Here is a 72,089-nt window from a genome sequence, read left to right on the forward strand (position 1 = left end):
AAGGACTTCGACGTAATACTGGGCATGGATTGGCTAGCAAGGCATGGTGTGACCATCAATTGTAGACGTAAGCAAGTGACGTTTGAAACTCCTAACGATCAGAAACTATGTTTTATGGGAAAGGTTTTGGGACTACGAACACCGCTTATCTTATCTCTCAAAGGTCAGAGGATGATAGAGAAAGGATGTCACGCATTCTTAGCAAGCATCATGTATATGTCACAAGAAACACCACTAAAGGTTGGAGACATCCACTTTATAAAGGAATTTCCAGAGATATTTCATGACAACTTACTAGGGTTACTGCCTACTCGGGAAATTGACTTCACAATCAAACTAGTACCGAGAACCGAGCCTATCTCAAAGGCACCATACCGAATGGCACTAACAGAACTCAAGGAATTGAAAACGCAGTTGCAAGAACTCTTAGACTTAGGTTTCATCAAACCGATCCATTCGCCATGGGGAGCACCAGTTCTATTTGTGAAGAAGAAGGAGGGAAGCATGCGGATGTGTATCGATTAGTGTGAGCTGAACAAGGTGACAATTAAAAACAAGTAGCCGCTACCCCGGATCGACGACTTATTTGATCAACTCCGAGGAGTGACCGTGTTTTCTAAGATTGATCTACGATCCTGTTATCACCACCTCAAGGCACGGGAAGAGGATATACCAAAGACAACTTTTAGAACTCGATATGGACATTACGAGCTTCTAGTTGTATTTTGGTCTTACCAACGCTCCAGCCGCATTTATGGACTTAATGAATTGGGTCTTCAAGGATTACTTGGAAAAATTCGTTGTGGTGTTCATTGACGATATTTTGGTGTACTTCAAGGATGAAATCGAGCACGAGGAACAGTTAAGATTGACCATGCTACAACTAAAGGAGCATCAACGTTATGCCAAGTTCAAGAAATGCGAATTTTGGCTATCACACATAGTGTTCCTCGGCCATATAGTATCCAAGGATGAAGGTGTTGTAGATCCAACTAAAGTAAAGGCTGTGAAGGATTGGCCAAGACCTAAGAGTGTGTCAGAAGTTAAAAGTTTTCTCAAGCTAGTAGGCTATTATCAGAGATTTGTAAAAGGATTTTCTAAGATAGCCACTCCCTTACCAACCTGACCCAGAAGCAGCAAAAGTTTAACTGGACGGATAGGTGTCAAGAAAGCTTCCAGTTTCTCAAAGATAAATTATGCTCAGCACTAATACTTTGTGTACCGACACCCAAAGACAAGTCTGTAGTATATTGTGATGCGTCGAAGCAAGGTTTGGGTTATGTACTGATGGAGAATGACAAAGTAATTGCCTACGCCTCAAGGCAGCTAAAGGAGTATGAGCAACGATATCCAACTCACTATATGGAGTTGGCAGCAGTGGTCTTCGTATTGAAAATCTGGCACCACTATCTTCATGGAGAATGGTGTGAGATTTATATGGACCACAAGAGCTTAAAATATTTCTTCACGCAAAAAGAGCTCAACATGAGGCAGCGCAGGTGGTTAGAACTAGTAAAGGATTATGACTGCAAAATCCAATACCACCCAGGAAAATCAAATGTAGTTGCAGATACATTAAGCCGAAAGAGTTACGGAAATCTAGCAGCACTATCCGAAATAGAAAAGTTACTTCAGCAAGAGTTGATTAATGCTTGAATAGAACTGGTCAGGGTTCAACTGGCTAACTTGTCCATCCAGTCGAGTTTACTAGAGGATATATAGATCAGGCAAGGGCTTGATGACATGTTAGTATCACATATGGTTGCAGTTAAAGAAGGCAAGACTGCGGATTTCTCCATATCAAGACAGGGATTCTTGAGATATAAAGGACGGGTGTGCTTGCCAAATGACTATGGGATTAAGGTGAAGATTTTAGAAGAGGCGCACACTACCCCATACTCAATTCACCCGAGGTCGACCAAGATGACTCACCTCCTGGGAAGTTTTCACAGGAAGTGTACGAGTGAGGACAAAGCATGCTAGAAAGACTCATGTTGGTTTGTAAGGCTAGCTGTCATTCCAAGAAGTAGCCATAGTGACGTGGAGGGTTACATCATGGCTGGTCTAGCTTTCCTTTCCCCTTACCTGTACCATATAGCACCTGTGAGCCAAGTCTCAACAAGAAAACTTAAACATGTGCATGAACATTAGATAATGATTCTAAATATATATCTAGCATGCCCAGCAATAATGACCTACTCATGCATTCATACAATTGCAAATAAATGGTCATTTGATCATTCTGGGGCCCGCTGCTCTGAATAGTTGACCATAGAGTCAACCCGAGGCCCTATGCCCTACCTATGTGACCGTAGAGTCACCTGAAGCTCTTGCCCTTAGCTCTAAGTAACTAACCATAGAGCTAGCCAAGCACTTTGTTTTCCAATGACCATAGAGTCGGCCAACGTAATAGTACATTCCTGATTGGGCCTAAGCCTCTTGACTAGTGCGCAGCGCGCTATTGTCGGCCTTGAATAATAAGTCAAGGCATTAATCAGACATTCATATAACCAGACAATCAGATAGATACATATACAGATAAGCATACTTCAGACAATACAAGTATGCATACACATAAATCATGGTATCTTAACAATTCAAACACAAACACAGTAATAACCATGTTCCTTAACGGGGTCTACCTATGCAAACAAGGCAAGCATACATTCAACATTTACCCAGTTATAGAGCATTCAAGCATAACCTGATTCACGTTCATTCTTAAGGGCCAAGCCCTAATCAGATACATCACGTATTGGGTGCTGTTTTGTTACCTTAGGTCCGAGTGCAAAGTGTATTAAGAACGACCATCGAGCATGATTGAAGTTCCCAGCCCCTAGCGATATCCCCAGTTGCCCTAATCAATGGTGAGTCTTTCCCCAACTGTAGCGTCTTAGAATTTTACTTAGCTAGATAGTTGTTGCAGTAGTAGTAGTATTGTAGTTTTTGTGGATATTGGTTCAAGCCAAAATTTGGTTGGAAACTCATAGAAATAGTTATGGATTTTATAAGTTTAACCTATAGTTTAGAAATATTGATTTTAGCATAAGGTTTGATTAATATAGCTGGTCCTATAAATATTATTTATTATAACCTAAGGTTTAGATAAAATAATTAAGAGCGTGACACTTGTCACGTGCATGTTTATTAAGGATTTAAGCATTTTAGATGAATAAATTAATAAAAGATAGATCTAGAAGCTCTAGAATCTTCCGACAGCTGTTAGGATCACATTTTACTCACTCAAACTTGTTTTAACAAACTTCAAGTGTGCTGAAAATGTGCAGAAACGTGTTTAAAATATCAGTGTATGCCGATATATCGCAGCTATAGGAGCTGATATGTCGCCTAAGGTTGATACGGAAAACACGTCGACTTCGCACGAACAAACTACAGAGGCTCAGGAATATGGGGGAGGCGATATATCGCCTATAGGGACGATATATCGGCTCCACACACATACTTTGAAACTTTGTGGAATCGAATTAGAAACAGTCCTCAACCACCTAGATTTTCTCCTAAACATTTTTTACCGAGTTCTAGGCATCTGTTGAAATTAAAATTCAAATTTTATTCAATTTATATTCATTTATTTATTCTTTTTAAAAGGGGTTAGTTTCACTCCTTGAACTCTATAAATAGGACCCAGTACTCAACCATTTCATTCATTATTCAAGCATTCTTCAGAGGCTCCAAGCTGCTAAGTTTATTCTAGAGAGAAAACACTAGGGTTTTGGGATTAAAAGCTTTACAGTCTAAGCTTTTCTAAACACTTGGGAAGTAAGATAGAGTGATTTTTTCGTATTTTGAGGTGTAGATCAAAGTTCTAGTCTATCAAATGTATTCTTATTCTCAGGTTTATATCATTATAGTTCTTTTATTTTCTTACATTTTCTTTTAGATCCTAACTTGATTTTATGGCTTTTAGTTAGGTGTTTAAGTTTCTTGAAACTTAAGGTTTTTCAGTAAGTTTCTATCTTGATGGTTTAGATCTCTTTTTTCATCTCCATTTCTTTTGAAACTCATGATTCTTACTGTTGGTTTTAGGAGTTTTCCAATCCCGTTCTTGTCTCCAATATCCCTATTTTTTGTAAGGAAAATAGGTTAGATTATATGTGTTATGATATGTTTTATATGATATGTTATGTTATGATGATATGTTATATATGTATATTGTGAACATTCAATATTCCCCGCCCTTAAAAGGCTCGACATGTATGCTTAGGCCCCATAAACGCCCCAAAAATGTGGTTGGGTTGGAATGACCCCGAGCCACTGTTGCCACTCGCGCGCCAGCACCAGGCGAGGCCCCCACATCGCGCGCGCCCAGCACCAGCGAGTCCCCCTCGTCGCACGCGCCAACACCAGGCGAGGCCCCCTCGTCGCGCGCGCCAGCTCCAGGCGAGGCCCCCACGTCGTGCGCGCCAGCTCCAGGCGAGGCCCCCACGTCGCGCGCGCCCAGCACCAGCGAGGCCCCCTCGTCTTGCGCGCGCCCAGCCACGGCCTCGCGTCCGAAGCAGGCACGGCCTCGTGGCCTCGCATTGTGTCCGAAGCAGGCACGGCCATGTGGCCTCGCGTCGCATCTGAAGCAGGCATGGCCTCGTGGCCTTGCGTCACGTCCGAAGCAGGCACGGCCCCGTGGCCTCGCGTCGCGTCCAAAACAGGCACGGCCCCGTGGCCTCGCGTCGCGTCCGAAGCAGGCACGGCCCCATGGCCTCGCATCGGGGCATGCATTCGGCCTCGCGCCCTGTACGCTCCATTCCGTGCGGGGGGTGTACCCTGGGGAGCCACACCATCAGGTGTCCATGCAAGGGAGGCCTCGCGAAGGGGGCTCGTTAGCCGCATAGGGGCCACACCATCAGATGGACCCCAACGCTTAGGGGCCCGGGTATGAGTTGAATGGAACGTACTTGTACGTTCCCATGCTGGGTACGGCCCTCAAGACCTTGTACGTCCAAATACGGACACCCGTACCAACGGAGGAGTGGGAATGTAGGGATAAGAGTGATGGCCCGTACGTCTACGGCCAGGAGTCAGAGTCGACACCACTACCACCTGGACCACTATGCCTGTCACTACTCATCAGGCATGGGTACGAACAAGTAGTGGAGGCATCCTCCTGACACCTGCCCCTGTACTGGGTGTACGACCACAACCTCTGAAGCCACTCCCTTGACAGAGTACTTATGTACCCCTTTGGTCCCCAGGACCACCATGTACCCAGGGCCATTAGAGCCTACTATAAAATGAACTCTAACCCCACCTGAAAAAGGGTTGGGAAATTTACTGTATCAAAGGCTCGAGAGTAAATGAAAGTTTGATTTCTCCATTGTTATTCTATCATTGTTCTTGAGTTATTACTTAGATTTCTATAGCTTTTCTATTGACGATCCTTACTTGATAATTTTTTCCAACTCAACTTAGTTGACGAGTTCTCACCGTCAACATATATGAATATGTTTTATGTTATAGTCACTTGGGTATTATAGTTGCTTAGATAGCAAATCAAATCCCAAGATTTTTATTATTATCGTAGATTAGAGTTATGATTTATACTACCTCGATTAGTAGACTGAGGACCTAGATGGGTTATCATATACTATTGTCTGATCTAACCTACCTCGATTAGTAGACTGAGGACGTAGATGGTTGTATCACATACTACGGTAATGAGTTAATGGCCATTGTAGTCCTATGTTTTTATGATTTACGTTTTTACGTCATATGTTTATAGTATATGTTTTATGATATATAGTCTTATGATTTATGTAATGTTTTAGTAGATTTTCCTTGCTGGGCATTAGGCTCATTTCTTTTATTTTAGATGGTGTAGGAAAATAAGCTTGGAAGGCAGGACAGATTCATGGCAGCTTTGGCATGTGTATTGGGGATGGACTAAATGGATGGATTGCTGGAAGATCGATGATGAAGTTATTTTGAGTCTTTTCAATTTATGTATTTATTTTTCCGCAATTATTTTTTGAACAATTAATTAAAGGATATGTTTTCTTTAATGTTTTTATGTAAATAACAATGGGATCCCGTATTCTGGATTTTTAATAAAGTTTTAATATTTTATATATGAATGTATTCCAAAATAGTAGCTATGTCTTAGTAGTTTGTTTAATGGTCCGAGGTCTTAGAATTAGTCGGGGCATTACACCAACCAATCCCGAGCCTAAACTAGCCTTGATTCTCCTTAAACCACAAGAATTCTCAAGAAATTTGAAGAAAAAATGTGTAGCTGAAAGAGAGAAAAGGGAGAATGTGTTTCTCTATTTTTTTTTCTTCAAGCCAAATCCCTCCAAACACTTATCCCAACATATCTAATACTCAAAAGTAAAGCCCTCAATCAATTCAATAGTTCAAACCCAACAAAACCCAAGCAAAAGCTTGGCCAAAACCCCTTCAAATCCCAAAATCACAGCTGAGTTTTCTAAACTCCAAAAACTCAACTGAAAATCAAAAAACACAAAGATTTACGGCTGGAAATCGTTACCTCTGTTTTCTTTATTTGTGAAATTGTGAGGTTACTTAGGCTTTAAGTAACTCTACGGAAATCCCGAGCCTTGGGGTACCAAAAATGTCCCCGAGGGAAAAATGGTCAAAACTCAAGGAATTCCCTCCTAATCTCGCTAATACCAAATATATCCTCGAATATTCATTCTCGATAACCCGATGATGAACTAGATATCCAAAATACCCCTTGACTCACTCTGAGTCGGGTATTAGGTCTCGTTGTGACTTTCCCACTAAATAGGATTTTTAGAACCCAGCTCTTCTCCTCATTCTTCAGCTGTGATCAGACTCCAAGGTGCTAGTACTACCATAGAGTGATAAACACTTGGGTTGGGAAAAAGCTTTGCCATTCTTAAGCTTTATAAAATACTTGGGAAGTGAGGTTTAGTGTATTTCAGTATTGGAGTTAGACCAATCCATAAGGTCAACTAAGGTACTCCTATTCTTTAAGTCCAGTTCTTTAAAAGCTCTTTTGTTTTCTTTAGTTCCTTTTATTCAGGTCCTAACTTTCGTTATTGGTTATTGATTAGGTTCTTGAAACTTAAGTTCTTTCTTGGTAAGTTTGTTCTTGATGGTTTAGTTTCCACATTCATTCTTAATTCTTTAGAAATACTCACCATTTGTATTGGTTGTTTTAGGAGTGTTCCAAATCCCATCCTTGTTCTCATATCCTGGTGTTGGTAAGGAAAATAGGATAGATTTTATGTGCTTATATGTTATGTTATGTTTATGATATGTTTATGCTATGATATGTATATGTATGATATGTTTTAGTTCTTGGGTATATGTTTTGTTTAGATAACAAGCATATAATTTGTTTAGATAAAAAATAACTTGTTTAGATAACAAGTCCCAATAGTATATTCCTTAGGCATATGATTTGTTTAGATAACAAGCCCCATAAATTTATATGACTTGTTTAGATAACTAGCCCTGTAGAATTATGGGCATATGATTGCCTAGCTAGCAAGCCCCAAGATGTATGATGGCCATTGTAATAGATGTTTTTGTAGCCATATGTTTTATAGTGTATGCTTATAATATATGATATATGTTTTAGATAGTCTTATGTTATTTTATAGTATTTTATGTAGTCTTATGTGTATGTTTACGATGTATGTTTTGTTTTTAGTAGATTTTCCTTGCTGGGCGTTAGGCTCATTCCTTTATTTTAGTGTGATGCAGGAAAACGATTATGGAGGCGGAAGGATTCTTGGTAGCATGGCATGTGTGTTGAGGATGAATGGAATGGATGGGCTGCGTGTCGATCGAGGATGACGTTTATTTTAGTCTTTTAAAATATGTCTATTTTGTAATTCCACATTCAACTTTTGTTGAACTTGTTTTTAAAGCTCTGTTTTATGTTTTGAAAACTATGGGATCCCATACCATATCACATTTTATTTTACATTTTTAATAAAGACATGTTATTTCTTATATTTTGGGTTTTCAATAAAGGCATGTTATTTCTTATGTTTGTATCGAAATAGTAGCTATTTCTAGTAGTTTTAATGGTCCAAGGTCTTAGAAATAGTTGGGTCATTACAATTGGTATCAGAGCAACGGTTCATTTACATGAAGTTCTCCTTGATACACACGCTCAAGCTCTGAATCTAACCGCCAATGTAAGTGTTTATGTTATAGTTGTTATGATTATGTGTATTAGCCCTTATGTTTTCAGTTAAGAATCTTTATAAATTAGTTTATTTATTTTATTTATTATCTTTGCATTTATGATTGTTTTTAGTGAAAATCTTTTTCCAAATGAATATCATTGTTATTTTTGAATGACATGTATGAGTTTGATTTTTTTTCTACGATCATAATAAATAATAAATTTAATAAATAATGACCAAGTTCGGTGAGGGTGGATACAAATCAATGGACCGGGTTCTATATTGAGAGTTTAGGGGGCCATAGTAGTGGGAACGATTTTACTGATCCCATCCCTCCCTCAATATGGATAACTTTGGAACAACGATGAGTTTCGCGCCTGAGAATTAAGTCATATAGGATGATTAGAAACAGACTTAGAAAATAATAAAGATGGCTTATTTTTTTTCTAAGTATAGAAACACACCCTAATTAAAAGAAGGCTTATAAAATTTTTCATAAGAAGTCATAATTAATAGGTCCGAGTTATGTTTGCTTACATTAAGTTTTTGCCTTAGAGCCTATTAGGGTAAGTTCTATTATGATTTCTCAACTATTAGAACTTTGCTGAAGATGTCGCTCAGAAGGTCTGCACGCACAAACGCTAATGCCTCCAACACCGCTCCTGAGAGCAATGAAGCCCCTACAATTCGCAGAAAGATAGTGCGTTCTACCGCCAACCGAAGCGCACCACAACTGCTGCTGGTTGACAACACCGCAGAAATTGCAAGACTACGACAACAAGTGGAGGAATTACTACAGCAACAGCGACAACAGACTCAGCCTCCGCCTCCGCCTCCGTCGCAACCACAGCCTCAGCAAATGGCTCAAGTACCCCATCAAGTAGGTCCTTATGGGGGATGGCCAATGGTGAACCATGCGCCATACCCAGCCTCAGCACATGGAGCCAATCTATGAGCGGTTTCGTAAGCAACATGCTCCAAACTTTGAAGGGACAACAGACCCCTTTGAGGCAAAAGAATGGCTCAGAAATGTAGAGCCGATCCTAGCGCATATGAATCTCATCAACGCGGACTGCATCTCTTGCGTTTCGTCTCTGCTTAAGAAGGATGCTAGAATATTGTGGGACTTACTTCAACAGACTAACGATGTTGCCACCATGACATGGACAAGATTTGTGGAGCTGTTCCACAAGAAGTATTACAACTCGGTAGTCATTGCTACAAGGGTTGAGGAGTTCACTAATTTGAAGCAGGGCAACTTGACGATAGTAGAATATTCTCGGCAGTTCGATAGATTAGCCAAGTTTGCACCAGAGATGGTTCCAACTGACTTTCTAAGGGTGACCAAGTTCGTTAGAGGGCTTAGACCAAAGATTGAGCTAGGAGTTAAGCTAGCAAACCTGGGAAATACTACCTATGTCGATGTTCTAGAAACGGCAATAGAAGTAGAAAGGCTTTAGGAGAATGTTAGTAAGGAGAAGACTAGTAAGCCTGAGCCTAAACCGCAGGGTCAACCTCAGAATGGTCGAAACAACCACAACAACAGTCGTCATCATAGCAATAGTAATAGTAATGGTCAAAAGAGAAGGCATCCTGATGATAAGCAGGCCAATGGTGATAAAAGAGCACGGACAAACAATGGACGCAATAAGTTGGGTTATGTAGAATACCTGCAATGCTCTAAGTGCCAAAAGAAACATCTTGGGGAATGTCATGTAAACATCAAGGGATGCTTCAACTGTGGTCAGGAAGGTCACCAAAGGAGGCAGTGTCCCCAACTCAAGCAAGAGGAGAAAATGGACAATACAATGGTTCCTGCCAGGGTATTTGCTTTAACCCAAGGAGAAGCTAATGCTAGCAATAAATTGGTTATAGATTAGATTTCTATCCTCAATAATGTATGTTCTGTATTATTTGATTCGGGAGCAATATACTCGTATATCTCGTTAGGAATGATAGAGAAATTAGACAAACCTTGTAGAACTAGGTTTGTGACATAGTTGCCTTCGGGTAAAATAGTCCTATCATTACGGATAGTACGAGGCGTACCAATCAAAATCGAGGGTGTAGAACTAGAAGGAGACCTAATAGAGCTGGAAATCAAAGACTTTGACATGATATTAGGCATGGACGGGCTAGCAAGGCATGGCGCAACCATCGATAGCAGACGTAAGAAAGTGATGTTCAAAACTCATGACGGTCAGAAATGATGCTATATGGGAAAAGTTTTAGGACTACATACGCCGCTTATTTCATCTCTCAAAGCTCAGAGGATGATAGAAAAAGGATGCCACGCATTCTTAGCCAACGTTACAGATGTGGTAAAGGAAACACAACTAAAAGTTGGAGACTTCCACATTGTAAAGGAATTCCCAAAGGTATTTCCTGGCAACTAGGAGGATTGCCGCCGACACGGGAGATAGACTTCACAATAGAACTAGTACCAGGCACTGAATAAGGAGTAGTAGCAGCAGTAGTAGGAGTAGTAGCAGCAGTAGTAGTAGCAGCAGTAGTAGCAGCAGTAGTAGCCGTAGTAGCAGCAGTGGTAGCAGTAGTAGTAGTAATAGCAGTAGTAGCAGCAGTAGCAGCAGTAGCAGCAGTAGCAGCAGTAGTAGCAGTAGTAGCAGCAGTAGCAGTAATAGTAGCAGTAGTAGCAGTAGTAGTAGTAGTAGTAACAGTAGGAGTAGTAGCAGTAGTAATAGTAGTAGCAGTAGGAGTAGTAGCAGTAGTAGTAGTAGTAGTAGTAGTAGCAGTAGTAATAGTAGTAGCAGTAGGAGTAGTAGCAGTAGTAGTAGTAGTAGTAGTAGCAGTAGTAGCAGGAGTACTAGGAGTAGTAGTAATAGTAGCAGGAGTAAGGAGTAGTAGCAGTAGTAGCAGTAGTGGTAGTAGTAGTAGCAGTAGCAGTAGCAGTAGTAGCAGTAGCAGTAGTAGCAGTAGTAGTAGAAGTAGTAGTAGTAGTAGTAGTAGTAGTAGTAGTAGTAGTAGCAGTAGTAGTAGCAGTAGTAGCAGTAGCAGTAGTAGCAGTAGCAGTAGGAGTAGTAGCAGTAGTAACAGTAGTAGCAATATAGTAGTAGTAGCAGGAGTAGTAGTAGTAGTAGCAAGAGTAAGTAGTAGTAGTAGTAGTAGTAGCAGTAGCAGTAGCAGTAGCAGTAGCAGTAGCAGTAGCAGTAGCAGTAGCAGTAGCAGTAGCAGTAGCAGTAGCAGTAGCAGTAGCAGTAGCAGTAGCAGTAGCAGTAGCAGTAGCAGTAGCAGCAGCAGCAGCAGCAGCAGCAGTAGCAGTAGCAGTAGCAGCAGCAGCAGCAGCAGCAGCAGCAGTAGCAGTAGCAGCAGCAGCAGTAGCAGTAGCAGCAGTAGCAGTAGCAGTAGCAGTAGCAGTAGCAGTAGCAGTAGCAGTAGCAGTAGCACTAGCAGTAGCAGTAGCAGTAGTAGTAGTAGCAGTAGCAGTAGCAGCAGTAGTAGCAGTAGTAGCAGTAGTAGCAGTAGTAGCAGTAGTAGCAGTAGTAGCAGTAGTAGCAGTAGTAGCAGTAGCAGCAGTAGCAGTAGTAGCAGCAGCAGCAGTAGTAGCAGCAGTAGTAGCAATAACAGTAGTAGCAGTAGCAGTAGTAGCAGTAGTAGCAGTAGCAGCAGTAGCAGCAGTAGTAGTAGTAGTAGTAGTAGTAGTAGCAGTAGCAGTAGTAGCAGTAGTAGCAGTAGTAGCAGTAGTAGTAATAGTAATAGTAGTAGTAGTAGTAGTAGCAGTAGTAACAGTAGTAGCAGTAGCAATAGCAATAGCAGCAGCAGCACCTACAGTAGCAGCAGTAGCAGCAGTAGTAGCAGCAGTAGCAACAGTAGCCGTAGTAGCAGTAGTAGCTAGTTAGTATTAGTTTGTAGTATGTTAGATTCCGTGGATTTTGGTTCAAGTCGGGACTTAGTTGGAAACTCATAGCAATAGTTATGAATTTTATAAGTTTAACCTATAGTTTAATAATATTAAATATAACATAAGGTTTGATTAATATTGCTGGTCCTAGGTGTATTATTTATTATAACCTAAGGTTTAGATAGAGCCAATAAGAATATGACACTTGTCATAAGCATGATTATTAGGGAATTAGAGTTTGTTATTTTATGGTTAGTTAAGAAATTTGTGGATTAGGTTGTTATTTAGATAATTAAATAGATTTTTCCGTAACTTTAGGGTATTGTAACTTCCGACCCATTTTTAACCCAGTTATATTATGAATTTCGAAAAACAGTATTTCAAGAACGTTGTAGATAATTGAATTATTTTTCTAACAGTATAAAGATGGTCTAAATCGGAGTCCTACAGATCCAGTTATGTTGATTTTACTACAGGTGAGTTTAGAGTTACGAGATTTAGGAAGTTAGAAGTTAGGATTCTATTTTTTAATTTTTATTTTTAATTTTTAAAACAAGCTTTGACTCCTTAGACCTATCTCTGAACGATTTGACTGAGTCATAAGCCTTTGACTGATGAATATTCAAATATTTTCAATTAAATTCATTATTTTTATTCAAAGCCAAAAAGAATATTTTTATTCCTAGAACTCTATAAATAGGACTTGAACCCAGTCCTTCTCTTCACTCTTCAGCTGTGACCAGATTCCAAGGTGCTAATACTACTATAGAATGATAAACACTTGGGTTGGGAAAAAGCTTTGCCATTCTTAAGCTTTATAAAATACTTGGGAAGTGAGGTTTAGTGTATTTCGGTATTGGAGTTATACCAATCCATAAGGTCAACTAAGGTACTCCTATTCTTTAAGTCCAATTCTTTAAAAACTCTTTAGTTTTCTTTAGTTCCTTTATTCAGATCCTAACTTTCGTTATTGGTTCTTGATTAGGTTCTTGAAACTTAAGTTCTTTCTTGGTAAGTTTCTTCTTGATGGTTTAGTTTCCACATTCATTCTTTATTCTTTAGAAATACTCACCATTTGTATTGTTGGTTTTAAGAGTGTTCCAAATTTCGTCCTTGTTCTCATATTCTGGTTTTGGTAAGGAAAATAGGATAGATTTTATGTGCTTATATGTTATGTTATGTTATGCTATTATATGTTATGTTATATGTTTATGCTATGATGTGTATATGTATGATATGTTTTAGTTCTTGGGTATATGTTTTGTTTAGATAACAAGCATATAATTTGTTTAGATAACAAGTCCCAATAGTATATTCCTTGGGCATATGATTTGTTTAGATAACAAACCCTATAAATTTATATGACTTGTTTAGATAACTAGCCCTGTAGAATTATGGGCATATGATTGCCTAGCTAGCAAGCCCCAAGATGTATGATGGCCATTGTAATAGATGTTTTTGTAGCCATATGTTTTATAGTGTATGCTTATGATATATGATATATGTTTTAGATAGTCTTATGTTATTTTATAGTATTTGATGTAGTCTTATGTGTATGTTTACGATGTATGTTTTGTTTTTAGTAGATTTTCCTTGCTGAGAGTTAGGCTCATTCCTTTATTTTAGTGTGATGCTGGAAAATGATTATGGAGGCGAAAGGATTCTAGGTAGCATGGCATGTGTGTTAAGGATGAATGGAATGGATGGGCTGCGTGTCGATCGAGGATGACATTTATTTTAGTCTTTTGAAATATGTCTCTTTTGTAATTCCGCATTCAACTTTTTTTGAACTTCTTTTTAAAGCTATGTTTTATGTTTTGTAAACAATGGGTTCCCATACCATATCACATTTTATTTTACATTTTTAATAAAGACATGCTATTTCTTATATTTTGGGTTTTCAATAAAGGCATGTTATTTCTTATGTTTGTATCGAAATAGTAGTTATGTCTAGTAGTTTTAATGGTCCAAGGTCTTACAAATAGTTGGGTCATTACAGTTGGTATCAGAGCAATGGTTCATTTACATGAAGTTCTCCTTGATACACATGCTCAAGCTCCGATTCTAACTGCCAATGTAAGTGTTTATGTTATAGTTGTTATGATTATGTGTATTAGCCCTTATGTTTTCAGATAAGAATATTTATAAATTAGTTTATTTATTTTATTTATTATCTTTGCATTTATGATTTTTTTAGTGAAAATCTTTTTTTTTTCAAATGAATATCATTGTTATTTTTGAATGACATGTATGAGTTTGATTTTTTTTTTTTCTACAATCATAATAAATAATAAATTTAATAAATAATGATCAAGTTCAATGAGGGTGGATACAAATCAATGGACCGGGTTCTATATTGAGAGTTTAGGGATCCCATAACATATCACATTTTATTTTACATTTTTAATAAAGTCATGTTGTTTCTTATATTTTGGGTTTTCAATAAAGGCATGTTATTTCTTATGTTTGTATCGAAATAGTAGCTATGTCTAGTAGTTTTAATGGTCCAAGGTCTTAGAAATAGTTGGGTCATTACAGACATACTCAAATAATCATCTAATAACTACCTATGACCCGATAAATCCCGACTGCACACTAAGTTTCCCAAAATACCCCTAAGCTCACCCCGAGCAAGGTATTTGACCTCGTTGTGAACTTTCTGCCAACCCGTCCACTTGGATCTCCTCAAGCCGAATATCACAAATATATCCACATAATAATGTGGTCTCAATCACATAACACATATCATTACATTTATACCCTCAATGGGTCAAAATTACAAATATGCCCTTATTAACAAAAACGGACCCACATGCATATTTAATACACATAAACATGCATAAATACTCATATCACCATATAAATCATGTGTGCCACATAATAACACATATATTCAATTAATTTCACATATATATCCAATTATGCCATCTTCGCACACTAATCAAGGCACTAAGCCTTATTAGCAAATTTAGGACGTTAAAACTATCGCATCCTTCTAAAAATTCCATCCTTGAAATTTTCCTGAATAACTCGGGATGTTGATCCCGCATAACTGACTCTACCTCCCAGGTCGCTATTCCTCCATAAAACTTTAACTAGAGGAATTATCGTGTTCCTTAGAACATTGTCTTTTCTATCAAGAATTTGAACTGGTGCTCCTCATAAGACAAATTTGTCTGTAGCTCCAGAACCTCAATACCCAATACATGGGTCATATTTTACGCATACTTCTGAAGCATTGAGATGTGAAACACATCATGAACTCCTGATAATGACGGGGGCAATGCCAATCTATAGGCTACTTGCATGATCCTTTCCAGGATCTCGAAAGGTCCTACAAACCTAGGGCTAAGCTTGTTGTTTTGTCCAAACCTTTTTACTCTCCGCAGTGCTCACAGAAATACGTGGTCCCCTACTTGGAACTTCACATCCCTACGCTTAGGGTTAGCGTAGATTTTCTGTCTACTCTGTGAGGCAAGCATTCGAGCTTGGACCTTCTCAATAGCCTCATTAGTCCTCTAAACCATCTTTGGACCCAAATAGTTCCTTTCTCCCATCTTATTCCAATGAATGGGTGAGTTACACTTCCTTCCATACAACATCTCATATGGAGCTACTCCAATCGTTGATTGATAGCTATTATTGTATGAAAAATCAATCAACGGAAGATACTTACTCTAGGACCCCTCGAAATCTAGCACGTATGCTCTAAGCATGTCCTCCAATATCTGAATCGTCCTCTTAGACTGCCCGTCTGTCTCAGAATAATAGGCTATACTGAACTTCAACTGAGTCCCCACAGCCTTCTGCAAGCTACCCCAAAACTTGGAGGTAAAAATGAGATCCTTGTCCGATACTATAAATTTTGGAACCCCATGGAGACGTACAATATCATTTACATATAGTTATGCATACTAGTCCATGGTATAGTTTGTCCTCACTGGCAGAAAATGAGCTGACTTGGTATACTTGTCCACTATCACCCATACCAAGTCATCTTGCCCCACTGTCCTGGGCAAGCCTCCTACAAAGTCCATAGTAATATCTTCTCATTTCCACTTGGGAATACCTATAGGATGTAACAACCCCGCTGGCCACTGGTGCTCAGCCTTCTGGGTGGAGAAATACTTCAAGCTCTTATGATCAGTGTATATCTCGCACTTTTCTCCATACAAATAGTGTCGCCACACTTTCAGTGCAAATACCACCGTTGCTAACTCCAAATCATGAGTAGGGTACATCCGCTCATATTCCTTCAATTGTCACGATGCATAGGCAATGACCCTCCCAATCTACATCAACACACATCCTAACCCCAGTCTCAATGCATCGTAGTACACCACAAACTTATCCCCATCTAAAGGAAGACTCAGCACTGGAGCAGTAATCAATATTTGCTTCAACTTCTGGAAACCATTCTCATATCTGTCTGACCACACAAAGTTCAAGTTCTTCCGTTTCAACTCTATCAATGGTGTAGCAATCTTTGAGAATCCTTCCACGAATCATCGATAATACCCTACCAACCCAAGGAAACTCCTAACCTCTGAGGTGTTCCTTAGCCTCAGGAAATCCCTAACTGCTTCAACCTTGGCCGGATCTACCTTAATCACGTCTCCACTCACAATGTGACTAAGGAATGTCACCTGCGGTAACCAAAACTCACACTTCTTAAACATGGCATACAACCGATGCTCCCTCAATCTCTACAATACTAATTAGAGGTGTTGGTCATGCTCTGCCTCTGCCTATGAGTAAACCAGGATATTGTTGATGAAGAAAATCACAAATTGATCCAAATAATCCTTGAACACCCTATTCATCAGATCCATAAATGCCACTGGGGCATTGGTCAACCTAAATGACATGACTAGAAACTCGTAATGCCCATACCTCATACAAAAGGTTGTCTTCGGAATATCCTCATCTTTTATCCTCAGCTGGTGATAACCAGATTGAAGATCAATCTTTGGAAACACTATCTTACCCTGCAACTAATCAAACAGGTCCTCTATCCTCGGTAACGGGTTCTTGTTCTTAATAGTCAGCTTGTTCAACTCCCTGTAATCTATACACATCCTCAGGGTCCCATCCTTCTTCTTCACAAACAGAACTGGAGCACCCCACGGTGAGAAACTAGGTCCGATAAATCCCAAATCCAATAATTCCTATAATTGTACCTTCAACTCCTTTAGCTCTACCAGAGCCAATCTGTATGGTACCCTAACACTGGTTCTGTACCTAGAGCCAACTCAATCTCCCAGTGCAGTGGCAGTCCTGGTAAGTCCTCAAAGAACACATCTAAGAACTCACAAACCAATCTGGTCTCCTCTGGTCCCACTGGCATGACCCCAATGATATCCACCACACTAGCTAGGAATCCTATACAACCTTCTTGTAATAGGTCACTAGCCCTCAATGTTGATATCATGGGAATGTGGGGTCCATGAATAGTACCAACAAAATGGAAGGGGTCCTCACCCTCGGGCTCAAAAGTCACCATCTTCTTCTTGCAGTCTATAGTCGCCCCATACCTGACTAACCAATCCATTCCCAAAACCATGTCAAAGTCATCCATATCCAACTTAATCAAGTCTACTAATAGTTCCCTGTTATCCACCATCACTAGCAATGACCTAACCCATCTCCTAGAAACTACCAGGTCCTAGTAGGCAATAAAGTCCCAAACCCCGCAGTATAATAATCATAGGGCCTACACAATCTATCAATCACTCTGCTAGAAACAAATGAATTTGTAGCACCAGAATCAATCAATATAGTATATGGAGTGTCATCGCTAGAAATTTGACCTGTCACCACCAAGGGACTAGCCTCACCCTTTGCCTGAGTCAGAGCAAACACTCAAGCTGGAGTCAAGCTGTCTGCCTTCCTTGGTTCTTTTTTCTTCAAATTTGGGCAGTCTTTCTTGAGATGTCCAACCACCCCGCACAAATAACATGCTTTCACTCGACATTTTCCTAGATGGCACTTCCTACACCTGTAATACTCTAGGTAATTCCTCCAAGTCTCACTGTCGCTCTGGCGACTGCCTTGAACACCCTGGCTCCTCCTAACAGGACTTACAGTGGTCGAGGTGTCAGGGGTCTTCCTCTTCTAATCACTAGGGCCTTTGCCCCTACCAGATCCTACAAATGGAGGCACTTCCCTTCGAACATCACATCGTACAGCACTCTCCCTCCATATCTCGTTCTCTGTCTCCTCATCTGTGAGGGCCTTCTCAACTACCTGGGCATAAGTACTCTCCCCAAGTACTGATGTAATCTGCACATCCTGGGCTATCATAGCTTTCAAACTCCGAATATGGACCTCCCTTAAAGATTGCAGGATGTTGTTTCCTGAATCTCTCATATATTGACTCCCACATATTCTCAATCTCAGACTACTGTACGGCTGGTGCCATGACAGGTGGCATGTCTGGTGCATCATTCCCTGGCGGAACCTGTTGTCTCAGTAAGTGAATCTCTTCCTCTTGACTCTGAATTCTGGCTTGCATATCAGCAAGCATCTGCTGCCAGTTCTCAAGGACTGGCAGAGGGTTCTGGCCCTGGTTATCATCTCTAGCCTTGATCTCAGCATTGGCTAGTCGAACTCATCGCCGGCTAGTCGAACTCATCGCCGGCTAGTCGAACTCATCGCCGGCTAGTCGAACTCATCGCCTTGGAGGCAAAACTCTCCAAGTATATTTGCAATCAACGCTTGGTTGATTAGGCAATGATAACAGATTTTTAAAAGCACCCCACAGTCCAATGCCAACAATCAAGCAAAAATATGCAACCATGATGATAACAGGCATTCCAATAGTACTAACATACTGTAGCAATGTTAATAAGCATGCCTATTCATGTACACATAGCAGTCAAGGGCTAGGCCTTATCAGTATATCTCATGCTCCCTAATAACAGGCAGATAAGGCATTTATATTTCGTTTGAGCAGTTAAACACATAATCACATATATAGTTACCAAACCCTGAGTCGAGCTTGTCTTTAGTGGCGAATGTACATGCCCGACCAGTCTTCAGGAATGCATAAACCTAGATCGCTCTGATACTAAGTTGTAACGCCCTAGATAGCCAAGACCATTACACTGTGTATTTGAAATGGTGTTGGACTTGCTATTCAAGTCAATTTGGATAAAAACGTGTAACCAAGGATAATTAATGGATTAGGGTTTAAAGATTTTGATCATAAGAATAGTTGTTTTCATTAAAAAGTTTGAGTTTGTACATAGGATCCCAAAAATAAGTGTTTACAAAGCATTTACAAATTCAAAATCAATTACAACATAAGCCGGCCTAAGCAGAAAAATTAAGTTTTGGCTCTAGTCCTTGTTGATTCCTCAGCCATGGCGACCGAGCAGCTGCAAATGTACATGCCTCCCCTAAAACTCTCCAACTCATGGTTGGTCTAGCTTCCCCATTCCTTTACGTGCACCACATAGCACTCGTGAGCCAAGGCTCATCAAGAAAACTTAAATCAACAGATTTAATAAGCAACATAATATAAACAATAAGCTTAGCAGTAGAAATATGCTCAAACAAACACATAATCCAAGTTAACAATCAATGAGTTAGACAAGTGCAAACGACACTTCTGATTATTCAGGTGGCAATAAGGCCCAGCTCTCTCAGGTTGAACTTTTAGATCTTATTGATGACCCCGACACTCTAAGGCCGAGTTGCGTTCCACACGCTTGTTGCCAGCCCCGGCACCCTTAGGCTGAGCTTTCAGATTATATATAATCAAACATATAGATTGGATTACACACAATCAGATGCAGCATATACAAGCATGCCTAATCGAATAATCACATTTATAACAATATTCATATTCATTAACAGGGACCCGAGCCCCGATTACAACCAGGGTGCAATTTTCTTACCTCGAGTCTCGAGCAAATAGTGTATGGCGATCCCGAGCACAATCCCTACTCCCGATCCCTAGCGGTATAACCTAGTCACAACGCAATTAACGGAGAACCATCAATCACTTAGACTATTTGATATCTTCAAGGTAAATTCCTAGCCTTCGGGATCTCAAATTCTTCTAAAATGGGTAGCAGAATCCTTCCCGAGCTTAAAAACCCTATTTGAGTTGCGGCCCTCAACAAGTTAGAGAGAAAAATCCCCAAGTTTCCTAGACATGCATCGTGGAGCAACTCACCCAGCATCACGGGGCTAAGGTGTTCCAGGAACAGCGCCGTGGCACGACCCTGCGAACTCATAAATTCTGGGGTTTTTCCTGCGTTTTCCCCGAGCCAAAATCATCAAAATTCACCCCCAAACGCGAACCAAAACCACAATTGAACCCCTACACGTCAATACTATAGTCAGAGCTGCACAACAACCTAAAAACTTAACCAAAACCTCATAGAAACTAAGAATTCATAAGGAACGTTTAAAACTTCAAAACTTTAAAATCTCATAATCTAAAACTTCAAATTACCTCTGTTTGAATCGTTCCTAGCTGCTCCCTTAATCTTAGAAGCTCCCAGCTCCAACTAAGCTTCAATTCCCAACAATCCTTGCCCCAAAATTCAGAGAATCAGTGCCTTCCCTTTTCAAGTTTCCAAAGCCTCAACAATGGGAGTGAGAGAGAGAAAACGAGGGAGAGAGATAGAGAGATTGAGTGTTTTCTTCTTTCTGGTTGTTTCTCAAGGCTTCCTAAGTCTCTAAGTGGCTAAGGTAGTCAAAGGCTAGGGAAAAGACCAAATTTTCTCTAACCATAACCTTGTTTCTCTAACGCCACCAAGGGCAAAATCGTCTTTGTACCCCATTTCCCGCTAATTCTCAAGTAGCCCTATAAATTCCCAATTAATCCCGACATACTCAAATAATCACCAAATAACTACCCTTAACTCGATAAATCCCAACTACGCACTAAGTTTCCCAAAATAGGAGGCTCACCTTGAGCCGGGTATTTGACCCTGTCGCGACCTTTCCACCAATCCACTCAGTTGGATCGCCTCGAGCCGAATATCGTAACTATATCCACATAAAAATGTGGTCTCAATCACATAGCACATATAATTACATTTATACCCTCAACGAGTCAAAATTATAAATATTCCCTTATTAACGAAAATGGGCCCACATGCATATTTAATACACATAAACATGCATAAATACTCATATCACCATATAAATCATGTATGCAACATAATCACACATAAATTCAATTAATTTCACATATAAATCCAATTATGCCATCACGACACACTAATCAATGCACTAAGCCTTATTAGCAAATTTGAGACGTTACAATACCCCTGCCTACTAAGTCTCACCTCAAAGCCCCCAAGGGCAAAAATGTCATTTGACACCACTTTCCCACTAAACCTCAAATTTCACTTATAATACTAGATTAATTCCATTAATCCTCAACATACCAATATTTTACCCAAATATAACTCATACTCCAATAATTCCCGATAATTCGCCAATTTACCAAAATACCCCTAAGCTCACCCTGAGCCGGGTATTTACCCCCGTTGTGACTTTACCTCTACATTACTCATAAGGTTCGACTCCTGCCGAATATCTCAAATACACCCACATAACAATGTGGCCTCAAACATATAGCACATATAATTACACATATACCTTCAACGGGTTTAAAATTACGAGAATGCCATTTTTAACAAAAACAGACATATAAGAACATTTAATACATTTAAACATGCATAAGCAGTCATATTATTATATAACTCATGTAATTCACATAATCACATAAATATTCAATAAAATCACGCAGAATCCCAATTATGCCCTTCCGACACCTTAATTAAGGCAGTAAGCCTTATTAGGAATTGTTCTACCCTAAAAATTAGCACGAGCCTAGTCACTCAAGTCGGGTACAGCTGGCAGATGAATATGTGGAAAAGCAACCAAGAAGAACCTCTGGTTAACAATGATGTGAGTAGCTCGAGTTGAGACTTGACAACACGACATACAGACTACTATCAGACCACCTCTTAGGATAACGATTCAGTTCGAGACCTACAATGGCCAGATCTTCCTTTGGGCGCTTTGAGCTTAATCCGAGCTAAGGTTCAGATCATCTTTGATCACCAACTCGGATGAGATATTCAGCTCATGGAAACTTGGTCAGAACGCATACTGAAGGATCCCAAGAGACTCAGAGGCTCTTTATACGCTCATTAATGCACATGATGTATTTCATATTTATCATTTATTATCCGAGATAGCAGGAGTATATTCTATTTTTTTATCAAATCATATCTAAATGTAAATAGGAATAATCTTTATTAAATGTATACCATATTTATTCACGGGCTACCCAAACCTGTCCAGTGAATTCCCCTCTAAATATCAGGGATAATGGACAGGGAAGGGGACTGCCTTTTTTTATTACTGAAACTCTGTAGAAATTGTGAGAGAAAAGCAATAATATTGTCTCGTGGAATAGGTGGATTTTAGCCACTGAGCCACGTAAAACTTGTGTGTGTACGAAAGGGTTCTTATTTATTTCATTACGGTTACAAATAAGCACTAATATCCTTATTAGATTTCTCAATCTACTGTTGGTGAAAAACCACATAAACAGTTTGGTGCTTTCATTGAGAGGAAATTAGTGCTTTACAAGTTTCATTTGACATTCATCATGGTGCTTACTCGATTGATGCATGACAATGAAATGAAGCAGTCTAGTGGGCAGGAGGCCCATCATATCGCTATTCCCACTTAAAGGGGCCTAGATGTTCAGCAACGTCCTGGGAAACAGCCGGTGGGCCAAGACGACGCTGGGAGTTCGGTGTCACTCCCACCAAATCCTAATCCAGGATATTTGACTGCCGTCAAGATGGAGAATGCCCAATTAAGGAGCCATCTCGCTAGGGAAAACAGACAAGTCGAGGAGGTGCTGGCTCGGTTATCCCCTCTTGTAACTGTCGTTAATGTTGGAAAGAGGCAAAGTGGGCTCATAAGTCCCACAGGAATAACCGATTCAAACCTATTCATTCTGTCAGGACCACCACTTCGAGCTCTGTACCTTCAAAGCGAAACCACCGAAGTGCTCAGCCCACTCCACAGGAATCATCATCAACATGTTAGTCGGTCAGTTAGAACTGCGACCCCAAGCTTCGTGCCTTCTGCACAAATTCCTAGGAATGCTCACAACAACCCGACAGGGCGAGCTGGGACAAGTTCACAGAGACAAAATGCCCCAGCAAATCCACCAGTGTTGCAAGCAGAACCCCAGGCACAAAGGACTCGTGACATTGGAGTAGAGCCAAGGCGAACAAATTTAGTTCGTCCTGATGGAACGAGGATAGCCTCGCCAATAAGGCATTTTCCATCACCGGTTAGACATCCTACACAACCACACCCACAACAAGATGCTCCAGCTCATGGGAATAGTAGGAGAAATCCTCCCCCATCAATAGATACTTATGCCCCACGGGCAGGTGCTAAGAATCTAGGTCCTCGATCTCAACCCCGGGCTGTAAGTTTTGCAAATGCAAGTTACTAAACGAGGATTCAATGTGGAGGCAGGTTAGTGAGTGACCTAAGAAATCACTTTAGCTCAGCGCAAAGTCCTCGGTATGATCCATAGTCCGACCTACGCAATCATTTGAATTCACAAAGGAGGTATCCATCTCGGAATGAAGATATGAATTATACTCGACATGAGGGAGGTCCATCTATCATACTCGAAATTGGAATGTCCCACCTAACCAAGCTCGGAATTTGAGGGACAATAACCCATCAAACATATACAATAGGATGGGAGCTGGTGAACAGCCCCCAGCTAACCTAGAGATCAAAAACCAAACCCTCGAACGATTGGCCTTGATGGAGGAGCAGATGAAGAAGCTTTTATCCAGAAAGGGGGTTGATGATTGTGACTCTGATGAGGAGCTCGAACCTTTCACCGCGAATATTGCTGCAGTTGTGTATCCTATTGGCTTCAGGATGCCAAACATGCCAACATTTGATGGAAACATAGATCCATCTGACCACCTCGGGATGTTCAATACAATGATGATGGCCCACAATGTCGAGTTTAATCTAAGACGCCTCATGTTCCCCGTGACTCTGGTCAGACTTACCAGATAGTGGTATAAAAAATAAAAAAAACATTCGATAAGTTCATGGAAGAAGTTGTCTTCCAAGTTTAAAAGAACATTCCAAGCTTTACAGGCAACTCGTGTAGAGGCTGACTCATTGGCCAATGTAAAACAACAACCTGGTGAATCTCTGAAAGCATATCTAAGCAGATTTGCCAATGTTGCAGCACGAGTTGGGGATACTAATGATAGATCCAAGCTCATGGCGATGAGGACAGGAATCCTAGTGGGAGGCGACTATGGCAAGAACTCCAGCGAAAAGGCGTTAAAAGTGTAGATGAGTTCCTGGCCCGAGCTCAGGAGTGGATAAACCTGGAAAAGGTGCGATCTGTTGTCACAGGAACTAGCCAGACCCCTATCCAACAAGCTGGAGTGGTGACAGGTGTCGCAGCTATAGCTCAACTTGTTACCCAGAATAACCAGGCAAGAAATTGTCAGGAAAACTTATACAAGTTCTTGTTTATTTTCATGTAGATCTTATATTAAACGAATTAATATAAGAAACCTAAAACATTTTCTAGAATTGAATTCAAACAGAAACAATGATAAGAACACTTACATTATACGCAGCGGAATGATTGAGTCATTCCTTCAGTTTCTATAACCCTTGTATCCTTTCTGATGTAGAGTATTACCAAGAAATTGAACCGTTCTTCAATTTTCTTCACAGCCTTCCAACGTATCCTTAGAATCACCTAGACTAGGGTGGGAAATTCTCAACACATGAGATAGATACAGAGAGAAGAAGAGAAAAAAATAATGAGGCTTAGAAAAGGACTTATGTTTGTAGAGGGAATCTAAAACCTACTAAATCTTTTGATCTTCTCAGAAACTTGTGATTCAAAAATCTTATTTCAACTCTCACTTAGCATTTCTTTTATAGGCTCAATTAGGTCATTAATTTAATTAAAAAATCAATAAAATAATAGCCAATAATCAGCCCTAGGTCAAAATTATCTTGGGCTTTAGGCCCGTGAAATTTCTCATATAATTATAAGCTCGTTGGACTTAGAATCGATGCCTGTATTATTTTCTATTGATTTAATTAATTAAATAATTATTTAAATCATTTATCAAATTAATTATTTATAATTTGAACCTTGATTTAAACTTATTTATTATTTCAAATACCAATTTATCTTAATTAATAAAGCTGCCCTAATTTCTCTTATCTTCTCTAAATTACATAACTATGAAACTATCCAAAATTGACATGGTCAACTTTGATAATTCTAATTGATAATTAAATCAATTAATTGAGACTATCTAGATGATTTTATCCAAGGTAGAATGCAGACCATGGGCTTGTGAAATCAAGCTCCAATAAGTTATCATAAATTTAACAAATAAATTTGCTAACTTATTAATTCCTCGTGACTCCACTAAAGACTCAGAATTGCAATCTTGAATTCATAGAACGCTCTATAAGAAATATAGATACATTATTAATTATCCATTGTTAAAACAATAATTGTCACTCAATCCTCTATAGACGGTCTACAATGAGATGGGACTAAAATACTATTTTACCCCCTCATTGTATTTTATCCTTAAAACACTTAGTTCCTTGTAAATTATATTTCAGTAAACTAATTTAATTACCGAAATGAGATCTCTATCATTTAACACCTTGAACCAAACTAAAAGGAAACCATCATTTCACTTCTTCATCAGAAGCTATAGATGTTCATATCTATGATGAACACTTCCACTCAATTATACTACCGAGTTCACAAGATGTAAGTATGGGATAGTCTGTAGGGTAAGTTGGTAACGAACAAGTCAAAGAACTCAAATAATACAATCAGTTAGAATACTAACCACTCAGAATTGAGATTGAATTGACCTATGGTCAACTATATGATATGACTAGAATAGATAATAACGGTATGTTTATTTATCCTATCTACTGTCAATATCGGTCCAGTCCGATGTAACAAATACATCCAATCTACTTTGTTAATGTTCTGGAAAGAACATAACACTGCAATGTGTAAGTAGATCATATCATAGATTGGCAAGTCAATGTAAATCCTGTGCACTGACTAATCTTAGGACTAATTTATTTTGAACATATAATCATATTTATATTCCACTGTGATTACGTCACTATAAATACGATTATCTATACGCTCGGGATTTAATATAAGTTTATATTAAACAAATAATCATGAAAATAAAACATGTGAACAAAGTGATTGACCAGTTCAAAAAATGATTTCTATTCTTTTATTGATAATAAAATGAGATTACAAAGAAATTGAGTTTTAATTAGAGCATAAAACCCCAACAAACCCCCCACTTGCACTAATTGAAACTAATGCCTTAATTCTACTAATCCCATTTCCTTGATATGCTTATCAAATGTAGTTTCTGGTAGTGTCTTTGTAAACGGATCTACAAGATTGTCTTCAGATGTAATCTTCATAACCTTCACATCCTCCTTGGCAACATATTCTCAAATGATACGATACTTCCTTTCTATATGCTTACTCCTCTTGTGACTACGAGGTTCTTTCGAGTTGGCTATCGCTCCTGTATTGTCACAAAACAACACAAGCAGTTTATACATTTCTGGAATAACACCAAGATCTGAATAGAACTTCTTTAGCCAGACTATTTCCTTAGCTGCTTCTGACGCAGCTATGTATTCAGCCTCCACGGTGGAATCTGAGATCGCAGACTGCTTTACACTTCTCCATATCATAGCTCCACCCCCGAGAGTAAACACCATTCCAGAAGTAGACTTCCTGTCATCGACATCAGTCTGAAAATCTGAATCAGTGTAGCCTATAGGGTTCAGAACACCACCCTTGTAGACTAACATATAATCCCTAGTTTGCCTTAAATACTTCAGGATAAGCTTAACTGTTATCCAATGTTCCAGTCCTGGGTTTGAGTGATACCTGCTCTGTGACGCCCTGGATAGCCAAGACCGTTACGCTGTGTGTTTATAATGGTGCAAGACTTGATAATCAAGTCATTTAGTTAGAAACGTGTTACTGAAACCATAGTTGAACTTGCCCTTGGCCGTAGCGACCGATCAGCTGACTATGTACATTCAGCCCCAAAGCGCTCCATCTCAGGACTGGTCCAACTTGCCCTTGCCTTTACCTGCACCACGTAGCACTCGTGAGCCAAGGCCCAGGAAGAAAACACAATAACAGTGCATAATCATCAAGCAAACAACCAGATAATTCATATAGTATAAACATGTACTCAATAGTCCAAACATTCACGTTATTCAAGTATTCAGCATACCAAGTACATCATTTCATATCAATACCCAATTCACATATGATAACCAGGGTTAACGCCCTTAGGCCGCACCCTCTATTTATCCCACTAACTCCGGCCCACTTAAACCGAGCTCAGTAAATATTAAGTTGTCCTCAGCTACCAGTGCCCGAGCCGCGCCCTGTGCGCAAGTATTATTTATGGCACCCTTAGGTCGTTTATTACATTTCCCATGGCATAATACCATCTATGACATCATACAGATATAGGGAGCTCTTAGTCCCATCACAAACACATAACCGGGTACAGTTTTCTTACCTTTAGATTTCGATAGCTTTGTTTAATTCGATCCTTAAGCACGATCCCGTCCGAGCCCTAGCGTACACCCATCCACGATCACAAGTTAGAACCAACTCCAAAATTCAATTCAAAAACCTAGCCTCGGGACCAATCCCGAGCCCTCGGGAAGCCCCAATTCCACCGAACGGGGTGGTGGAACCAAACCCCGAGCCCCCGGGCAAAAACCCTAAGAGATAACCCAAAAATCCCTTTCTGGGAACAGGGTAGCGCTACAGCGCCCTAAAGTGGGTGCTACAATGATACAAACAAAGCCATCAGGCTCCCAGACAGCCATGCCTAGCGCTGTAGCGCCCTAAGGCTAGCGCTACAACGCTAGTCATAGCCAGGCAATACTCAGGTTTTTCCCCTTCGAACTTCCTCGAGCCAAAACTCAACCAAACATCTACCAAACTTCAAAACAAGCCTCCCAACATCTCCAACTCACCCCAAATGACCGAACCATAAGAAATTCAATCAGATGCACCTCAAAACACAAAATTCACCATGGCTGAACTTAGAGCTCAAAAACTCAGCAAAACAACAGAAATCGCAAAGCCTAAAGCTAGAGTTTCTTACCTTTGATGGATGAGTTCAACCCAGGTTGCCTTCCACACCTCATTAGCCTTCACTCCTTAAAACTTCATCCTCTATTCCCTAGAATTCCCACCAAAACTCAGCTTAAAAATCTATATTAACACTAAGAACAAGAAACTGAGTTATAACCTCAAAACCTTACCTTAACTGGATGCCTAACCCCTGCTGAATTCCCAAACCTGATCAAAATCCCAAGTGCAAAGTCTTAGCTTAAAGCTCCTCTGAGTTTTAGCACCAAGAGACCTCAAGAATTGAAGAGGGAACCCCAAACCGTGAGAGAGAAAACTTTTATCTCCTTCTTCCTTCTTTCCTTTTCTTCTCTTTCTTTTCTTTCTTTTCTTCAGACTTCTACAATTTTCTACATAACCCACTAAGGCAATAAAGCCAAAACAGCACTTATCTGATTCTAAACACCAAAAGACCATATTGCCCTCCCACTTATAACTAAGCTTTTAAACATCTTAAGGGCATTTTAGTCACTACACCCAATTCCCGCTAATTCCTCGAATGTCTCTAATATTTACCGCTTACTTCCCGACACCTAACTAATCACCAATTATATTCCTCAATATCAAAATAAACTCCAATATATTTCCTAAATTCCCATAAATACCCCCAGGCTCGCCCAGAGCCGGGTATAAATCCCCGCCGTGACTTTTCCACTAAACTGCTCACTAGGATCGCCTCGAGTCGTAGATTACAAATATACCCACATAATAATGTGGTCTCAACAATTTATCACAGTTATTTACATTTATGCCCTCAACAGGCAAAAATTACGAATATGCCCTTCTAACCTAATCAGGGCCTACATGCATACTAATACACATAGTCATGCATCACAGATATTCAAATAATCATATAACATGCTTTTAACCATTAAATCATATATAATCCAGTTATGCCCTCCCGACACACTAATCAAGGCCCTTAAGCCTTATTAGTAAAGTTGGGTCGTTACATGCTCACTACGCCCACTGCATACCAAATATCTGGTTTAGTACACAACATAGCATACATCAGACTTCCAACTGCAGATGCATTTGTATCTTCCTCTTCAGGAGTCTGGGGAGACTGCTTCTTTGAAAGATGAATTCCATGGCGAGACGGGAGACACCCTTTCTTGGAATTTGTCATTGAGAAACGTTCAAGCACTTTATCAATGTAAGCTGCTTGAGATAGAGCTAAGAGTTTGTTCTTTCTATCCCGTATGATCTGGATACCTAGAACATAACTAGCTTCACCCAAATCCTTCATCTGGAATTTAGTGTTCAGCCAATTCTTCACATCTGACAATTTCTTAACATTCCAATGAGTAAGATACCATCTACATAAAGAACCAGGAATATCACTATTTGATTTGCCTTTAGTTGGTAAACACAAGGCTCATCAATATTTTATTCAAAGCCATAGGTTTTGATTATTTCATCAAACCTAAGATTCTAGGATCAAGAAGCTTGCTTAAGTCCATAGATGGACCTATTCAACTTGCAAACTTTTCCTTCTTGTCAGCTACTTTAAATCTTTCTAGTTGATCCATATAAATGACTCCGTTAAGCTTTCCATTAAGAAAAGTTGTCTTGACGTCCATTTTCCAGATCTCATAGTCGAGAGCAGCTGTTATGGATAGGAGGATGCGAATGGACTTGAGCATGGCTACCGGACTAAAAGTTTCCTCATAGTCCACACCTTTTCTTTGGGTATAACCCTTTGCCACTAATCAAGCTTTATAAGTTTCAATATGTTCATCAACACCTCGTTTCTTCTTATAGATCCACTTGCACCCAATGGCCCTAAAGTCACTAGGTGCTTCCACAAGATCCCAGATGAAATTTGAGTACATGGACTCCATTTCCTATTTCATGGCTTCGAGCCATAGTTCCTTTTCAGGGCTAGCCATTGCCTGTTTGAAAGACAATGGATCATCATCACTAGTGTCACCAACAACCATATTGGTTTCACCATCCAAACCATAGCGAACTAGGTTCCTAGAAACACTCCCACTACGATGAGGCTCCGTGACTATTTGCTCATGAATAGTGGTACTTTCTTCATTTAAATCGACTTGTGTCAGTTGGACATGAAGAGTGGGAATTTCACCATCAACTCGCATTGATGATGATGGAACATTGGTTGGAGTCAATTCTTCAACCATCTCCTCTAAAACTACTTTGCTGTGTGGTTTGAATTTTTAGACATAGTCATTTTCCAGAAAAGTAGCATTCGTAGAAGTAAACACTTTGTTTTCTGAATGAAATAGAAAAGTCCACCCCAAGTACCCTTAGGATAGCCAACAAACATGCAAACTTCAGTTCGCGGTTCTAGCTTTCCCTTCTTTTTCCTCAAGACGTGGGTTCACAACCATTCCAGCATTCTAAAGGTGTTTTGGGGATTGATTTGGATGGCACGACATTGAGAATGTCATTTGCGGTTTCAATTGCATGCCCCCAGAATGAATTTGGTAGAGTTTAGTAACTAAGCATGCATCTAACCATTTCCAATAAAGTTTTGTTCCAGCGTTCTGCTACACCATTTTGTTGCGGAGTACCCGGAGCAGTAAGTTGTGATAAAATCTCAAGTTCAGTTAAATGATCTTGGAACTGCATATCAAATATTCTCCACCCCTATCAGATTGCAAGATCTTTAACGTTTTACCTAATTGGTTCTGAGCCAATGCTAGGAATTCCTGAAACGTTGAAAAAGTTTATGATTTCCTATGTATTAGGTAAAGACATGAGTATCTAGAGTAATCGTCAACGAAAGTGAGGAAATACTCAAAACCACCCCTGGCTTGTACATTCAAAAGGTCCACAAACATCTGAATGAACAAGTCCAAGTGGTTCCTTGGCCCTATCACCCTTTGTAGAGAATGGATGCTTGGTCAGTTTGCCTTCTAGACAAGATTCACAGACAGGTAATTCACCTAAGGTGAGTTCCCTCAAAGGTCCGTCCTTTGTAAGTCTTTGAATTCTATCATAGCCAATGTGATCTAGTCTCAAATCCCATAAATACGTCATGTTGTCATTTTCGATATTTTAATGTTTATTGGTCCTAGATTTAGCTATTTTCAATAAATCATTATTAAGAGCAAAGTGTTCATTAGCTCGCAGAATATAAAGCCTATTTTCCAAACATGCAATACACAATTGTGATCCATTGAAAGAAATAGATATATTAGAACTTGTGAAAGTCAAAACAAATTGTTCTAATTGCAACATGGAAACTGAAATTAAATTTCTACTAAAATCTGGAATAAAAAATACATCATTTAAAATTAAAAATTTATTTCCGAACTTTAGACGAGCTCTTCCTATAGCTTGGACCCAACAAACGCTTCGTTCCTAACTCTAAGCTTTAAGCCGCCTATGTCCACTTCCTCTCACGATTCAAGAAGTTGTAAAGAGTTACAAACATGGTTAGTAGATCCAGAATCAACAATCCAAATGAATTTATCATTCTCTAAAACACATATTTCTAAGATATATGAACTATAATCATTAACTTTGTTTTTAGCTGCTAGAAACTTGAGACAATCCTGTTTCCAAATCCCCTTCTCTTTGCAGTGAAAACACTTACCTTTACCTTTCTTATTTTTCTTGTACTTCCCCTTAGGCGTCTGTGCATTTGGTTGTGCACTTGTCTTTGCAGCCTTTGCAGGCTTGGGTTGTTGTTTTGTCCATCTTTCCTCTTGTTTCCAGCTTTCGAGACGAAGCTGGGTTAGCTTCAGCCTTAGCTGGATCAGCAGCAACAGCGGTAGTCTTATTTTCTCCTCCTTTAAAAGGTCCACCCATGATAGACTCAAAATTCTAAAGCTCGTTCATGAGCTACGTCAGACCATAGTTGAGTTGATCACGAACGTGTGGAGATGGTGTCATCCGAGCATTGACATATTTCTTGGTGGCCTCAAAACAAGTCTGCATAGACTTTGCACCGAACATGTCTTGGAGCCAATCCATGATTTTGTAGGTCGTCTTGATAGTATCCATCTTTGTCTTGAGAGTGTTGACCATACTAGTCAACATGTAGTACCGAGCCTTGTTGTTAGTCGCCTACCAACGCTCATACTTATCCCTCACAGACTTGGTGGCTCCTTCAGCTCGAACTTCTGGGGATTCCTCAGTCATGAATAACTTGGAGTTGTCACCAATCAATACAATGTTGATGTTTTGCTTCCATTTAAGGAAGTTTTCTCCAGTGAGTTTCTCCATAGAAAGTTGAGAAAGGATGGGCGTAGACACAGCCATACTTAAAACTACCAATTATCAATAAAATAGAAATCAACCACTTTTGCTCAGTAAAACTTCTATTCACTCTAATTTCAAGAAATAGCACAACATATACCATAAATATGTAAGATATAGAAAAAAAAGTTCCAAAAATTATCATATCTCTATTTCTTTAGATTTTTAACTAATCTATGATATCCTTGTCCCAATTGGCGAGAGTCAAAAATACCACTAGTTAAATAAAGTTGTAAACTTATTTAATAATGGACACCATTATTAACAACCTACTATTCGATCAAAATAAGAAAACAAAATCTCTTATTTTATGAGCTTGACCCACGGTTTCGATAATCAATAGATTTAGTCCTAGCAATCACTGTAGGGGTGAGTTTAGTAGAATTTGACCTATAATTATCTATATTTCAAAATTTAACCTTGTCAAAATAACTAATGAACACCTTCCATGGGGGACGAATCAAAGCGTCTCGAGGCCCCATTAAGTTATTGACTTTGTTAAACCAACGGTGGAGATCGAATATAATTCTCAAAATAAGCGCATTATAACAATAGTATTTTTATTATTAATTTTCGAAAATTAATGACTATGGTTCTTCAAAAAATTGTAAGATTAGAATTTTTAAAAGCAAAATCCTATAATTTTCTATTAATTCTAAAGTGTCACATTGAAACAAATTCAATTAAATTAGCCTTGACAATTGGGCTTGCATAGAGGAGGGCTGGGTCCAGTATGTTGTCCCACTACTAAGGCCCCTATACTTCCATACAAGGTCCAAAAGATAAGAATTGAAACATTCATTTTATTAATTGATTAGGTCCACTATAGTCATGCAAAGCAAATGGGCCTTCACAAGTGGAATCACCCACAAGAGAGGAATTTAAACTTTACATTTTCTAATGGGGCCAAATAAAACCTATCATTTTATGAATATTTTATTTGGCAAAATTCATATATTGAGCAAACATATGGGCCACTATGCATCTAAGCCCAATTGCAAAAATACAACATATAGTGCAAACAGACATGTAATAATTGGATGGGCCTTGTAACGACCCAAATTCGCTAATAAGGCTTAAGGGCCTTGATTAGTGTGTCGGGAGGGCATAAATGGGATTTGAGTGAATAGTATTTATTTGGATGTGATATTATGTGATTGATAGTGCTTAAATGATATTATATGATAATTGATGATATTATGTGATAATATGAAATAAATATGTTGTATATCTAAGAACCACATTATTATGTGGATAACTCTGTAGCCGGCGACTCGAGGCGATCCTAGGGCTAGATAGCGGGAAAAGTCACAACGGGGCATTATAATTGACTTTGGACAAGTCAAGGGTATTTTAGGTATCGGGTAGTGATTTAGACTATCGGTTGATGGAAATAAATAATTGGAGATATATTTGAGGTTAGGATGTCTAGGTGGGATTATTGGGGGATTTTACTATTTTGCCATCGGGGATGTTTCCGGTACCCCGAGCTTTGGGATTAGTCTAATAACCTAAGGATATACTTGGAAGACTTTAGAAAATACTAGACACAGAAATTAAACAGACCCTCTCAGCCTTCTCTCACTTCTCTCTCTTAAGGAAGAAGAACAACTCTGAATTTTCAAGAGAATCAAGCTGAATAGTTGGGAATTGAAGGGAATAATCTGGAGGATTAGCTCAGGAACTGATCAAGGATTGAAATATAGCCAAGGTAAGCCTTGAATTTTCGTTTCTATAGTTGGGAATTTTGAGAAAATGGCTGAGTTTTTAATGGTTGTGGTTTTGGTATTCAAGGTTGGATTTGAGGCTGGAATCTTTGAAGTTAGGTCAGGGAACTCTTGGAGAAGTGATTCTGCAACTGAGGTAAGCTTTAATCCAAGGTTTGATGGTTGAATTTTAGTATTTCCATGGCTGGTTTTGAGTTTTTAGGTTTGAAATTTCATAAAGTGGAATTGGGATTTTGGTGAGTGCTAGGCTGGATTTTTGGTGGAATTGTGTTGTTTAAATCATTCTAATGATGTTGTTATTGATTGGTTTTGAGTTAGGAGCTTTGGGATGGCTTAAGGTGAGGTTTAGAGGTTGAAAATGGTGGGTTTTTCTGGGTTCGAAGGTTCGGGCCGCGGCATAGTTCTTGGTGATCCGCGGCCCTTCGAAGCTGATGCATGCTGAGGAAGGAGGGCGGGCCGTGGCATGGTCCAAGCAATGCCGCGGCCCTTACCTATTTTTGTGCATTAAGTGGGTTCTGTCTGGGGCCATGCCGCGACATGGATGGCCCATGTCGAGGCCCTTAAGGGATTTTGGGATTTTGAGATTTTAGGCTTGGGAATTTAACCTAGGGTGATCGAGGTTGAGTCTTTTACCATATTTGGTGAAGTCCAATGTTCCGAGGACTAGAACTTGGTTTAGAAATTCATTTAAGATTTTTAATGGTATCCTTCATCATGATGGTGACTAGGTGCTAAGCTAGGGCTCGGGGATCAGATCGCGCTCAAGGAGTATCGCCCGTAACTAATTCATCTAGAAGCTAAAGGTAAGAAAACTACACCCGGATGAATATTTGAACGGGACTAAGGGCTCCCTGATATATATGACTGAAAGAATGGTATTACGCCATGTAAATTGTAAACCAACGGCCTAAGGGTGCCACGGTTAACTTGTGCAATTGGCACGGCTCGGACACTAGTATCCGAGGACAGCTTATTATGCATTGAGCTCGGTTTAAGCGGGTTGGAGTCAGTGGGTTAAATAGAGGGTGCGACCTAAGGTGTCGGCCCTAGTATTTGTGATTGTTGATTATTATATTTGGCTATGAATGTGATTAATGAGAGTGTTGAATAATCTAAGTATAGATGAAGTTATTGTACCTTGAAGTATGCTTATATGCTATGGGTTGAATATCTAAACATGCTTACTAGAACATCTGTTTGAAAATATTGTATGTGCTATGTATGTTGTTTTCTTACTGGGCCTTGGCTCACGGGTGCTGCGTGGTGCAGGTAAAGGCAAGGGCAAGATTGATCAACCCTGATTGGAGAGCTCTACAGGGTGACTGTACATGTTAGGCTGCTCAACCGCCACGATTGAGGAAATTACAGGGACGAGAGGACCAGAACCTTGTATTTTGCCTTAGTATGGCTAATGTTTACTCTTAACTGTTGAATTTTGTAAACTGGCTTTTAAACTTTGTACTTCTGGGGATCCCTTCTGTAAATTGTTTATAACTTATAAAATGTATCTTTTGAGGCCAAAATGTCTTTTAGCCCTAGAACACTTTAACTAATGACACGTTTTGATTAAACGACTTGATTAGCAAGTCTCACACCTTTACAAATACACAGTGTAGCGGTCTTGGCTATCCAGGGCGTTACACGCCTAATCATGTTACTATATGAGCAAGTCTATGAATTTATGCAAAAATACCACAATTTATTTCATTTGCAAAAATACCACATTTAATTTTCTAGAATTTATCCAAAATTCGAATTAATTAAATTTTGCAAAAAATATAAATGAAATTTATCAACAATTAACCAAAGTTAATTTAAATTTCATTTATCAACAATCAACTTAGTTTAGGTCATTTTGAAAAATATTAATTTAATTTAAATAGGATTTATCAACAATTAACCAAAGTTAACTTAAATCTCATTTATTAAAAAATATTTTATTAATTAGTTTAAAAAACGTAATGTTTTTAAAAAGTTAACCAGTTATAAATTTTCAAAATAAATACCATCTATTATTTTTGAAAAAAAATATCTTAAACAATTAAACAAATTCAAATATCTATAAAAATATCTAGCAAACAAATTTTCAAATTTCAAATAATTTAAATATTAAAATCCATAGAATAATAAGATATTAATATCTTAAAATATCAGATTTCAAAAAAAAAATATCAAGTATTAAAAATATCTTTAATATCTGATAACTTAATTCTAATATTTTAATATATAAAAATATTTAAAATTAATTAGTTAACTTGTTTTTAAATTTAAATTTGAATCTTTGTAGAAAATGTCTATTTTTTAAAAGATCAAACAACAAAAATATCATATTTCAAAAAAGATATTTTTAAATAATAGAAAAGATCTGATATTTTTATATCAACTCATTAAAAAATACATTCAAAATTCAAATTTTAAGAAAAAAATTCATCGCAGGCCGAAGCCACAACCTGAAAATTTAAGAAAAAATCTTCGCAGGCCGCAGCCTAAGCCCAAAATTTTAAGAAAAATTAATCGCAGGCCTCGGCCTGTTAAAATGTGGCCGCGGCCAGAGCCCGGATTTTTTTTAATAAAATTTTGTGTAATATTTCAATCCAAAAACGTTTTCTAAATAATTTTTACTATGTTTTTTATCAAATAAAGCATTTATAAAAATTAAACGCATAGAAAACAGAACAAAATAACTCAAATTTGCTAAGAATCACATAAGAATCAATATGCTTCATAAAAAACATGAAATTCATCCAATTATTCAACACATCAAATAATTCAATTTTTTTTAGCATGTTCATGCATGAAAATAAGGATTGTCAAAGGCTCTGAGGCCAATTGTTGGGAAAACTTATACAAGATCTTGTTTATTTTCATGTAGATCTTATAATAAACGAATTAATATAAGAAACCCTAAAACATGTTTCTAGAATTGAAATTCAAACAAAAAAATGATAAGAGCACTTACATTATACGCAACGGAATGATTGAGTCCTTCCTTCAGTTTCTCTAACCCTTGTATCCTTTCTGTTGCATAGTATTACCAAGAAATTGAACCGTTCTTCAATTTTCTTCACAATCTTCCAAAGTATCCTTAGAATCACCTAGACTAGGGTGGGAAATTCTCAACACATGAGATAGATACAGAGAGAAGAAGAAAAAAGAATAATGAGGCTTAGAAAATGACTTATGGTTGTAGAGAGAATTTAAAACCTACTAGATATTCTGATCTTCTCAGAAACTAGTGATTCAAAAATTTGATTTCAACTCTCACTTAGCACTCCTTTTATAGGCTCAATTACGTCATTTATTTAATTAAAAAATCAATAAAATAATAGCCAATAATCAGTCCTAGGTCAAAATTATCGTAGGCTTTAGGCCCATTGGACTTAGAATCAAGGACTGTATTATTTTCTATTGATTTAATTAATTAAATAATTATTTAAATCCTTTATCAAATTAATTATTTATAATTTCAACCTTGATATAAACTTATTTATTAATTTAGGTACCAATTTATCTTAATTAAAAAATATGCCCTAATTTCTCTTTTCTTCTCTAAATTACATAACGTTATGAAACTATCCAAAATTGACCTGGTCAACTTTGATAATTCTAATTGATAATTAAACCAATTAATTGAGACTATTTAGATGATTTATCCAAGGTACAATGGGGACCATGGGCCTATGAAATCAAGCTACAATAAGTTATCATAAATGTGCTAACTTATTAATTCCTCGTGACTCCACTAAAGACTCAGAATTGCACTCTTGAATTCATAGAATGCTCTATAAGCAACATAGATACGTTATTATTTATCCATTGTTACAACCATAATTGTCACTCAATCCTCTATAGACAGTCTACAATGAGATGGGACTAAAATACCATTTTACCCCTCATTGTATTTTATCCTTAAAACACTTAGTTCCTTGTAAATGATATTTCAGTAAACTAATATTAATTACTGAAATGAGATCTCAATCATTTAGCACCGTGAACCAAACTAAAAGGAAACCATCGTTTCACTTCTTCATCAGAAGGTATAGATGTTCATATATATGATTAACACTCCCACTCAATTATACTACCGAGTTCCCAAGATGTAAGTATGGGCTAGTCCATAAGGTAAGCTAGTAACGAACAAGTCAAAGAACTCAAATAATACAATCAGTTAGAATACTAACCACTCAGAATTGAGATTGACATGACCTATGGTCAATTATATGATATGACTATAATAGATAATAGCGGTGTGTCTACTTATCCTATCTACTGCCAATATCGGTCCAGTCTAATGTAACAAATACATCTTCTTATCTACTTTGCTAATGTTCTGGAAAGAACATAACACTACAATTTGTAAGTAGATCATATCATAGATTGGCAAGTCAGTGTAAATCCTGTGCGCTGACTAATCTTATGACTAACTTATTTTGAATATATATTCATATTTATATTCCACTGTGATTACGTCACTATAAATACGATTAGCTATATGCTCGGGAATTAATAGAAGTTTATATTAAACAAATAATCATGAAAATAAACACATGTGAGCAAAGTGATTGACCAAGTCAAAAAATGATTTCTATTCTTTTAATTATAATAAAATGAGATTACGGATAAATTGATTTTTAATTAGGGCATAAAACCCCAATAGAAACAACAAGAGGAAGGGGAATGTTGAGGGCAACCAGAACGGTACGAAGAAGAAAAAAGTCTGTGGAAAAGTTCAAGCCCGTTTATGCCACCTACACTGACCTAACGGATACAAGGGAACATATCTTCCTGGCCAATTCTAATCGCCTTCCGTGGAAGAAGCCAGAACCTTTAAGGAATTAGAGGGTGAATTGAGATCCCTCAAAGTTTTGCCGATTCTACAATGACATCGGTCATAACATCGATGATTGCCGACAACTAAATGATGAGATTAAGACTCTCATTCGGGCTAGAACATTAGCCCAGTACGCCGAAAATCAGGTTGTTCCCAATCAACGTGTCGGGCAGAATTCTCATCCAGCTCCGGAAGCTCCGACAGGTCAGCCTGGAGCTCAGATAGATCAGAACCCAGTTGACCCTCCCCTAATAGTAGGAGGAGATATTGTTAGGAAACTTTATACAGGATCTTTATTTATTTTCATGTAGATCTAATATTAAACAAATTAATATGAGATAACCTAGAACATGTTTCTAAAATTGAATTCAAGGAGAAACAAAGACAAGACTACTTACAGTATACGCATCGGAATTAAAGAGTCATTCCTTCAGTTTCTCTAACTCTTGAATCCTTTCTGTCGCAAAGTATTATCAAGAAACTGAACCGATCTTCTATTTTTTTCACAGTCTTCCAATGTATCCTTAAAATCACCTAGACTGGTGTGGGTAATTCTCAACACATGAGATAGATATAGAGAGAAGAAGAGAAAATAACAAAGAGGCTTAGAAAAAGGACTTGTGTTTAGAGAGAATCTAAAACTATCAGAAAACCAGTGATTAAATTATCTGTCCTCTCAGAAATCTTAACTTATGACTTCTCTCTAAGCACTCCTTTTATAGACTCAATTAGGCAATTTAATTTAATTAAAAAACCAATAAAATAATAGCCAATTTTAAGCCCTAGGTCGAAATTATCATGGGCTTTAGACCTGTGAAATTTCTCATTTGATTATAAGCCCATTGGACTTAAAATCAAAGCCTGTATTATTTTCTATTTATTTAATTAATTAAATAATATTTAAATCATTTATCAAATTAATTATTTATAATTTCAACCTTGATTTAAATTTATTTATTAATTTAGATACCAATTTATATTAATTAATAAATCTTCCATAATATCTCTTTTCTTCTCAAAAATACATAACTCTGGGAAACTATCCAAAATTGACCTGGTCAACTTTGATAGTTCTAATTGGTAATTAAATAAATTAATTGAGACTATCTAGATGATTTTATCCAAGGAACAATGGGGACCAAGGGCCTATGAAATCAAGCTCCAATAAGTTATCATAAATCTAAAAAATAAATTTACTAACTTATAAATTCCTCATGACTCCACTATAGACTCGGAATTCCACTCTTAAATTCATAGAACGCTCTATAACAAATATAGATACGCTATTAATTATCCATTGTTACAACCATAATTGTCACTCAATCCTCTATAGACGGTCTACAATGAGATAGAACTAAAATACCGTTTTACGCCTCATAGTATTTTATCCCTAAAACACTTAGTTCCTTGTAAATTATATTTCAGTAAACTAATTTAATTACTGAAATGAGATCTCTATCATTTAACACCTTGAACCAAACTAAAAGGAAACCATCATTTCACTTCTTCATCAGAAGCTATAGATGTTCATATCTATGATTAACACTCCCACTCAATTATACTATCGAGTTCCCAAGATGTAAGTATGGGCTAGTCCGTAGGGTAAGCTAGTAACGAACAAGTCAAAGAACTCAAATAATACAATCAATTAGAATACTAACCACTCAGAATTGAGATTGAATTGACCTATGGTCAACCATATGATATAACTAGAATAGATAATAACAATATGTTTACTTAGCTTATCAACTGTCAATATCGGTCATGTCCGATGTAACAAATACATCCGATCTTATCTACTTTGCTAATGTTCTGGAAAGAACATAATACTACAATGTGTAAGTAGATCATATCGTAGATTGGCAAGTCAGTGTAAATCCTGTGCACTAACTAATCTTAGGATTAACTTATTTTGAACATATAATCATATTTATATTCCACTGTGATTACGTCACTATAAATAAGATTAGCTATATGCTCGGGATTTAATAGAATTTTATATTAAAAAAATAATCATGAAAATAAAACATGTGAGCAAAGTGATTAACCAAGTCAAAAAATGATTTCTATTCTTTTATTGATAATAAAATGAGATTACAAAGAATTTGGGTTTTAATTAGGGCATAAAACCCCAACAAACTCTCACTTGCACTAATTGAAACTAATGCTTTAATTCTAATAATCCAATTTCCTTGATATGCTTATCAAATGTAGCTTCTGGTAGTGTCTTTGTAAACGGATCTACAAGTTTGTCTTCAGTTGCAATCTTCATAACCTTTACATCTCCCCTGGCGACATATTCTCAAATAATGTGATACTTCCTTTCTATATGCTTACTTCTCTTGTGACTTCGAGGTTCTTTCAAGTTGGCTATCGCTCCTGTATTGTCACAAAACAACACAAGTGGTTTATCCATTTCTGGAATAACACCAAGATCCGAATATAACTTCTTTAGCCAGATTATTTCCTTAGCTGCTTCTAATGCGGCTATGTACTCAGCCTCCATGGTGGAATTTGAGATTGCAGACTGCTTTACACTTCTCCAAATCACAGCTCCACCCTCAAGAGTAAACACCATTCCAGAATTAGACTTCTTGTCATCGACATCAGTCTAAAAATATGAATCGGTGTACCCTACAGGGTTCAGAAGACCACCCTTGTAGACTAACATATAATCCCTAGTCTGTCTCAAATAATTCAGGATATGCTTAACTGCTATCCAATGTTCCGGTCCTGGGTTTGACTGATACCTGCTCACTACTCCCAATGCATAGCAGATATCTGGTCTAGTACACAACATGGCATACATCAGACTTCCAACTGCAGATGCGTATGGAACTTTTCTCATTGCATCTTCCTCTTTAGGAGTCTGGGGAGACTGCTTCTTTGAAAGATGAATTCCATGGCGGGACGGTAGACGCCCTTTCTTGGAATTTGTCATTGAGAAATGTTCAAGCACTTTATCTATGTAAGCTGCTTGAGATAGAGCTAAGATTATGTTATTTCTATCCCTGATGATCTGGATACCTAGAACATAACTTGCTTCACCCAAATCCTTCATCTAGAATTGAGTGCTCAGCCAATTCTTCATATCTGATAATTTCTTAACATTGTTTCCAATGAGTAAGATATCATCTACATAAAGAACCAGGAATACCACTATTTGATTTGCCTTCAGTTGGTAAACACAGGGCTCATCAATATTTTGTTCAAAGCTATAGGTCTTGATTATTTCATCAAACCTAAGATTCCAGGAACGAGAAGCTTGCTTAAGTCCATAGATGGACCTATTCAACTTGCAAACTTTTCCTTCGTGTCTAGATACTTTAAATCCTTCTGGTTGATCCATATAAATGACTTCGCCAAGCTTTCCATTAAGAAAAGATGTCTTGACGTCCATTTCCCATATCTCATAGTCGAGAGCTGCTGCTATGGATAGGAGGATGTGAATGGATTTGAGCATGGCTACCGGACTAAAAGTTTCCTCATAGTCCACGCCTTCTCTTTGGGTATAACCCTGTGCCACTAATCGAACTTTACAAGTCTCGATATTTCCATCAACACCTCGTTTCTTCTTGTATATCCACTTGCACCCAATGGCCCTAAAGTCACTAGTTGCTTCCACAAGATCCCAGACGGAATTTGAGTACATGGACTCCATTTCCTGTTTCATGGCTTCGAGCCATAGTTCCTTTTCAGGGCTAGCCAATGCCTGTTTGAAAGGCAATGGATCATCATCACTAGTGTCACCAACAACCATATTGGTTTCATTATCCAAACTATAGCGAACTGGGTTCCTAGAAACCCTCCCACTACAACGAGGCTTCGTGACTGTTTGCTCAGAAATAGTGGTACTTTCTTCATTTAAATCGACTTGCGTCGGTTGGACATGAAGAGTGGGAATTTCATCATCTACTTGCGTTGATGACGATGGAACGTTGGTTGGAGTCAATTCTTTAACCATCTCCTCTAAAACTACTTTGCTGCGAGATTTAAAGTTCTGCACATAGTCATTTTCCAGAAAAGTAGCATTTGTAGAAGTAAACACTTTCTTTTTTGAATGACTATAGAAAATTCCACCCTGAGTACCTTTAGGATAGACAACAAACATGCAAACTTCAGTTCGCGGTTCTAGCTTTCCCTCCTTTTTCCTCAGGACGTGAGCGGGACACCCCCAGATTCTATAATGGCGTAAACTTGGTTCACGACCATTCCAGCATTCTAAAGGTGTTCTAGGGATTGTTTTGGACGGCACGACATTGATAATGTCGTTCACGGTTTCAATTGCATATCCCCAGAACGAAGTTGGTAGAGTTGAGTAACTACGCATGCATCTAACCATTTCCAATAAAGTTTTGTTCCAGCGTTCTACTACACCTTTTTGTTGCAGAGTACCTGGGGCAGTAAGTTGTGATAAAATCCCAAGTTTAGTTAAATGATCTTGGAACTACATATCTAAATATTCTCCACCCCTATCAGAAAGTAAGATCTTTAACGTTTTACCTAATTGGTTCTGAGCCATTGCTAGGAATTCCTGAAACTTTGAAAATGTTTCAGATTTCTTATGCATTAGGTAAAGACATGAGTATCTACAGTAATCGTCAATGAAAGTGACGAAATACTCAAAACCATCCCTAGCTTGTACATTCAAAGGGCCACAAACATCTGAATGCACAAGACCAAGTGGTTCTTTGGCCCTATCCCCCTTTGCAGAGAATGGACGCTTGGTCAGTTTGCCTTCTAGACAAGATTCACAGACAGGTAATTCACCTAAGGTGAGTTCCCTCAAAGGTCTGTCCTTTGTAAGTCTTTGAATCCTATCATAGCCAATGTAACCTAGTCTCTAGTGCCATAAATACGTCATATTATCGTTATCGGTCTTTTGACGTTTATTGGTCCTAGGTTTTGCTACTTTGAATAAATCATTGTTAAGAGCGAGGGGTTCATTAGGTCGCAGAATATAAAGCTCGTTTTCCAAACATGAAATACACAATTGTGATCCATTGAAGGAAATAGATATATTAGAACTTGTGAAAGTCATAACAAATCGTTCTAATTGCAACATGGAAACTGAAATTAAATTTCTACTAAAATTTGAAATAAAAAATACATCATTTAAAATTAAGTATTTATTTCCAAACTTCAGACGAGCTATTCCTCTAGCTTGGATCGCAACGAACGCTTTGTTCCCAACTCTAAGCTTTAAGCCTCCTTCGTCAACTTCCTCCCACGATTCAAGAAGCTGTAAAGAGTTGCAAACATGGTTGGTAGATCAAGAATCAATAATCCATACGGATTTTTCATCCTCTAAAACACATGTTTCTGAGATAAATGAACTATAATCATTACCTTTGTTTTTCGCTGCTAGAAACTTAGGGCAATCTCGTTTCCAATGCCCTTCTCTTTGCAGTGAAAGCACTTATCTTTACCTTTCTTATTTTTCTTGTTCTTCCCCTTAGGCGTCTGTGCATATGGTTGTGCACTCATCTTTGCAGCCTTTGTAGGCTTGGGGTTGTTGTTTTGTCCATCTTTCCTCTTGTTTCCAGCTTTCGAAGATGAAGCTGGGTTAGCTTCAGCCTTAGCTGGATCAGCAGCAACATCAGTAGTCTTATTTTCTCCTCCTTTAATAGGTCCACCCATGATAGGTTCAATAAACTAAAACTTGTTCATGAGCTGTGTCAGACCATAGTTGAGTTGTTCGCGAACGTGCAAACACGGTGCCCTCCGAGAATTCACGGTGCCATCCGAGAATTCACGGTGCCATCACGTATGTGTGGAGACGGTGTTATCCAAGCATTTACGGTGCTATCATGAGCATTGACGGTGCCATCACGAACGTGCGAACACAATGCTCATTCTGGGGATTCCTCAATCATGACAAACTTGGAGTTTTCACCAATCAACTTTATGTTGATATTCTGCTTCCAATTAAGGAAGTTTTCTCCAGTGAGTTTCTCCATCGAAAGTTGAGAAAGGATGGGAGTAGACACTACTTAACTTAAAACTACAAATTACCAATAAAATAGAAATCAATCACATTTGCTCAATAAAACTTCTATTCACACAAATTTCAAGAAATAGCACAACATATATAAAAAATATGTAAGATATGAAAAAAATATCAAAAACAATCATATCTCTATTTCTTTAGGTTTTTAACTAATCTATGATATCCTTGTCCCGGTTAGCGAGAGTCAAAAATACCACTAGTTAAATAGAGTTGTAAACTCATTTAATATTGAACACCACTATTAACAACCTACTATTTGATCAAAATAAGAAAAAAAAATCTCTTATTTTATGAGCTAGACCCAAGGTTTCAATAATCATAGATTTAGTCCTAGTAGTCACCGTAGGGGTGAGTCTAGTAGAATTTGACCTATAATTATCTATCTTTCGAAATCTAACATTGTCAAAATAACTAATGAACACCTTCTGTAGGGGGACAAATCAAAGCGCCTCGAGACCCCATTAAGCTATTGAAAATTCTTAAAATAAGCTTGTTGACGCGGTTCTTCGCCAACAGGTAATTAAGAAAATAAGATAGAGATCAGTGCTTAATAATGAATCAAAACAGATAAATGACCTTAAAATGGACTGATGACACAACTACGTTTTTAGGTGGTTCAAAGGTTAAAATCCTTCTACTCCACCAGCCAATATTATTGCTATATGTCTGGTATTCTTTACGGGGTATTTTCTTACACAATAGAATCCAACCATTTGCAACTCCCAGGGTCCCCATATTTATAGGAGAGGGCACCTGAGAGTTGGTAAGGGGGGACATCCCGTGACCCTCTTACCCATCATGTCACTTCTGTGACATTCATGATTAATTCCTAAAACCTGACAAATGAAGTGTGGTCTAATCAACAGGTAAAGGGGGATAATGGGCCGCACGGCCCAACCCAATCATGGGTGCCTGAATACGCACGTTCATGCTGCGTGTCCGAGAATTCAGGGATATATCAGACACATGATGTCTGATATATGCATGTTTACATTGCGTGGTTGACTTTATAAGGGGTCATGACTTCCACCTCCAGCTCGTGTCCCGAGCTGGACGCCTTCCTGACCTACGGTCTTTATCTTCCTGTCTCGGCCCTTAAATAATCGTGGCGAACCTTTAGTTACCTCGAGCTAAAGAGGTAGGACCTGACGACTGCAGCTTCGGTCATGTGGTATCCATGTGGCTGATATAATTAGGCCATATCTCAGCTCGCTAATAGCCCGTGGAAAATCAGGGCGTACATTTGCCCCCCAAGCCCCTGCTCGTGGTACACGACGTCGTGTAGGGCCACAGTAGGGGCTTTTAGGCTTCTCCATGGACTCTCCATATTCCACCGTTTATGCAGGCGCCGAATACGTGGAACATCATGGTTGGTGACGGTACGTCTTCCTAGAACCGCATTAAATGGCCTAGTCTATACTCAGCCGTCATTTCGCCTTTCGAGTGGAGAGCCTCGGATCCCACCTTAGGGCGATCCAACGGCCCTCCTCTCATGACCTTTCACGTATATAAAAGGGGTGGCCACCTTATGCATGGGCCACCCGTTTATTTGAAAATTTTCTGAATTTCCCTTCTTCTTCTCTCTTCTCATCCTCAAAAAACCCTCTTTTTCTCCCGGTTACCGTTCCCAGCATTCCAGAAGATCAGGCGCAAGGGTTCCTTTGAGGTTTTGGAACCAGTCACTCCGTCGAGGCCCCAACCCAGACGACCCCTTCATCCCTCCCGTAGAAAAATACTCCGTAAGTTTTCTGACTGTGCACGCTTTAAATTTTCTTTTCACTGTAGCTTAGGTAAATAGTTCCTGTAGCTGCATGCAAGGTTTTGTTGGTTTTTTGTGGGTATGAAGGGTGTAGGCTTTTAGGTTAGGGTATCGCTTGTAGAAGAAAACCATTTAGGAGCATGGCTCATAGGGTGCATTTTCTGGGGAAACCTTCTGGGTAGATTTTTGGGTATGCTTGTTCAAAATATCCAACATTTTGGGTGAAAAACCGGGTAGCTTAGGGGACACGCTTCACAGGCAGTTTTGCACCTCTTGCCTACTGAAACTTTCCTTCCAAGGTAAACTTATCCTGACCCTCCTGACACACGAATTCTGAGTGATCGGGGATCTGTTGGGAGCACAGGCACGTGTTCATAGAACCGCGTGGTCTCACTCTCCACGGGCTGAGCTTACCTCAGCCCGTGTAAAGGAAACACTTCTTCAAATTCTTTCTTATGCTTAGGTCGCCCTTTCTGAAATTTCTTCTTTTGTTCCCTAGGCGACCAGATGGGACCTAAGAAGAACGCTCCCAAGAAGACCACAGGCAGCTCGTCCTCCCAACAGTCCAAAGGAAAGGAGGTGATGACAGACTCCTCAATCCCCGTCTTTGGGCCGGCCGTGGAGCAGGAGCTCGAGGTGGCGTCCGATGCTTTTTTTGAGGCCGAGAGGATCGTCTCGAAGATCACCGACCAGGGGAGAGTGAATAAAATATTCCTCTCCCACAACATCGAGCTGGGGAGGGGCGCCCTGATCGCCTGACCTCCCCTAGAAGGTGAGCGGAGCTGCGTTCCCCTCGACGAGGTATACACGGCGTGGAGTGACGAGCACCTCAAGGCTGGGGCCTTTCTCCCGCTGGACCAATACTTCGTCGACTTCCTTAACTATGTGAAGTTGCCTCCTTTCCAGCTCCCCCCCAACTCCTACCGTTTGTTGGTGGGGTTGAGATATCTATTCTTGAAACAGGAGTGGGAGGTCCCCACTCCAGCAGATATCGTATATTTTTTCTGCCTCAAGGTCAGCCTGGAGCAGCGGGGGCGAGGTGATGGGTTCTATTACTTGACCCGATTTCCAAATATGGCTGCGGTCATCGAGCTACCCAGCCACCCCAATGACTTCAAAGACCAGTTCTTTATGTCCACGGGGTTCCGCAACTGCGAGCTTCACTACTTCAACCATCCTCGTAAGTACCTTTCACTCTTAGCTCGTAGGTTAAGTATTGATTAGCTCCCCCTTTATCCATTTCTGACTTAGAATAATTCTATAGCCATTTTCGCGAGGACAGACAAGTCTGTGATCCTCGGGAGTCAGTACGAGACGCTGGCGGGTCTGCCCCCCAGTGAAAAGGACTACCACCAGCTCGTGACAAACGAGACGATGCTGGCATGCAAACTGATCTCCCCGGGCCAGACTTTGAACCTGAGGAGACCGCAGGGGCCTCCCCCAGCTCACGATATGAGGCCCATTCCCGAGGAGGAGGCCGAGGGAGGAGACGAGGATGAGGAGGACAAGGTGCCCCTCGTGAGGCGGAAGAGGGCGCGGGAGGTCGCCCAAGAAGCTAACATGGAGAAGGCCCAGTCTGGGGCAGCAGCCGGCCCCTCCAGCCAAGGTAACCCATATCTATTTAGGGGCTTAGACAGGGCCACCGCAGACCCCCGGCTAGCTAGGTTCAATCCCAACCAGCCCGTCCAACGCCATCAAAGTTACCCAGACCTTGACATAACCCTGCTCCATTGTGTCAACCGGCTTGTGCTGGATTATGAAAGTAGTCATCCTAGGGGTACCGTAGTCGTAGACAACACCCTAGCCTTTAGGTCGACCTTATTCGAGGAGTATGGAACCAATCTTCGGTCATGGCCCTCGCTTCAGGAGGGTACCGTAGCTCCGGGTCTTAGGTAGTACGGAGAAGAGTGTAGTCCTGAGCTAGTTTCAGACCCAGAACCCGTGCCACCCCGCGAAGTCATTCTCTTAGATTCCCCCGCAGAAGCTCTGGGGCCGATGGTCGTGACCATAGATTCCTCTTCTAGCTCGGGGGGTAGGATCCCTTATGATATATGTTTTTGAACTCTGTTTTCTCTTTCTCCTTGTTGTTCTTGCATAAATGCTAACTTGTATACTATTGGTGTCTTTGTTTTGCCAAAAGAGATGTCTCAGCCCGGGAACAAGGATTTGTGAGCTAGGTTCACCGGAGGGAACTCCTCTGCCGAGACCTCCGGGCCTATGGTGAAGAAGCTCTGGGTGGCAAAGAAGGCCTCTGGGACACCAAGGAAGTCCCCTGCAAAGGGGAAAGACCAGACCCCAGTTGCCCAGGCCAAGGGGGGCTCCACCTCCTGCAGCACTGGAGAAGATGCCCCCGCCCCCTCCACGAGCTCCCGCCTTCGTCCGGGATATGGAGATGGAGCCCGGGACTTTGGCAGCTGCCGCCACCGAGGTGCGCATTCCGGTGGACTCCCAGGCCTTGGAGAAAATTTTCGACGTCTTTCGGGGGACGGTGTACGAGACGACGACCTACACCGTCGACCACTACTATGGGGCCACCGAAACGGACCTGCGGACAATCGAGACAAGGAGCCCGGAGAGTGTGATGGATTCTTCACTGGGGATGGCTCTAACGGTAAGCTGGCTTTGCACTTTTTTACCCTTTGGTTACCATGCTTCGTCTTGTCTCTCTTTCTTTTCTAAGGAAGTTGCCTCTTTATTTTGTAGGGCGCTCTGGCTCTTCACCGCAGCATATCCAGGTCTAAGGCTCGGCTCAAGGACATGAGGGGCGAGCACCAGGCGGTTTTGGCCGCCCATCAAACGACCTTGGCCGCCCTGCAGGCTGCCCAACAGCAGGAAAAAGAGGCCAAGGATGCCTTGGCGGCCGCGCGGGCTGAACTGGACGCAGCCCGTCCTAAGCTTCAAGAGGCCGAGGCTACCAAGGCCACCCTTGCTGCTGCGGTGGCCGAGTTGGACTCTGCGAAGACTGGAGCCGAGGAGGCCAAGGCCGCCTTGGCAGCGGAGAAGGCAGCTTCCAGCTCCGCCATGGAGGACATGCTCTACCATTGTTGGGTCTTCAACTCGGATGGCGACTTCTCCTTTTTAGGAGCGGACTGGGAGGACTTCCGGGAAGGGTTCAAAGCTCGCCTCCAACAAGAGGCGCCTTCTGAGACTGGGGAGGCCTCCACAGTGGCCGAGCAGGAGGGCAAGACGGCGACCTCCACGGAGCAGCCCGGTCGAGCCTAGGGCCTTACACTTTTTATTTTTACATATATATTTTTTGTAACTTGGTGTGAGGTTTTTCCACCTCGAGACAATTGGTTTTAGTCAATTTTTGATTCTATGCACCTTAGTTTGCTTTTCTTTTTGTGGTGCCACGATTGATACTCTTATATTTTTCTGGGAAAAACATATTAACCAATCTCGATCCAATTTTTAAGACAAATCCTGGTTGAATCCCGGACCTCGCTTTAAAAACTTAGTTCGCGTTAATTCTTTGACTAAAACACTGATTAATCAGTTTGAATAAACTTCTAAGTTTTTAGGACCTAGATATGTCCAGGACGTTATTTTGAAAACTTAGTTCGCGTTAATTCTTTGACTAATGTCTTGTGCTTTTTAAGAAAAACACTGATTAATGAATTTGAATCAACTTCTAAGTTTTAGGACCTGGTTATGTCCAGGACGTTATTTTGAAAACTTAGTTCGCATTAATTTTTTGACTAATGTCTTGTGCTTTTTAAGAAAAACACTGATTAATCAATTTGAATCAACTTCTAAGTTTTAGGACCTGGTTATGTCCAGGACGTTATTTTGAAAACTTAGTTCGTGTTAATTCTTTGACTAATGTCTTGTGCTTTTTAAGAAAAACACTGATTAATCAATTTGAATCAACTTCTAAGTTTTAGGACCTGGTTATGTCTAGGACGTTATTTTGAAAACTTAGTTCGCGTTAATTCTTTGACTAATGTCTTGTGCTTTTTAAGAAAAACACTGATTAATCAATTTGAATCAACTTCTAAGTTTTCGGACCTGATTATATCCAGGATAGGACTTAGTTTGTGTTAATCCTTCATCACTATGTCGTGTTTTTTAAGAAAAACATCGACCAATCGATTTGAATCAACTTCTAAGTCTTTAAGGCGACCTGGTTATATTAGCCAGGTACCATATGCCCCCCCAAGTAATTAGGAAAGGGTCTTTCGTGGTTACTTGAGATTACATTTGTAAATATACAAAATAACGAAAGAAGATTTAACTCTCATTGCTTAATACATAAGAAATGGCCTTTCTGAGTAAGCCTTACAAGGGTGTCATTGATAATACTTCTTCAAGTGGATCGCGTTCCAAGCTCGTGGGACCGCTTCTCCATTAAGTCGGGCTAACTTGTAGGTTCCTTCCTTTATGACCTCGGCTATTTGATAAGGCCCTTCCCAGTTCGGTCCCAGTACTCCATCTTTGGGATCCTTACTGGCTAAGAAGACTATCCTGAGGACCAGGTCGCCAATGTTAAAAGCGCGTTTTCGGACCCTTGAGTTGAAATAACGCGTAATTTTTTGCTGGTGATGCGCGAGCTGGAGCTGTGACTCTTCTCGCCTTTCATCAATCAGGTCGAGGGATGAGCAAAGTAGTTCATGATTGCGATCCTGGTCATATGCCTGGACTCTATGAGAATATACCTTTAACTCAACAAGAAGGACCGCCTCGCTCCCAAAAGCCAGGGAGAAAGGAGTATGCCCCGTAGAGGTCCGATGCGAGGTCCGGTATGCCCACAGCACCTGAGGGAGCTGTTCCGGCCAGACCCCCTTGGCTTCGTCCAGCCTCTTCTTAAGGCTCGCCTTTAGCGTCTTATTGGAAGCCTCGACCTGGTCATTTGCTTGAGGATAGGCCATGGAGGAGAATCTTTTCATGATGTTGTACCTTTCACAAAATTCGGTGAAGAGGTCGCTATCGAACTGAGTCCCATTATCGGATACGATTTTCTTCGGCAGCCCGAATTGGCAGATAATGCTCTTGACTACAAAGTCGAGGAATTTCTTGGAGGTGATTGTTGCCAAAGGCTCTGCCTCAGCCCACTTTGTGAAGTAGTCGATAGCAACCACGGCGTAGCGGACCCCGCCCTTTCCAGTAGGGAGGGCGCCAACCAAGTCGATTCCCCATACTGCAAATGGCCATGGGGAGGAGATCATCTTCAGCTCGACTGGGGGAGCTCGGGAAACTGTGGCGAATCGCTGGCACTTGTCGCATTTCTTGACATATGAGATCGAGTCCTTTGATAGAGTAGGCCAGTAATACCCTTGCCTTAAGACTTTTAGGGCCAAGCTTTGCCCTCCAATGTGATCCCCGCAAGAACCCTCGTGCACTTCCTGCAAGATGGCCTTCGCCTCGCCCGGCAGAACACATCGCAAGAGGGGTAGGGAATGCCCACGTCGGTACAACATCCCATCTATCACCGTATACCTTGGGGCCTGGTATAGTACCCATCGCGCATCATTACATCCCTCGGGTAATTTTCCTTCAGTGAGGTACTCGAGGATGGGAGTCATCCAGGTCGGTCTGGCGTCAATCATCTCGACCTCCACCCCGACCTCTTCTATACTTGGTTTTTCCAGGAATTCCACTGGTACTAACCCAAGCATCTCCGTCTCCTCGAAGGTAGCGATCTTGGCGAGGGTGTCCGCATTAGCGTTCTGCTCTCAAGGTATCTGCTCGATTGTGCCTCGTTCAAATGCGGACAGCTCGACTTTTACCTTGGCCAGGTAAGCAGCCATCCTGGCTCCTCGTGCTTGATATTCACATAGCACCTAGTTTACCACGAGCTGGGAATCGCTGAAGCATTGAACGGAACTGGCCTTCAGCTCCTGGGCTACTCTTAGTCCGACCAGCAAAGTTTCGTATTCGGCCTCGTTGTTGGAGGCATTGAATCTGGATCTCAACGCCGAGTGGAATCTATGCCCTTCAGGGGATATCAAAATGATTCCATCCCCGGACCCGTTCTCATTAGATGAGCCATCCACGAAGATCTTCCATGACTCCAAGGGCGAGGTGACCTGGGGTGACTCTTCCATAAGATGCTCCCTGAAACCTGTGCACTCTGCCACAAAATCGACCAGGGTCTGACTCTTTATGGCAGTTCGGGGGGTGTACAAAATTTCGAACTGACTGGGTTCGATAGCCCACTTTAACAGACATCCCGATGTTTCAGGCTTTTGCAAAACCTGCCTTAAAGGCTGATCGGTCATGATGTGTATTGAGTGGGACTGGAAATACGGCCTGAGTTTTTGGGAGGCCGTGATAAGACAGAATGCCAATTTTTCCATCAACGGGTATCGGTATTCGGCCCCGAGAAGCCTCTTGCTGATGTAGTAGACCGGTTTCTGAACCCGGTCTTCTTCACAGACCAACACGGCACTAGCTGCATCTTCCGTGACAGCTAGGTAAAGGAAAAGAGGCTCTCCCGCCTTTGGTTTGGACAGTACGGGCGACTCGGCCAGATGTGCCTTTAGGTCGAGGAAAGTACCTTCGCACTCCTTGGTCCATTCGAACTTCTTATTTCCTCGGAGCAGGTTATAGAATGGCAGGCACTTGTCGGTGGATTTTGAAATAAACCGATTTAGGGCTGCCACCCTCCCTGTCAGGCCTTGGACGTCTTTACGCGACCTGGGTGAGGGAAGCTCGAGCAATGACCTGATCTTATCGGGGTTCACCTCGATTCCTCTAGTGTTGACAATGAAACCCAGGAATTTTCCAGATGCGACCCCGAAAGTACACTTCTGAGGGTTAAGCCTCATGCCATATTCTCTTAGTATCTTGAAGCACTCTTCCAGGTCGAAAACATGGTTATCAACAGTCTTTGACTTGACCAGCATGTCATCAACGTACACTTCCATGTTCTTCCCAATCTGGTTGGCGAACATTCTATTCACTAATCTCTGGTATGTAGCACCGGCGTTTTTCAGTCCCAACGGCATGACCTTGTAACAATAGACGTTAGTTGGGGTCATGAAGCTGGTGTGCTCCTGGTCCACTGGGTTCATGGCGATCTGATTATAGCCTGAGTACACGTCCATAAAAGACATGAGCTCGTGCCCAGCCGTGGCGTCTACCAATTGGTCGATCCTCGGCAAGAGAAAACAGTCCTTGGGGCAGGCTTTGTTCAGATCGGAGAAGTCGATGCAGGTCCGCCATTTTCCGTTGGGCTTCAGGACCAGCACAGGATTGGTGACCCAAACCGGAAAATTGGCTTCACGGATAAAGCCGCATTTCTTGAGTCGAGCTACTTCTTCTTCTAAGGCCTCAGCCCGAGTTGTTCCCAGGCGCCTCTATTTCTGGGACTTTGCAGGAACGCTCTTATCCAAATGAAGGGTGTGCATGATAACATTGGGACTGATTCCCACCATGTCCTCGTGTGACCATGCAAACACATCCAAGTTCTCCTGCAGAAATTTAATCAGCTCCGCCTTCCTCTTGCCGCAGAGGTTTTTCCCAAGCTTAACCATCCGTGAAGGATTTTGTGTATCGATACTTACTTCTTCGAGCTCTTCAATCGCTTGGAGCTCAGATCTGTCCTTGCCTATTTGGGGGTCGACATCCTCACTTATGACGATACTTTCCCCTTCGGCGCTCTGAGGTTTTTCAATCTCGGGATTAGTCAAAGGTTCTTGAGATTCCTCTTCTCCACCTTGGACGGCCATCGTTAGCTGCCCAGGTTTTGATTTTCCCTTAATGGAAATGTTGTAGCATTCCCTGGCAGCAAGCTGATCGCCACGGACCGTGTATATCCCCGTGGAAGAAGGGAATTTCAGCGCGAGGTGGCGAACGGAGGTGATGGCCTCAAAAGCTATAAGTTTAGGTCGGCCCAAAATGGCATTGTATGCAGCGGGGCAATCGATGAGCAGGAACTTGAGGAGTTTAGAGACTGTTTGAGGTCCCTCTCCTAAGGTGATCACCAGCTCGATCGTCCCTATAGCCGTTGATCCTTCTCCCGAAAAACCATACAGCATCATGAAGGTCGCCTTCAGCTCGGCGACAGTCAAACCCATCTTCTCCAGTGTGGACCGGAATAGAAGGTTTACCGAGCTCCCATTATCGATCAGCACTCTCCTAACCCTCTGATTAGCGAGCTTCACTGCTACGACCAGAGGGTCGTTATGAGGGAATTGAACATGGCCAGCATCTTCTTCCGTAAAAATGATTGGTTGCCTCTCCAACCGCTGCTGCTTTGGCAGATGCTGCTCAGGGACGAACTCTACTCCATTATGTGCCTTGAGTTCGTTTACGTACCTCTTTTGGGCACCCCTGCTCGTGCCAGCCAAATGCGGACCTCCCGAGATTGTGGATATCTCTCCTCCTATCACTGGAGGAGGGACGTCTTGATCTACCCGAGACCCGGGCTGACTGACCGGGACTTCCGGAGCAGGTCGGCTTGTTGGAACCCTGTTCTGCGCGTACTAAGCCAAGGGGCCGGCTCTGATGAGAGTTTCGATCTCATCTTTCAAATGTCTACAATCATCAGTATTGTGGACAACGTCGTTGTGTAAACGGCAAAACTTGGAGGTGTCTCTCTTCCTCTTCTGGTGCTTTAACGGCTCCGGCTTCTTCCAGGGGAGGTGAGCAGAGTTCGCTAGGAAGATGTTCTCCCTAGAGTGGGTGAGCTCTATATAAGTCACGTAGACCGGCTTAAATTTTTCTGCGGACTTATTCTTCTTTGGGCCGTGCTAGTTGCCCTCACCGTTCCCCTTTCTCTTGCCTCCACCGAACTGGTTATTCTGTGTAACGTTCTGGGTCTCTATCACAACCTCTGTTCCCACTCCAGCGGGCTACTCAGGGACCTGGCTGGTTCCTGCAGCTGAGGCTTGGGCCTCCTCCAAGTTGATCCACCCTTGGGCCCTATTTAGGAATTCGTTTACTAAGTTGACTCCCTTCCTTTGTATTTCCTTCCAGAGTCCCCCTCCGACGAGGATTCCAGTCCTCAAAGCCATGAGCTTGGAGCTGTCATCTGCGTCTCTGGCCCGAGCAGCGACGTTTGCGAACCTACTCAGGTAAGCCTTCAAAGGCTCGTCGGGTTGTTGCCTCACGTTAGCCAGGGAGTCGGCCTTGACGCGGGCAGCTTGGGAGGCTCGGAATGCCCTTTTGAAGTCAGCAGAGAAGGTTTTCCAGGAGTTGATTGATTGCTTCTTGCTTTGTTTGAACCACTGTCTGGCTGGCCCAGTCAGTGTGGAGGGAAATATCAGACACCTCAGCTCGGGGCCAATGTTGTGGGCCATCATCAGGGTATTGAACACACCCAGATGATCTGATGGATCTCCGTCTCCGTTGAATTTGGACAGTTGCGGCATACGGAAACCGGGCGGGTATGCCGTTGCGGCTATGCTGAGGGCAAAGAGCTCAAGCTCGTCCCCCGAATCATATTCGTCTTTTTCCTTCTCCGACAGGAGCTTCCTCATCAGCTCCTCCATCTGGGCCAGGTGCTCAAGGGTTTTGTCCTGATCTCCTTGGTTATTTCGGGGCTGTTCAACAACTCCGGATCCATTGTATATGTTTGTTGGGTTATTGCCCCTCCTATCTTGAGATAGGTTATTTGGGACATTCCCGCCGTTACGTACCTCGGACAGGTCTCCCCCTGAGCGAGCATGGATGCCACCTCCTACCGGGTCCCCCCTATGAGAGTTAAGGCGATCTCGTAGGTCGCCCCTCGGGGTGGCTTGAGGACTTTGTGCCGAGCTTAGGCATTGACGCAGGTCTCCACCAGAAAGGTCACTCCGGCGACTTCCGGTCCAGTAGCTCCCGTTAGAGAAGCTCGGAGCCCACCTCTGGGGGTGAGGATCCGGGCTTCCTCTGGGCGCCCTGCCACGATGGGAAGGTCCTGCGGATGGCGGGTTTCTCCTGCTGCTTCCATAAGCTGGGATATCTCAGATAGGCCGAGGAGGAGACGGATATCTTATTGGTGACGGAGGATGTCTGACCGGGGATGCAATCCTCGTCCGTCAGGGCGGATCAGGTTAGGTGGGGGCCTTTCGGCCCTACCAACCTGTGGGCCTTGCACCTGGCGATCTGGACAAGGCGCAGAATGGCTGGCCAGGACGGGCTAGTGCTGCGAGCCCTCCCCGGATCTCCTTCTAGAATTCCCTCGAGCCCTCCTGGGCGCGCTCGAGGCTGGTAGTGAGCTGGGAGTTGAAGTTCGGACCAAGTGGCTATACTGTTGCTCGGCCCTGGGTATTTCTTCGAAGTTTGCTTCTCGGGGGTGCGATGAGGGAGTAGAGTTGGACGTCGGAGGTCTGACCGAGTGGCCAGGCCTGGACCGATTACCCCGGCGGGACTTACGAGTCTCGCCTTGCCTCTTTCTGAAGTTAGCGTTGGTTGTAAGAGGGGCTAGTCGGGCCAACACCTCCTTAATCTGCTGACTAGCTTTCTCCAGTTGGCTCCTCAGCTGAGCATTCTCCATCTCTACTGCCGTGTAAAAATCCGGGTATGGATTAGGTGGCCGGGGTGTCGAACTTCCAGTGTCATCCTGGCCTATCGGCTACTTGCCCGGCCGCTCCTGGACTTCAAGATTTTGCTCACCGGAGATGGCGGCATGATGGGCCTCCTGCCCATCATGTTGTTCTGCCTCGTTACCGTGTTTTGATCAAGTGGTCACCATAGTTGGATGTTTGCGATAGCACCAATCTGACTAGCTCTCAATGAAAGCACCAAACTGTTGACGCGGTTCTTCGCCAACAGGTAATTAAGAAAATAAGAGAGAGATCAGTGCTTAATAATGAACCGAAACAAATAAATGACCTTAAAATGGACTGATGACACAACTACGTTTTTAGGTGGTTCAAAGGTTAAAATCATTCTACTCCACCAGCCAATATTATTGCTATATGTCTAGTATTCTTTACGGGGTATTTTCTTACACAATAGAATCCAACCCTTTGCAACTCCCAAGGTCTCCATATTTATAGGAGAGGGCACCTGGGAGTTGGTAAGGGGGGTCATCCCGTGACCCTCTTACCCATCATGTCACTTCTGTGACATTCATAATTAATTCCTAAAACCTGACAAATGAAGTGTGGTCTAATCAATAGGTAAAGGGGGATAATGGGCCGCACGGCCCAATCCAGTCGTGGGTGCCTGAATACGCACGTTCATGCTGCGTGTCCGAGAATTCAGGGATATATCATACACGTGATGTCTGATATATGCATGTTTACATTGCGTGGTTGACTTTATAAGGGGTCACGGCTTCCACCTCTAGCTCGTGTCCCGAGCTGGACGCCTTCCTGACCTGTGGTCTTTATCTTCCTGTCTCGGCCCTTAAATAATCTTGGCGAACATTTGGTTACCTCGAGCTAAAGAGGTAGGACCTGACGACTGCAGCTCCGGTCATGTGGTATCCACGTGGCTGATATAATTACGCCATATCTCAGCTCGCTAATAGCCCGTGGAAAATCAGGGCGTACAAAGCTCATTATTAAAATTAAAAATAGTATTTTTATTATTTATTTTTAGAAAATTAATGACTATAGTTTTCCCAAAAAAAAATTAAACAGATTAAAATTTTTAAAACCAAAGTCCTATAATTTCCTATTAATTCTAAAGTGTCACATTGAAATAAATTCAATTAATTTAGAATTAATTTGTTGCTAATCAATATTTAGGTTTAACTAATATAATGAACCTATGCAATTAAGTCTAACTCAGGTAAATGGGTCTTAACAATTGGGCTTGTATGGAGGAGGGCTCAGTCCAGTATGTCATTCCCACTACAAATGCCCACTTTCTTCCATACAAGGTCCAAAAGATAGGAATTTAAACCTTCATTTTATTAATTGATTAGGCTCACTATAATCATGCAAAGCAAATGGGCCTTCACAAGTGGAATCACCCACAAGAGAAGAATTTAAACTTTACATTTTCTAATGGGCCCAAATAAAACATATCATTTTATGAATATTTTATTTGGCAAAATCCATATATCTAACAAACATATGGGCATCTATATGCATCTAAGCCCAATTGCAAAAATACCACATATAGTGCAAACATGCATGTTATAATTGGATGGGCCTAATCATGTTACTATGTGAGCAATTCTATGAATTTATGCAAAAATACCACAATTAATTATCTAGAATTTATCAAAAAACTCGAATTAATTTAATTTTTACAAAAATAAGTCAATATAAATGAAATTTATCAACAATTAACAATAGTTATTTTAAATTTCATTTATCAACAATCAACTTTATCTATGTTAATTTGGAAAAAAAAATATTAATTTAATTTAAATAGGATTTATCAACAATTAACCAAAGTTAATTTAAATCTCATTTATAAAAAAAATATTTAATTAATTGGCTGAAAAAAATGATATTTTTCAAAATCAATATCTAAACTGTTTTTCAAAAAAATATATTGTGTTGTTACAACTATTAGCTAATATTTTAACCATTTAAAAAAATAAAATATAAATAGTTATAACAACCCTAAAATATCTCAAAACAGTTAATCAAATTCAAATATCCATAAAAATATCTAACTAACAATATTCAAATTTCGAATAATTTAAATATTAAAAACTATAGAATAAAAAGATATTTATATTTTCAAATAAAGATTTAATAAAAAAAATCAAGAATTTAAATGAAAATATCTTAAATATCTGATATCATAATTCTAATATTTTAATATATTAAAAGATTTAAAATTAAGTTGTTAGTCAATTTTTAAATTTGAATTTGAATCTTTGTATAAAATATCTAATTATTTAAATCTCAACTAACAAAAATATCTTATTTTTAAAAAAAAAATTAATAAAAAATCAAAATTGATATATTTGGCTTTGATTATAAATAATATATTTCCAGAATTTTAATTTTCTTTAATTTAAAAAAAATTAAAAATTTTGGATGAACAGTACTACGGGGGTACTGTTCATCGCGTGCTGGTGGCTGGGCGTGCGCGCGCGGCTACAGTGGTGCGCGCAGGAGGTGCGCACAGTGTGCACGCGCACATGGCAGCCAATGCAAATTTTTTTCGAAAAAAAATTTGTGCAATTTTTCAAACCAAAACCATTTTCTAATTAATTTTTAATATGTTTTACACAAATAAAGCATATATAAAAATTAATAGCATAGAAAACACAACAAACTAATCTAAAAAAATTGTTAAAATTCACATAAAATCAATATGCTTCATAAAAAAATGAAAACCATCCAATTATTCAAACACATCAAATAATCTAATTTTAAACATGTTCATGCATGAAAATAAAGATTACCAAAGGCTCTGAGGCAAGTTGTTAGGAAAACTTTATACAAGATCTTTATTTATTTTTATGTAGATCTAATATTAAACAAATTAATATGAGATAACCTAGAACATGTGTTCTAAAATTGAATTCAAAGAGAAACAAAGACAAGAATACTTACAGTATACGCAGCGGAATTAAGGAGTCATTCCTTCAGTTTCTCTAACTCTTGAATCCTTTCTGTCGCAGAGTATTATCAAGAAACTGAACCGATCTTCTATTTTCTTCACAGTCTTCCAATGTATCCTTAGAATCACCTAGACTAGTGTGGGCAATTCTCAACACATGAGATAGATATAGAGAGAAGAAGAGAAAATAACAAAGAGGATTAGAAAAAGGACTTCTGTTTAGAGAGAATCTAAAACTATCAGAAAACTAGTGATTAAACTTATCTGTCGTCTCAGAAATTTTAACTTATGACTTCTCTCTAAGCACTCCTTTTATAGACTCAATTAGGCCATTTAATTTTGTTGACCCTCGATTTGGCCAACGACACGGAGTCAAATTTACGACAAGAAATGAGATGATAGTCAAGAATAGAATCAAATGGTAAAGAAATGACAATGACGATTTATAGTGGTTTGGCCCCAATGAATGGTAATGACCTACGTCCACTTAGTGCTATTATTGAAGTTGAATCCAAAAGTCGTGATCAAAGAACTAGGATTCTTGAGTTTCATGAACCTTAGGAGAGTTACAACAAAATGATAGATAATCACCTTTTATGTTCTCTCTATGAGTATTCAGAGAAAAGATTCAAAAGTCCAAAAGTCCCTTCCTTGAACCCTCTCATTAATATTTATAGGCTCAAGACGGTTACATGGGCCAATGGGCCTTAATTAACCTTAGTATCAGCATATTAAGGCAATAAAGAGGAAATAATAAATGTAGTTATTACAAGATTACAATCTTTAAAGGAAAGAAACCTAAGCATGCGACCAGTCTGGTTGTATCGAATCATGAGGTTTGATGAAGCAGCGGGGACTGGTCGATAAGTGAGCATCACCTCTTCAATTTGATGTCGCCATGTGTCAACCACGTGTGAGAAATTCTTGCCACGTCATCAGTAGCCATTTTTGGGTAAACATTTGCCCCCCGAGTTTATTTTACTGTGACCAGCATAAAGTAAACTTAAGAAACTGACCCTTCGTGTACCCCACCAAATCTGTCAGAGTCGCTCATGCCTTCTCAAAAAAGGTAACCAATCATGTCCAATCAAGTCTTTTCGATTTCCCAAAAAATTGTCTGACGGCTGCTGCACTTCCCCATGCTTTGAAAATAGTAATTCCATAATTACCTCTTTTACCGAGCCAGGGTCAATATAAATAACCCCCCAAGATCATTTTTTTACTTTTTACTTATCTTTGCTTCTTCAAGAACTCTAAAGAAATTCTACACTCAGAGCCCAGAAAACCCAATCGTGACCAGTGTTTTACGAAGTCTTCTGCCCGACTGCTCGACTTAGTGTTTTAGAGACTCGCTCATCCTTAACTTAAGTAAGTTTATCAACCTCTTCAGTCGTTTAAGATGCCATGCAAAAACTATTTTTTACCTGCTTCGTATCTAAGTTCTTGAATGTTCTTGACTGAAACTGTTTTGGGGTAAATGGGCATATTGATCGATGTTTGACATAGTAGGGAAGAGATATTTTGCTGGGGTTAAGAATCAGTTTGGTAGTCAGGGTTATAGATTTAGGGCATAAAATCGAAGTAAAAATTCGATTTTTAAGCTAGTTGAAAAACTGGGTTTTTCCCGCCCTTTCAAAGTCGAAAAGTTTTTTCTAAAAAACTTTTCACTTCTTCTTTTTAATCCATTTTCCAAACTGTTCGCTTTAAATATAGTGTTTTTTGTCATAATGTTGCTGGTCGTATAAAAGCTTAACTTTTATACGTGAGCAGCATTATTCCAACTTTTAAACACAAGATTTTAGGCTGTAGATTCTCATCTCCCCTTTTCTGATCGCAAATTTTCATGCAAGATCCGTGGGGAGGTGAGAGGCCTATCGACGACGACTTGCTGGCCCAATTGCTTGAGGATGAGAAGCAACCGTCGCTGTTGATACCAGGGATCCCTTTTTCTCGTGCCACCCCAAACATTCCATCATCCCCACTTCAAAATATGGGTCGAGTCAAGTCCAAAGCCCAGAAAAAGAAACCATCCGCTCCTCCTTCAAATTAGCCTACTCCTCAGGCTGAAATTCCTTTGACCAGTGGTCAAGAAGAAAATACCCCCGACCCAGAAATCCAAACTCAAGCCCAACTTCGAAACGTCATTCGACCAGATGTCGAATGGTACGTTTCCCCTCCTAGTCGAGTAACGGTTAGGATGATTGCCAATTACATCAAGAAGTATGGGCTTCCTGGGGTGACCCTAGTCCAACCCACCAGAGACCAACGGGTGAATTTTCCTGGAGGCTCCTTCAGCTCCTGGTCGAGGTATCACATCGAGGCAGGAGCGATCCTGCCTCTCCATCCTTTCTTCCAAGGAGTGGCCAACTATTTTGGGATCGCTCCTTTCCAAATAACCTCAAATGGGTATAGAATGCTCTCTGCACTCTATATCATTTACAGTCATAAGAAGTGGCCTGTCCCCATGCCACACGAGGTCAATTACCTGTTCGAACTAAAATCCAACCCCAACCAAGAAAATAAGGGTTTCTTTCACTTTTGTCACCAGGAAACGACCCGCACTTTCCTGAGTGATACCACTTTTATATCCAATGTGGGGAAGTACCATCTAGAGTACTTCCTGACCACCGACATGGTCGCCAACAACCTGGCCTTCACTCAAGGAGGTAATTATCTTTGCACCTCTGGTCGTATATTTGCCTATAATTTTTTCTGCATTCTCCGTAGAGATTTAGCTTATTTCAGGCCCATGGCTGCGACCGACTCCCACTCCAGACATGGAAGTCCGAGCAGCACTCTTCACTAGCATGACTGACGTAGAGAAAAGCATCAAACAGCTGGTCACAGAAGCTAACCTGAGGCTAGTCGGGCTTCTGGCACCTTACCAGGATGTGAGGGAGTTAACGACAGGGAGTGCCACTAGTGAGGAGATTCCCGAGCAACACCCAGATGTGTCACAACCTCAAAGGAGGAGGATGACTGGAGTGACAACCAAGGAACCCTCCAGCACCCCGCGAGTTGCTGCTCCCCCTGCCCCACTGGGAAAGGGAAAAAAGAAAGCCACCGAACCCATTGCTCCCATCGACGAGTCCTCAGAAGAGAACGGTACTGTTTTCTCAATCTTAGATAATTTGCCAATTCCCTATCACTTATTTGAAGGGGATGGCAACTTTAAGTATACTCCAAACTTAGGTTCAGATTTCTTCCAGGCAGTAAGTGAGGGTAGCAGTAGTTCAGTAAGTAATGTAGCGACCAGTAGTTGTAGCACAGGTACTTTACTTATAATTTCCTTGCTTTCTTTTTTAGTTTCATTTATACATTTTGTCTCACTGCTCGTATTGTTTCCTTTTTTGCAGAGATGTCGTCTGAAGACGTGTTCAAGCATTACAAGGCCGCTGCTATTCCTCAGGCAGGAAGAAAGACAGCAAGAGGGTTCGTGGAGAAAGCAGCAAAACTGCTTCAAAGAAGGCTCGGACCTGAGGGTCCTTCAGCAGCTGCTCCTTTGAAGGAAACCACGCCACCTCCTTCTTCACTCGACCAGCCATCCTCTACACCACCGGTCGACAAGCACTCTACTCCTCCAGTGCCTTCAGTGGAAGGGGAGACCATCAAAATCATGAACCAAGACCTAATGAGATTGGATAGGTTTGATGGATCCAATTTTAATAGGTGGCAAGACAAGGTGAGGTTTCTTTTAACCACTCTCAAAATCACCTACATCCTTGAGTCTTCCTTGGCTCCTCTAGCCGAGCCATCCGACAAAGACACTCCCGAGGAGGTGGAGAAGAGAAGGAAGAGGGAGGAGGACAATCTCCTTTGTAGGGGTCATATCCCAAATGCCCTATCCGACAGGCTCTATGACCTCTACACCCGGCCAATGAGATATGGGATGCACTTGAGAAAAAGTTTAAGGCGGAAGAGGAAGAGGAAGGTACCAAAAAGTTTTTGATATCTCAATACTTCGATTTCAAATTTTTTGGTGATAAACCTATTCTTCCTCAAATTCATGAATTGCAAATTATTGTTAACAAATTGAAAGTGTTAAAGATTGAGCTTCCCAAGGCCTTTTAAGTTGGTGCTATAGTGGCTAAATTACCACCAACTTGGAAGAGCTATAGGAAAAGAATCTTTCATAAAAATGAGGATTATTCTTTGGAGGAGATCCAGAAACATATTCGAATCGAAGAGGAATCGATATGTAGAGATAAACTTGTGGAGGGGTCTAATGGAGAGACTTCCAAAGCAAATGCGATGTCACAACCAAAACATCCCAAAAACAAAGGGAAAAAGGGTAATGAGAAACCTTTGGGTCCAAAAACCAACCTAAGCAAGTTTAAAGGCGAGAAAGGCCCTTGCTTTGTGTGTGGGAAAAAGGGTCACTATGCTAGAGAGTGTTGGCATAGAAAAGATCAACAAGGACCTAAGGTGAACGCAACTCAAGAGGAAAACATAGTTGCTACCCTTAGTGAGGTGAATGCGGTCCAAGGCAAGGTGAAAGGGTGGTGGTATGATACATGTGCCACCGTCCATGTCACCTACGACAAATCATTGTTCAAGACCTTTGAAGAGTCAAAGGGCAACCATGAGATACAAATGGGCAATGAGGACAAATCCAAGGTACTTGGCAAAGGTACTATTGAAGTCTACTTCACCTCCGGTAAGAAAGTTACATTAGTCAATGTACTTTATGTTCCCGAAATGAGTAGAAACTTGGTAAGTGGTGATTTGCTTGGCAAGCCCGGCATTAAAGCCGTTTTTGAGTCCGGTAAACTTATACTTACCAAATCAAATGTATTTTTGGGAAAGGGGTACTCTTGTGAGGGTATGGTTAAATTGTGCACCAATGATGTAACTTTCAATGTTATCAATAAAAATGCTAATTCCGCCTATATTATTGAGTATGATTCTTTATTTTTGTGGCATCTTAGACTTTCGCATATAGGTTTTTCTACCATGAAAATAGTAGTAAAATGTGGTATGATTGCATGCAATATTAAGACTATGGTAAATGTGAAACAAGTGTTAAGGCGAAAATGATTAAGAAACCATTTCCTAGTGTAGAAAGATCATCTAATTTACTAGATTTAATCCATAGTGATCTTTGTGAATTAAATGGTGTTTTAACTAGAGGTGGTAAAAGGTATTTTCTTACTTTTATAGATGATTTTAGTAGATATACCTATGTGTTTCTTTTAAAGTATAAAGATGAAACTTTTGATGCTTTTAAATTGTATAAATTAGAAGTTGAAAATCAACTAAATAAAAAAATTAAGGTGCTAAGAAGTGATAGAGGAGGAGAGTACTTCTCTAATGAATTCAATGCATTTTGTGAAGAAAATGGTATAATTAATGAGTGCACTGCACCTTATACACCACAACACAACGGTGTTGCCGAAAGGAAAAATAGGACTTATCTAGAGATGATAAATTCTATGTTGGTGTTTTCTAAGTTGAACTTCAACTTATGGGGTGAAGCACTTTTAACCGCTTGTCACATTCTTAATCGAATACCGATGAAGAAAAATGAGATATCTCCATATGAGTTATGGAAAGGAAGAAACCCAACATAGGGTACTTCAAAGTGTGGGGGTGTCTTGCATATTGCAAGAAAAACGAACCTAATAGAACAAAGTTAGGTTCAAGAGCCATAAAGTGTGCTTTTGTTGGTTATGCCAACAATAGTAAAGCTTATAGGCTATTAGACTTAGAGTCTAATGTTGTGATTGAATCTAGAGAAGTTGAATTTTTTGAGAATATGTTATGTGACAACAATTGTCAAGCTTCAACATCTCTAAAGGAGAATTTGTTATATGAGAACAATTCTCAAGCTTCTACATCCAAAGTTGATTCTCAAGAGGAGAATTCTCAAAAGGATGTAAAGCAACCCTTTGAACCTAGAATAAGTCAAAGGCTTAAAAATCATAAAAGTCTAGTAGTGGATGAGATAGATTCTCAACGAATTTCATTCTACATGGTAGAAGGAAATGGAGAGGAAGTCATTAGGAAAATTCCTATTGTACTTCTCGTTGAGGATGATCCTAAGACTTATAGAGAAGCTATGCAATCGAGAGATAGTGCATTTTGGAAATAAGCCGTCAATGATGAGATGGATTCCATTCTTTCCAATAACACTTGGGAATTGGTAGACCTCCCACCGAGGTCTAAGCCAATTGGGTGTAAGTGGGTATTTAGGAGAAAATACCATACTGACGGCACTATCCAAACATTTAAAGCTAGATTAGTAGCTAAAGGGTTTAGGCAAAAAGAGGGTATCGATTATTTCGATACCTATGCGCATGTCGCAAGAACAACTTCTATAAGAATTTTGTTCGCTTTAGCTTCTATACACAACTTGTATGTTCATCAAATGGATGTCAAAACGGCATTCCTTAATGGTGACCTCAATGAGGAGGTCTATATGGAACAACCCGAAGGGTTTGTCCTACCAAAATATGAACATAAAGTTTGTAGACTTGTAAAATCCTTATATGGATTGAAACAAGCTCCTAAGCAATGGCATGAGAAATTTGATCAAGCCATCATATCTAATGGGTTTAGACATAACAATGGAGACAAGTGTTTGTATTCCAAAACTTGTAAGGGATATGTGATCATTGTTTGCTTATATGTGGATGACATGCTTATTCTAAGTAATAGCATGAAAGGGATAGAAGAAACGAAGAGGTTTCTATCATCAAGCTTCATGATGAAAGATCTTGGAGAAGTTGATACCATACTCGGTATCAAAGTAAAGAAACATAGTGGGGGTTTTGCGCTAGGGCAAGCCCACTACGTTGAGAAAGTATTGAACAAATTTAACAATCTCAAGGTTAAAGATGCAAATACTCCATTCAATCATAGTGTAAAACTAGAGAAGAATGAAGAAAAGCGGTGGCTCAATTGGAGTACGCTAGTGCTATAGGGTGTCTAATGTACGCTGCCCAGTGTACTAGACCTGATATAGCATTTGCGGTAAGAAAACTTAGTAGGTTTACAAGTAATCCAAGTGTGGATCACTGGAAGGCAATTGGAAGAGTCCTAGGTTATCTCAAGAAAACCAAAGGACTAAGCCTTCACTACTCTAAATTTCCTTCGATATTAGAAGGATATACAGATGCAAGTTGGATATCCAATCTTGGGGACAACTTGTCCACACCTGGTTGGGTATTTACACTTGGTGGAGGTGCAATTTCTTGGGGTTCCAAGAAACAAACCTGTATATCTCATTCCACTATGGAAGCAGAGTTCATAGCTCTAGCTGCTACCGGCAAAGAGGCCGAATGGTTAAGGGATCTGTTGATAGAGACTCCCCTAATCAAAGAAAATGTATCTACTATATCGATACATTGTGATAGCCAAGCAACATTGGCTAGAGCATACAGCGGAGTATATAATGGGAAGTCTAGACATATTAGTCTAAGACATGGATATGTAAGAGAATTGATTCAAAGAGGAGTCATCTCAATATCCTATGTGAGAACAAGTGAAATTCTGGCGGATCCTTTCACTAAGCCACTAACGAGGGATTTAGTGGTTGCATCATCTCGAGGGATGGGACTTAAACTCCCTAAAGAGATTCACAATTGATGGTAACCTATCTTAACACTAGTTATTCAACTAGTGTTAGGTTCAATAGGTAATAACAAGTCAATCAAGTGAATATTAGTTGTACTCAAAACAAGTCCCATCTGAGATATTGAGTACTTGTGTGTTACCAAGTGGAGGGTTAAAACCGAAAGGTTTTTTAATAGAATTCAGTCTTGTAAAGACAAGTGTTTTTGGTAACAAAATACTGTAAGAATTCTACCTATATGGACCTAGGGGTGGTGCCGCCTCTCATGAGAATTGGGAGTATTCTCAAGAACATCCATGAATGGAAAGTGCACATGGCCATTAACGGTGCAAAGAGAGACATAGAGGTCTCAAGTGAACATCGCAAAGGTGTGTGTGTTATCACCGATTTGTTATCATGAAAAGATGGTTCAATGCCTAGTGCAACCAAATTTTCAACAAATTTTGTGATAATTACACTATAGTAAAGTTCAAGTTGAAAAACACTTTGCTTTATGCACTAATGCAATGACTCCTATAAGAGAGAGTTCTTATTTAATCAAGTGGGGGATATGTTATATTTTAAAATATAATGATTGATTAAATAAGTGTTACAATGGATAACTATTTAATCTAGTGGGGGAATGTTATATTATTTTATAATATAATGTAATATTATAATATAATGTTTTAGATTAAATAAATGTGACAAAGAGTGTCACATATTGTAACATATAATAGAGAGTTACAATATTTAGATATATGAGATATATCCAAATAATGTAACATATTTGGTGTTACAAATTTGTAACTTCCAAATATTACCCTTTATTGTGTAAATTTGTTGTTACACAATATTGAGATGAATTTCATATAGCCATATGTGATATGGCTGTTAGAGATATGATTTTAACCCCAATAATGTGTTTTGGGAGTTACAAAATCATTTGGGAGGGTTTGGAACCGTTTGGAAAAACAACACATTTTTTGTGCTGAAATTGGTCGATGGCCGCGGCCACTGAATGTTGGTGGCCGCGGCCTGTGGGACAGAAACTAGTGTCCGCGGCCACTAATGTCTCTGGCCGCAGCCACAGGCCAAAAACTGACCAATTTTTCAGTTTTTTCAATCTTTGTTGAACGGCTCAAAAAACCCAAATAACTCCCAAATCTCTTTTTTAATTCCATATTAATCCAATTAAACATTGGTAACAGCCATGGGGGTTGATGGAATTTGAAATTCAAAGGGTGTCTCTAAACTCTATAAATAGGAGCCTATAGCTCACTTGTAAGAAACAACATTTCTATCCATTAGAGCACTTGGCTAGAAACACCTTGAAGCTTGATAATTCCAGAAAGCATTTCCTATAATCTGTGAGAGATCCCTTAGTGCTTGAGTTAGGAGGAAATAAGCTTTTGGACAAAGGTTTCAAACCTTGTTCAAGTTGGTGATCCCCAACACTCTTCACTTTGGTAGTGTGAGTGAGAGTTGTTTCTATTTAGTTTGTTTGTTCTTTCTTTCTACTCTATTTCTCTTCATCTTCATATTCTTCTCTTTTGTTTATTTGTATTTCTTGTTTTGAGTTGTAATCTTCTTTTCTTTATTTCAAACACTTTTACTTTACTTGTAATATTTAGCTTTGAGTTGTATTTTCACTATTCTATTCTTCTTCTCTTCTTCTTATTCTTTAGTTTCTTTAGATTTTTCAGTTATAGAGTTGTAACTCTTTTTAATCAATCATTATTTATTTGTAATATATTGCATAGAGTTGTAATATTATTACCCATATCCATTGAGGCAATATATATTTTCCTAACAATAATATTTGCATTTTATTATAACATATGTTCGTATGACCGAACTTAGCATAGTACTTTGGTTTGATTTAACAAAATACAAAATTTATTTTGAAAAATACTCTAAGTACCCTAGCATGCTTTCACTTATTTTGCTCATGTGTTTACATACCTTTCGATATGCTTTGCTTACTAGATGCCTTATATGCCCCCCAAGTGATTGAGGAGCTTTAGGTCCTTGGTCACTTGCCTTGACTAAAACATGTTCGAACATTACTGCTCGAAGCAAAGAATTTAAAACGATAATACAGCAAAACAACAACATAATGAGCAAATACTTGTAATAAATATAATAATTGACAAGAATCTGGCTGGGCACAATCCCTTATATTTCTCATAATAAATGTACAAAACATGTATGTACGAGTGATCAACAAGATCTTACACTTATAAGCGATCAGTCATGTAAAATGACCAACCCTTTTTCATAACTTGTAAAAAGTAAAATTAATACAAGCCAATTCTTTAGGAAGAATTGTTTATTGATAGTACTTGCGCAGGTGTTCTCCATTCTAATATCGAGGAATGAGATCTCCATTTAAGCGTGCAAGTTTGTACATGCCTAGATGGAGGACTTCTTCAATCTGGTATGGCCCTTCCCAATTAGGTCCGAGTACTCTAGCAGCCTGGTCACGGGTGTTAAGAAAAACCCTTCGAAGTACTAGATCTCCGACATTGAATTTCCTTTCACGTATTTAGAATTGAAATACCGGGCGACCTTTTGCTAGTAAGCAGCTACTCGTAGTTGGGCTTGCTCTCGCCTTTCATCGACCAAATCAAGAGATTCCATCAATAGCTGGTTATTAGAGCCTTGATCGTATGTTATTCTGCAATGTGATGGTGGATCTAACTCAACAGGCAAAATAGCCTCATATCCATAAGCTAAGGAAAATGGAGTATGACATGTTGTTGTTCGATGTGAAGTTTTGTTCGACCAAAGGACTTCAGGAAATTGCTCTGGCCATGCTCCCTTTTCTTCCTCAAGTATTTTCTTCAGAGTATCCTTTAGCGTTTTATTGACTACTTTGACTTGTCCATTTGCTTGAGTATGAGCGACTAAAGAAAAGCTCTTGATAATTCCATGTCGCTCGCAAAAATCTGTGAACAGATCACTATCAAACTGGGTGTCGTTGTCTGAGACAATCTTCCTTGGCAATCCATAGCGACATACGATGTTTTTTACCACAAAATCCAGCACTTTCTTGGTCATTATGGTCGCGAGTGGCTCAAATTCGGCCCATTTAGTGAAGTAATCAACGGCAACCACAACATACTTGACGCCGCCCTTTCTTGTGGGTAGAGATCCGATTAAATCTATACCCCAGACTGCGAACGACCACGGACTTTGCATCTGTTTTAACTCATTATGGGCTGCTCGTGGAATTTTGGAGAACCTCTGGCACTTGTCGAACCTCTACACAAATTCCATCGAGTCTTCATTCATTGTTGGCCAGAAGTATCCTTGCCTTAGGATCCTTTTCGATAAGCTCTGCCCCCAGCATGGTCCCCACAAAAGCCTTCGTAGACCTCTTTCATCAATTCTTTGGCCTTCTCCTTTGAAATGCATTTGAGGAGTGGCATTGAGTATCCCCTTCAGTACATGATTCCATCGACCAGGATATACCTAGTAGCCTGCCACTGAAGGGTTCTAACTTTGTTTATGTCCGCTGGTAAGACACCCTGCGTAAGGTACTCTATGTAAGGTTCCATCCATGTATCGGTCACCTGGATCACCAAAGAGGTCTCCTCTGCAGGATGCTTGGCACGGATAGTCGCTCAACTGGCACTATGTTCAAAGTGTCAGCATCCTTCGCACTTGCCAATTTGGCCAAGGCGTCAGCGTGTGAATTCTGGTCGCGAGGTACTTCCTGGAGGGTGTATTTGTCAAATTGCGCCAATAGATCCTTTGCTTTATTTAAGTAAGCAACCATTTTTAAGCCTCGGGCCTGAAATTCTCCACTGATTTGATTAACCACCAGTTGGGAGTCATTGTAGATATCAAGTGATTCTATGTGCATGTCTCTGCCTAGTCGCAATCCAGGGAGCAGTGCTTCATACTCGGCTTCGTTGTTAGAAGCAATGAAGTCAAACCTGATTGCGCAGTGAAATCGATGCCCTTCAGGTGTTATCAAAATCACTCCTGCTTCTGCGTGATGTTCATTAGAATAGTCGTCCGTGTACAACTTCCATGAGGGAGATTGGTTCTGAGGCTTGGGCTCTTCAGGCGCTTCTGGCTGTTCGCTATCTGGAAGCCCAGTGAGTTCTACGACGAAGTCCGCCAGGGCTTGCCCTTTTATCGCTGCTCATGACAAGTGAGAGATATCGAACTGTCCGAGTTTGACCGCCCATTTCAATAATCTGCCTGCGGCTTCTGGCTTCTGCAGAACTTGTCGTAGAGGCTGGTCGGTCAAAACCGTGATTGGGTGAGCTTGAAAGTAGGGCCG

This window comes from Humulus lupulus, chromosome 7, assembly GCF_963169125.1.
Source record: "Humulus lupulus chromosome 7, drHumLupu1.1, whole genome shotgun sequence".
Classification (NCBI taxonomy): Eukaryota; Viridiplantae; Streptophyta; class Magnoliopsida; order Rosales; family Cannabaceae; genus Humulus; species Humulus lupulus.